The sequence below is a fragment of the Pleurodeles waltl genome, chromosome 12 (genome assembly GCF_031143425.1).
Source record: "Pleurodeles waltl isolate 20211129_DDA chromosome 12, aPleWal1.hap1.20221129, whole genome shotgun sequence".
Taxonomy (NCBI): Eukaryota; Metazoa; Chordata; class Amphibia; order Caudata; family Salamandridae; genus Pleurodeles; species Pleurodeles waltl.
In genome coordinates, this window is record NC_090451.1 from 377,511,491 (window position 1) to 377,583,579 (window position 72,089).

Consider the following 72,089-nt stretch of genomic DNA (forward strand, 5'->3'; position numbering starts at 1 on the left):
GCAGGGACACGCCATTTTACAAAAATATTGCACACCCCTATGCGTTCTTAGAGCTGGTGCTTAAATTAGCTGCCTAGGGCCAAAGCAGGCACCCTTGCACCACAGTGCAAGGATGCCTGCATTGCAGGGAATGATTGTTTATGTGCACGAAGGTGTCCCTTGCTGCACATAAACAACCAACAATGGTGATTTCTTACTTCCAAGTGTGCTGCAGAATGAAGCACATATAGAAGTAGCAAATCGTCATTACTTAGTGTTTGTTTATGTGCAGGAAGGGCCACATTCCTGCACATAAACAATCATTAATGGTGTTTTGCTCTTTCTATGTGTGCTGCAGAGTGCAGCACACAAAGAAAAAGCAAAAACAAGGAGAAATAAAAGTATTTCTCCTCATTGCGCCACTCTAACGCCACCCCGTTGGTGATGATAGTATTTGTTGCAGCCTCAGGTTTAGGATTTCTCGTAAATCTGGGGCAGTGTCAAAAGTAGTGGGTGTTGCGTGAAACACCCACAGCAGCACCCATTGCAGGCCCTCTGCCGCAGGAAACTGTGTCGGGGCATATTTACAAGGCAGCTATAAGTCACACAGAGTGACTTAGCTCCATCTTGTAAATATGGAAAAGAGTAGAGCGCCACCGGAGCATCACTGAAAGTGAAACTCTGGTGGCACTAGGGGCTTGTAAATGCACAAGATGACGACCATTGCCCAAGTTGTTTGTGAGCTTGACTGGTCTCTCCAGTACAAGGGCAATCAGTGGCAGCAACTAACTCCTTGGAGACATCTTACATACTTGAGGACAAAACAAAATCTTTGCCTACCAACCAGGGAAGGACGAGTCTCACAGACCAGGAGCCCGGGGCACTGTGTCAACTTTCCTTAACAACATAGAGGAGCAGATTGATAGGACACTCAGCGGCACTACAACATTAGAGAGGCACTGAGGAGAGGATGGTGGCAGATCAACTCCTAGGTGCTTAACAGATACAGAAGAACTGGCAGCGATTAGAGCCTTGCAGGACACCATGGCAAGGGCTGTCCTCTGGCAGTCGATTGCTTCAGTCCCTGGCAACGCACCTACTCTAAATCAGAGCAAAAGTAACACAGATGGAGGGTCACTTCACCAAAACAAAAAAGAGAGCTCAATGTTCCTGTTCCCCAATTATTGATAAGAGAAGCTCCTTACCCAACATTCTAAGCGAACTCGTCGGAGTAGTCAAAGCAACAGCAAGAAGAGACGAAACCGCAGTAGTAACATCTTCCCCCCAAATGTGTCCACCAGTACAAGACCAAGGCCCAGATATAGAAGAATCAGCGGCAGCACCAGGCAACCCTTCCCAACTACCTCCTAGGGCTAAGGGCTTCACCTCAGATACCCCCTCCACCACTCAAGTGGAGAAATAGAGGCCTGTAGGTATGAAAATTCAGAACCAAGCATTGAAGTTGTCTCCATCAATCAAGGTGACACAACACAATCCAGCAAATCTCCTGCTCAGCCCACTCAAGTTTTAACCATTGGCCTTAGAAGGAGAGGGAAGAAAAATTAAAAAGCAAGCCTGAAAACAAAGAAGCCAAAGCAGAATGGACAAAAGTCACAAAACAAATACCACCCCCAAAGCTTTGGAACCCAGTGGCACAGCAAAGCTGTTCCCAGTTTTTCTGACACGATTAACTCAAAAAGGACAGCACATAGAACAAGCAACAGAATTGCTGCAAGCCCACTTCCGGAGGGAAGGGGAAGCCACATCCAAAGTACAAATACCACCATTAGGCACACCCAGCTTACATAGTCAGCAGACGCAACTAGCTATGTGAGCAGCAGAGTGATGGCCCACTATTTAGTGGCAAATACAACTCCTCATGCCCCTTCTGGCATGGATACCTCCCCTTGGACTAAAGCTCCAAGCATCCGGCAGGGAGCCAGACAGGCCCGCTGCCCGCTGGTCACGACACACCTGAACCAATAGAACAGGACTCTCTGGAACTCACTTTCATCACTCGCTACACCTCAAAAGGACTTATATGTATCTTAAACAGGAAGAACCTACTATGGCTCTTCACTCAGGTGCCATCTCTCAGGAACATCACCTCAGAAGACATGGACTGGGTTAGGTTTGAGCCACCCTTCCTAAACGCAAGCAAAGATGTTCTAAAAACAACCTGGAAAAGCGCAGCACAGAGGGCAGCAGTTTGGGGCACAAAAGAGACCTTTGCATACTGGGGCACTGAACTGTACAGATCCCTGCCTGACAAATATCCATTTGTCCTATTAAACACGGTTCCCAGAACAGGCCAAAAAATGTCTTAAGAGGCTCAAGTTTGGGGGAATCCCTGGCCCCCTATAACAGAGGTCTTGCAGACTATTACCATAGTCTGCTTGCAAAGCAGAAGAGAGGTCCGCATGGCAACACACTTACTCTCACAAAATAAGCAGAGGGACTGGGAAGGATCAAGACACAAGTCCTAGCACTACGTAGGGCTCAGAGCACAACCCTTTACCCTCATTCAAATCCCTGTCAACTTTGTCATGGAATGTGGAAGGTCTCAGGAGCATCACTAGATCCAGCGAGGCAAGGTCCTACATAAACTCTAACAACATAATCTGTATGCAAGAAACTTGGAAAGCGTTCCATCTCCCTTGTCAGGCTATTACGAGATCTTCCAGTGATCCATTTGCCCAAGTACCTTTGGACTTCCCTCTGGTGCCTTTATCAAGGATGCAGTCCATTTGTCAGCTGCAGACAATCAACAGCAAAGTGGCCCAAGTAAGTTCCATTAGCGGTGTGAACATTGAGAAAAGGTAGATCTGATACTGCTCAACTGCTACATAAACGGTCCAAAAAATCAACGGTAGTGGCAATCCTGGAACTCCTGGAGAACCTGGAAATCTTCATCTTTAGTCATCCCGGTCATGAAATAGTTGTGTTGGGAGATTTCAATGTAAGTGGGATAGATGCACAACTAGAGGACTCTCCCCAGGACAGATGCTGTCAAATACTACAATTTTGTTTTGCATCCTTCAGATTAACTTCAACCCTACAGGAAAGGCTGCCCCTTCCCCCCATCTTTCAAGGGAGGCTCAACTATTGACTATGTGTACCTCTCAATAAAGCTCACGCAGAGACTTAGCTACTTTGAAGTCACTGAGAGGGTGGAGATAGATCATAATCTGCTGAAAGGTATAATTGATCTACAAGTTCAGGCAGCAGAACTGAACACTGTGGAAGGGGCTTCAATGGGCACAGAGAAGGTACACTTGGTGAGAAGAATTAAATGGAGATCAGAGTATTCATCCAAAATAGCCCTATGGTTAAAAACTTAGCCTCCAGAACTTTAAATGGTGGGAGAGGTGAGTGGACGATCTAATCTCTTTGCTGCATGGCAAGCCAACAGGTGTTTACCCATCTCGCCCTGCCTTGCAAAGCACAACATTACAACTGGACAAAAATTTGCTCAAGGCAAGGCGGGTGCTTCACAGAGCCCTATATAAGCACAAATAAAAGCCCACACACAACACAGTGGCCAGATAACAAATAATAGAAGACCTTTCAAGAAACAAATTTGGGAACGCAAGGTGGCAGAAGACCGTAAAGAATGGGAAACCATATTCCATCATCTAAAAGACCCAAATCACGCCTGTTTCTGGGAGCATGTAAACAGGCTAATGAACGGCCACTAGTCTAGGGAGAATGGTGTTGCAGAGACCTCTTGGGTCTCTCACGTTAGACACTTGTAGACCCAGTACACGTCCTCCCTCACATTGAAACACCCTCCTCAATGGTAGAAGAACACCTAGAAAACAAAGCTTATCAGCCAGTTGCACCTGATGAGGCGAAAGGCATGGAGTTGAACCATTTCTCCATTAGTATGATTGAGAACACTATAAAGAGTATTAGGAAATATGGGCACCTCAGGGAGAATTGGCCTATCAGCCTCCCTCTACAAATGCTCTATGTGGGACTAGGTAGGGAGGCTGTCAAAGCTCTTTAACAGTGCATATCAGCTGCCCACCATCCAGGATTCCAAAAGAGGGGGGTAAATACTTTGTCCAATCTACAAAAAGAGGGACCACTCAGTAGTCAAACTATCTCGCAATAGCTCTCCTAGACTTGAAGGAAAAAATGTATGCTTGCTTGTTGTTGGGTCAACTGGAAGCATGTGCTCAGGAGTGTCATATTCTGCCGTTCTTTCAATCTGGCTTCAGATCTGGGGCCTCAACAGTGGACAACATTGTGCCACTTTCATACTTGCAGCAGCAAGCAGCTAATACCAGTCACTGGCATCTATCCTGCTGCTTCGTAGATTACAGAATGGCCTTTGACAGGGTGGACCGTAAAACCCTTTAGAGGACATTGTCAGCATGGGGCATTTCCACAATACTCCTAAGAGCTATCAGCTCATCCTATACTCACACTTGGGTCCAAGTTTTAACAAGCCCAGGTAAAATGTTGTGGAAAATAGAAACCAACAGAGGCCTAAAGCAGGGCTGCGCCCTGGCTCTACTGCCGTATAACTTGTACACTGCAGACTTAGGGAAACACCTGAAGGCTAGCAGCCTGGTTCTACCAAAGACTGGACCCACAAAAGTCCAAATCATCCAATACGCTGATGACATTGTGATAATGGACTTCACAAAACCTGGCCTGCAGTGAGCACTAAACACCTTGAACACTTTCAACATAGCCAACCAGCTTCAAGTAAACCAGGAAAAAACAAAAGTCCTCATATTTGGAAGGTACAAGAACAAAAAGATCATAACCTGGCAGCTTGGAAGTCAGACCATTAGCACCGCCAGGAAATATAATTACCTTCTAGTGTGGGTCACTGAAAACGTGTCAGGGAGTCGGAAAAGTGCTATCAAACATCAAGCTGCTCCCATTTCATAGGGGATCTCCCAAGTGAGTAATCAACTACTTCAATTATTATTACTTTATTTCAGCTAGAGCCATAAAAGCATGGTACACACAATAAATTGCAAAATAAATAATATCATAAAAGAGACAGCATATTTAACAGCACGTAAAATGTTATAAAAATAGATCACAGTTCATAAGATAGCTAGTGCAAAGTTTAAAAGGTAATTTAAAAGAAACCTGATGGGGATAAACACGGGCAGTTAATTTTTTTATTTCTGGTTCTTAGCACCAGTAATCATTCTGTTATAGTCTGAGCCCTCGTCTATGTACCATTGTAATAACTTTACAACTGCTGTTGAGATGGAATAAAGGTAACATAGACAGTATTACAATCTCAATTTTCAGCCAGTTACTACAGTACAAGAATTTGGATCTACATGATTGAGAGTTTCCCTGGATCTCGCAATCCAAGCGCTATGTAAAAAGCTAGCAACCGCAGACACTAGCTTTTCGCTTGGATCACTCATTAATATGTAAAGCATCTCCTGATGTTTCAGGGAGCCGAGGGACCTGCATAGAGGAAAGATCCACCTCCTCGTGGGCTTTAAAAATCTTGAGTAAAGAGAACATAAAACGAGCTATAGATTCTATTTCCGCCATGCAAAAAAGACAAAAACTAGTTGTACCATTGCCTTTTTTTCAGTTACAGGTGACGGAATTCAGTGGCAAGATCCCTAGTCTGAATTTGATAAACAGGTTTTTGGCCGAGCCGGGTATATGCTATCCATGTAATGTTCAAACAAAGGTGAGCACTTATGCCGTAAAAATTGCTCCGTTCTTTTACCTATCGTCTGATCTTGCCATATCTGGATTAACACCGCTTCCCAATAGAGATGCTTTACATGCTGTGCCATGCTTCTTGTTATGCTATGTGGGGACCTCTATATCCCCTCCATTTTGATCTAGTAGCATAGTTCCTTTATATATTTTAGCCAGGGGATTGATGCTGTTTTGTCACTAGAAAGTAGCTTTACCATAACTACCTTATTGGAGCCCAAATGCTCAGAGGACCATAGGCGCACCCAGTAAAGTAACAGCTTTAATGCAATTACACAGTGTATTTGGTTTAGAGACAGATCAAATCTAAGTCGAATAAAGGGTGTGGTAGCAGAAAAATGTAACAATAAGCATAAGAATTTATTTTCAGTCAAGGTTAATCAGAACGAGCCGCAGAGACCCCAGAGTTCCACACCATAGGTTGCCCCAGTCACTGCTGCAGCCTTGTATTCCATAAGGGCTGGAGAGAGGGACCCCCGTTGAGTTCTCAATTTTTCTTCCGATTGCCATAGACCGCTGATAAAGGGTAACATAACTTTTTTCTATTTGCGGGGTCCAAGATAAATTCTCTGTTAGTCTTATACCAAGTTAATCGAATTGCCTGACTTGCTCTACAGGGGCACTCCCTATAGTAATTTTCCCCCTAAAGGATTTGTGTGGATTTAAGGCTATAAACTTTGATTTTGGTGGGTTGATTTCGATCCCCTCTTACCACAGAATGTTGCAAAGGAGTCTAGTTCATTTTGAAATCCCATCGAGGTTCTTGATATCAACAAAGTATCATCAGCAAACATAAGAATTAGTACAGGATTTCCATCTAATTTGGGGGCATCATGATTGCACTCGGCCAGCTGGTCCATTGCGGCGTTTCCAGAAAGACTAAACAATGTGGGGGCCAAGACACACCTCTGCCTGACCCCTCTCGTGATGGGGATTGGGCTAGTTAGGTTGCCCCCTTGGGTCCACCTAACACTTGCGAAGGTGCCTACATGCATATGAACCACCCCCGCAAACCACGCACGCAACCTCGGCATCGTCCTGGACCCCTACCTCTCTGTGACACAGCAAATCAATGCTCGTACCTCCTCCTGCTTCCTCATACTCCGCACTCTAAAAAAATTCTTCAAATGGATTCCCCCAGAGACCAGGAAGACATTCACCCACGCACTCATCAGCAGCAGATTGGACTATGGTAACGCCCTCTACGCTGGCACAACACTCAAACTCACACGCAAACTCCAGAGAATCCAAAACACAGCTGCGCGCCTCGTCCTTGGCCTCCCCCGCCACAAACGAATCTCACCACACCTCAAAACCATTCACTGGCTCCCCATAAACAAGAAAATCACATTCAAGATCCTCATCCACGCACACAAATCCCTCCACCACACCGGCCTCAATGAAAGAGTGAACTTTCACACTCCCGCCCGCAACCTCCGATCAGCCAACCTCGCCCTAGCTGCAGTCCCCCACATCCAACGCACCACCACAGGAGGCAGGTCCTTCTCCTACCTCGCCCCCAAAACCTGGAACTCTCTCCCCACCAACCTCTGCAAAACCAAAGACCTCCTGCTCTTCAGAAAGAACCTCAAAACATGGTTGTTCGAACAGTGACCCTCCTGCCCCCCCCAAGCGCCTTGAGACCCTCACTGGTGAGTAGTGCGCTTTATACATTTTTTTGATTGATTGGTTGATTGATTGAACTATTAGCCTTAGAAGGTCACTATCCAGACCATAACCATCTAGAACTTTCCAGAGGAGCTCCCGTGGGACTAGATCAAATGCCGCCTTTAAATCAATGAAGGGGACATACAAATGATCTCATTTTAAAACCAAATATTTCCAACATAATGATCTGAACACTTGGTCCACTGTGCTCACCCTTTTCTTGAATCCTGCCTGCTAGTCAACAAGAATCCGATTGTCATTTATCCACAAGTGTAACCTGGTTAAAACTTGTTTGCAAAAGACCTTTTGACTGATGTCAATTAAACTTATCGTTTTTTATTAAAATCTCTGTCCCCATTTTTATAAATTGGGACTATTGTTGCTTCCCGCCACGACTGAGGAATACCCTCTCTCCTAAAAATAGCATTACTTAGAGTGTTCACGTAAGGTATCCAAACCTCTGGATTTGACAAATACATGTCTCCCGGAATACCATCTGGGCCGGGACTTTTCCCTTGTATAGCGTTTTCAAAGCTTGGGAGGTTTCCTCCATGGTAAAGCCACCTAGATTAAAACTAGAACAACCAAATTTGTTGCTTGATTGGCCGTTAATAGTGCTGTCAGATGGAAGTTGGAGTGCCTTGACGCTGTGCTTTCCCCTATAGAGATCTTCAGAGTGGGCTACCCACTGTTCAGGTTGGATTGTGGGGCTGCTCACAGACTTGGGGGGTCTTTCCTGTCTACCATCAGTTTCCAAAATAATTTGATATCCCCCTCTTGGAGGGCAGCAGTTAGACTATCCCAGCGGCCACTCTCCCACCTTTTTATAGCATCTCTTATTGTTTTTGCATAGGTGTTTATAGCATCTTTTATATCTGGTAAATTCCCCCTTTTCAGTGCACCTAGAAGCTGACTTCGCCAGCTGACATTCCTTTGAAAACCACCACGATGATTTGTAGGTGGCGGTCCCTCTGCATCTTACAACAGTAAAGAGAGATTTGAAACGATTCATCAAACTGCAATGTAACTGAACAAAGTTAACCATTGCAGGATGAATAGAAGCCAAGGAGGACAAACTCTCTCTAACCCATTGATAAATATTTGTCTGGATTATCATATCATTCCCCACCGCTTCCCATTTTAGATTCTTCTTGCTGTTAGTTATCTTGGTATTGTTACCCGTTACCCACATGGACAAGACATTATTTGCAAAAAGAGGGGCTGAGAATTTTGCACTAAGGGCTTGATGGTCACTATCAACTCTTGGGATCACTACCATATCAATAAGGTAAGGCCGGAGCATTGGGTCCAGGAAAATATAATCAAGATGGCTTGTGAAGGTTCCTCTTTTAAACGTAGGTGCAGCCGGAGTGTCTGATCTTGTGTTCCTGTTAACCTGCCTTAGGCCCTTACTGCTGATTAGGTTCTCCAAGTGGGCTGCCACCCCTATAGCACTTAAAGTCTACAGCTGCACAGGTCCCAATCTACCCAAAGCTTCTGTGTAGGTAGGGGGTCAGCTGAGAAGAATCTATATTATATTTAAACAGATATTACAGTCCCCTGCCACTATCACTCTTCCTCTGCTACATGAGCGACCATAGGAATGTGAATATTTAAGGGAGCTGGTCTAATATAAATGTTCACAATGGCTATGTAATTAGTCCCTCTACAATTTGTGATCCTAAGTTCAACAGCTAGGACATCCCTGCTATTGCAGGTAGTTGCCTTTACCTCCTGCCTGAGCCATATTCCTAGCCCTCCTGAAGCAGGGCCTGATGCTGAGGGGAGTGCTGGATTATGAAAAGTCAGGTACCCCCCTCTATGCATTGACTGAAGTGCCCAGGTTTCTGTATCAGGATTATATGGTGCTGTTCAATAAAGTTACACCATTTGGGGTCACTGAGCTTTGATCTTGAGCCTGCTACGTTCCATGAGAGGAACTTGATTATGTCTCCCTCACAGGTATCCATTCCCTTCCTGATGTGTAAGTTGGTGCTGTATAGAGTTTCTTCCACAGCCCAAGTTCATCACAGTTTGTTCCCTCCCTTCCTTTGTATTCACTCTAGGCCAATCGGGATTGGAATTAGAGTTACCCAGTTTGTCACAACTGACAAGGAAATTTCTCGCCATGGGTAGCTGTTTTACCTCCTGTCAATCAGTATCTGACGTTTCCCCGGTAGGCTCCTGGGTAACCTGATTGGGCAGTTGGGTGACAGGGGGAGTGAACCTGTCCTCACAATCTATGGGCACTACAGGGAGGTCTAGTCGGATTTTAATCTGTGACGCTAATCCTAAACTAGGTCTTTTCTCAAGGGATAGTAGACCATCAATTATCTCTTGATTTATCAATTTCAATCACATACAGTCCGGTCCTGAATTAATACCTTGAATTCTCCTAATATATCATATATTTTCTCTTATCATTGATCTACATTCTTGTGTTTTCCTAACCTAATGGATTACTTTGTTTGTAAGCGAGTCACAAGAATCTCTAGTGCTTGGGGATAATTTTAGGACATTATTCAAATACAAGTTGTACTGCCTGTCCTCCTTGTTAGACTGAAAGAGTCGCTCTGCTGTTTCATGTAATTCTAGGGCCCTACTTTTAGTGCTGCCTAGGGTGGACTGATCCAGCCTTCCTACTCAATTGGAACCTGGGTATTTTGACGCAGTTGGTTTTAAACATCCCACAGGATGCCATTCCACTGATGCGCTGGCAGTAGATGTACTCACATGCGTCTTTGCACTTCCTATGTTGCCATGTTTGTTAGGAGGTTGGGTGGACACCACAGTGATCTGCACTGGGTCTGACAAGAGGCAAGAGGTTTCTGACTTCCCTACTAGGGTCGTCAAGCAATCCAGTTTCTCATTCAACAAATTGCCTAGGGAGCTCATGTAATCTCGTAAAGTGTTAATTTCACCCCTCAACTAGACTAGCTGTACTTTAATATGGGCTTCTCTCATTTCCCCTCCTTTGGTATTAGCCTCGTTTTGTTTTACAGATTTACTAAGACCACTCCTAGGACTCAATAATGGAGTAAACCAATTGGTGCACTCAACAGCAATCTCAATTGGAGATGGTGGGATATCCTGGGCAAACCAAGGAAGAGTCGAGGCAATTGCTGAAGCTGGTCTCTTCTATATGCAGCAACCCGATTGGTTCCTCTTTTCATCTTTAAAAATCAGGCCTAAACTTTTCTAAAGTAATCATGGGTCATAGTACAATTCCCCGCAGAATGTCTGGGGAGTTTTCTAGCCCCACCCAGCCCTAAACGTTTGTCATCAGCTTTCCTCTTTCCCATACTTTCACATTTTTTACCAAGGCCCAGTTGTTCCTCAAAGTTTCTGCCCGTGACAATCCCCCAAAAGTACCTAGTAGCACAGAGATTAATAATAAAGAGGACAAAGAGGCTTCAGGATTGAGTTTTAAATGATGCAACAAGATGGAAGGAGGACCGTCAAAGATGGAAACCAGGGGTCAGGGGCCAAGAGTGATGGCCCTATCCTGCCTCTTCCTGGCTCTGAGGGACTTTGCCTGGGTGTGGCCAGGTGCGTCCCAAGCCTCAGTAGAGGAGCAGCACTAAATAGCGCTTGATGACAAGCTCCTCCCTCCTCAAGCAGCACTTCCTGGTGCAAGGCAATGTGGGTCCTGGAGGTCCCACAATCAGGGCAGTATCAACGTGCCGCGCCGCGGTAGAGAAGCAGCGCTAAATAGCGCTTGATGACAAGCTCCTCCCTCCTCAAGCAGCACTTCCTGGTGCAAGGCAATGTGGGCCCTGAAGTCTCCACAATCAGGGCAGTATCAACGTCCCGCACCGCGGTCGAGGAGCAGCGCTAATTAGCACTTCATGACATGCTCCTCCCTCCTCAAGCAATGCTTCCTGATGCAAGGCAATGTGGACCCTAGAGTCCCCACAATCAGGGCAGTATCAGCGTCCAGCACTGTGGTAGAGGAGCAGCGCTAATTAGCACTTCATGACAAGCTCCTCCCTCCTCAAGCAGTGCTTCCTGGTGCAAGGCAGTGTGGGCCTGGAGGCCCCACAATCAGGGCAGTATCAATGTCCTGCGCCGTGGTATAGGAGCAGCGCTAAATAGCGCTTGATGACAAGCTCCTCCCTCCTCAAGAAGTGCTTCCTGGTGCAAGGCAATGTGGGTCCTGGAGTCCCCATAATCAGGGCAGTCTCAGTGTCCCACACTGTGGTAGAGAGCAGCGCTAAATAGCGCTTGATAAGCTCCTCCATCCACAAGCAGCACTTCCTGGTGCAAGGGAATGTAGGCCCTGGAGTCTCCACAATCAGGGCAGTATCAGCTAAGAAGAACTTCGGCAGCCCCAATACTGAGGGCAATAAAGGTAACTCTACATCCCGCTTTGCAATACAGTAGGCTGGCATTTCGTTGATCTTTAGAAGTCACCTTAGAACAAGCCCACTGTAGAGCATACTTAGGAATCTTCCAACAACCGAAGTACACCATCCACTTCAGGATCAGATTGGAACTGGGCCTAGTATCTCAGCAGTTAGACTGCCAAGCTGCCATCCTACAATATTACATCAGGCTCAGGAAGGCCAACACGCTCACATTAAAAAGCCACTTGAGAACTATTTTTGAAACTCCTGGCAACTCGTGGTACACGCAGTAAAGTAAAGCACTGAAGACCTTTGAAATGGCCAACTCCATTCAGCTGGCAGGCACTCTGACATTCAGTGCTTGAAAAAAATGAATCAACAGAAGAGCAAAGGAAATCTCAAGGGAGCATAATCTACTGTCAGCCAAATCACCATTTGCATTGTCAGTGTTAAATGATTCCTATTTGATCAGGCCACTCAGCCATACCTCCTAGAAGCAAGAAACACAGGAATTTGACACCAGATTCTTTATATGCGAGCCTTATTCTTACCAATCAAGGACTTTAAACCTTCATGGCCTTCACATAGGGACAAAAGAGCCAGCAGACTGCTCCTACCAACATGAAAGTTGGCTATACCTTCTGTGCTGCTGTCTCAAACTAGATGCTGATAGGAGACAGTTAATAATGCCAGTAGCTTTGGCTTTGGGTGCGAGGACTTGAATGGAGACATCCAATATCTGCTTTTCACACTCGTCGGCTTGGGCCTTGGCTAGATGTGCAAAATATGTTACAATACGTAGGCGGCTCCTAGTCCAGTCAGTGGGGGCGGCAAGCACGGTGCACGTAGGTCAAAAAGGTAGTCTAAGCATCTCTTAATGAAAATGGAGACTAACACTAACTGCCCCTTAACAGAATTGCACTTTTTTCTTTTTCTTGTCTTTTTCTTTTGTTTCTTTTTCTTTCTATCTGTAACGTTATTTTAATGTGACTAACCTTTAATGCAAATATTATCTATTGAGCTTTCTTGTAATGGTTTTGATTTACTGAACAATAAATTGATACTACTACTGCTAAATGAGCCCTTAGTATGATTAGGAGTGATTATAGAATTGTGAACATGTGCACATTATTTTATCTGAGGTGTAAACATAGCAGAGACATAGGGCAAGAAAAATACTATTTCTCCATCATTTTGGTTTTTATAGTACTGCCTATGGTGGTAGGTGAAAATGTGTCATACCATGCAGAGTTCTAAAGATTATTTAGAATGGCCCATTGTAATTGTTTCATAGTAACCCTCCATCTGAAGTAGTTTCCGGTAATCTCCAGGAACTGCCAATGTAACCTCATTGAAGAACTTCTGCCCACCCCTCTTTGCTGGGTGTTAGACCTGACAGCCTTAGGGTGGTCTTTCCTTAAACCTTTTGGCCTGTTTTGCCTCACTTTAGCTGATCTGTTTTTGTTGGTCTTGGGACTCAGGACACTTTACCACTGCAAAGCAGTGCTAAAGTGCATGTGCTGACTCCCCTAAAATATGGTAGCATCGGTGTATCCACAACTGGTATATTTATATTTAATTTACTTATAAGTCCCTTTTAAAGTGCACTATATGTGCCCTGGGTCTGTAAATTAAATGCTACCCGTGAACTCGTAGCACAGATTGTGCCACCCACTTAAGTAGCCCTTTAAACATGTCTCAGGCCTGTCACTGAAGAGCCTGTATGTGCAGTTACACTGCCATGTTGACGTGACATTGAAAACACCTTGCCAAACCTTAAACTTCTCTTTTATTACACAAAAGACATCTCTAAGGTAGTCTCTAGGTAGCCCATAGCGCAGGGTGTGGTGTAAGCTAAAGGCAGGAGATATACTTTTTAGTTTTATATGTTCTGGTAGTGAAACACTCCCACATTCTTTTTTTACTACTGTGAGGCTTACCTCTCTCATTAGGGATTGCTTAATACATTTATTTAGTAGAATTCCTGATTGAGAAGGGGCAGGACTGTTGTGTTTGGAACCTAATAATAAATCCTCCTCAATAGTAAAGTTGAGTTTACGATTGCAACTTTAAAAATGCCACTTTTAGAAAGTTATCATTTTGTTGCTCTTATGACCTATGTGCCTGCTACCTGCTACAGGTACTCACCTGGGTTGGGTGACAGCTGGGCTTTGTGCATTCTCTCTAGCCAGTCACACACAAAAGCAGCTGATGTGTGCCATTTAGATCCTGATAGCCCATTACCAAGCTGATAGGACTTCCTGAGCTAGATGGGTGGAAGGAGCTGACACTTGCACCTGAATAGGGCTGTGACTGTCCCCACACAAATGGCTACATACCCCCTGTAGTGTTTCTGGAGCCAGGGCAGGAAAAGGAGGACCTGTGCATATTTCAAGTCCCCTCTTTAAAGTCATCCCCACTCCATAGGCACCACTCTGTATAAGAACTGGACCTCTGACACTCCTAAATCAGTACACTTCTGGACCTGGGGATACTTTGCCAGGAAAAAGGACTAGTGTGCTGCTGAAGGGACTGCCACTCTGATGGAACTCTGTTGGACTCTACTGGACTCCTGCTCCTTGCCTGGGAGTGAGAAGGATTCGACCTGAGTTTCTACATCCCCACAACCAAGTGTCTCCAAGGACTATCTGACTTACCTCCTGTTCCGCAGTCTCAGGGACATCAAAGACTGCCTGCATTGTCCATATAGGTCCTAGACTCTGTGCCTGTGAGTCCTGCCCTTCTAATTGGTGCCATTCCAGTCTTGGGCCCTTGGAAGTAGTTTCTTCTGCACTGCAACTCTTGACATCAATGCAACACCACCACAACACTGATTGGAACCACTCCTCATTGATGATGAAGCATCGCCACTGCAGCTGAGGATGAGGACTTTGTAATGCTGGCTGCGGGGTTCCAGATCGACACACCTCCTTCGGGACCAGCACATCACCTTTCTCATTGCTGGCTGTGTGGCTCAATGATGATGCATTGCCTGTATCCATAAGTGTCCAATACTGCACCTCTGGGACATTGCATTGACGACTGCATGGCTAGATGGTGATGCATCTCCTGATTGCGCAGAGCTAAACCGACACATCGACTTTGCACCATTTTTTCTGATCCTTGCATCGGATCCTCGCTGTTGATGCAACCCTCCACACAAGGTACATGTCACGGGGACAAGGTTGGCACTTGTAGCCAGCCAGTTCTCCATTGCAGTTGGCCTGAACTTTGGATTCACCCCAGTGTGGCATGACCAGATAGCCATGGTTGGCGCTTTAAGTTTCTAAGCACTACGATTCAAGATATTCTTTAAATCTTAATATCTCAACTAGTGTTGATTGGAATTTTGTCAAGCTGGTCTTGTTTTTTTCAATAATTAGGATTTATTTTTCCAATTTCGTGTGGTGTCTTTTTGTGTTTTCGCTTTCGTTCTGTTTAAGTGTTGCAAAAATACTTAACGCATTGCCTTTAAGTTAACCCTGCCTGCTCTGTGCAAAAGTACCAGATGGTGAGCACAAGTCATTTGAAGGGGTGTAACTGACTTACACTGACTAGAAGTGAGGTCCCTTCTTGGACAGGGCGCATATCTTTTTCAACTAGAGACCCAATTTATAACACCTATTGATTCAGAATTACTAGTAAATTTTATATGCCCCAGTATTCTGTCGGTTATAGCTAAATTGCAAGGACATATTTAATGGAAGTGCCTAATTATATTGATGAATACTGAAAACATTGTTAGATAAAAATCTTCAATGTTTATTCAGACAAGTCGTTTGCACAAAGAAGTGTATTACAACAATGACATAAATAGACACACTCATGAATACAATTGCTACACTCAGCTATCACATATGTTCTAGAAGACCCATTGCTGCAGCACAATAGAGTGTTCCATATTTCATAAAAAAACTTTTAAATTTGATATACAAAGCTATAAATTAAACACAGTGCACCTGAATGAGAAAACCTACAATAGCGCTTTAGTATACACCAGAATTTACTTTCATTGTTTGATATTGCAGCTGCCATGTCTGAAACTGGGAGTAAGGTATTCAAACCTAGTCTAAATATACCTCTCCTTTCATTCTTTCAACTGGCAATGGAGATATAGGTGAAAGATGTTCTGTTTACCCAGTCAGGTCAAGCTGAGAATGATAGAGTTTATTTTCTTGATAAGCAGAAACATTTCTTTTGAAAATTTAGGCTGCTACTCTTTTCTGCTCATGTTTTGAAGGAAAAAGATCCCATTGCTGTAGCTCAACTAACTTAATGCAAAGATTCACAACTTTATTTCCTTTAATATGGCAGTAGCCCATCTTCTTTCTCTACTTTGTAGCTTTTTCCAATACAAGTATGAGATTTTGGTTTAGCTCTGTGGATGACAATGAATGAATACATCATAATAAATGCACACTGCAAACTGTGCAATTAAGTTAGTCCAAGTTCCTTTATAGCTTCTGGTATCATTGTATTGATGAAGATTTAGCATATGTTTCCAGGAACAAGTCTTGATTCAATCCCAGGAAACTCTGTTATTTTAGAAGAGTAGTTTGGTTCCTTATAAGACCTGGGGTGGAACCTTTGTCATTAAAGCATCTGGAATGGGCAAAACTGAACAACCCTCAAATCAGAATTTAATTTTAATATTCCCTGTGAGAATGCTATGTCTTGTACTGCAGCTTGAATTAAGTTGGCTGTCCACTTCAAGAGACTGAAACTAAGTACTTATAGGCTTCAAATTCCTCCACTCTATTTCTAACAAATTCTGTGCCTTTTGGTATAACAGAAATCTTGGGTATGTCAAACTTTCCTTCTCATAATAATCGTTATTCTGCTTTTCTTTTCTGTTTGTCTGGTCTGCAGATTTAATTATGTAACTATTGTAGGAAAAGTCTTTATAGACTTGATCATCCCTCCAGCATTTCTCCACCCTGTTCTTCAGTCACTGTCTAAATGAGCCCTTCACCTGCTTTAAAACTTTCTTCCTCTCTTTTCCTGTCACCATTTGATCGCACATATATAGAGCCTCAAACTGTGTCGGTCTGAGCATCAGCTTCACATCATACATAAACTACCTAAAAAATGGTAACCTTCCCATATTAAAAGTACCCTCTAATGGAAACTAACTTTTGTCAGGAGTTCCAGGTACATGTGTGAAACTCAAAGTCCATCATAATTTCAAATGCAGGCGTTCCTTCTGCAGGAATTTTCTGTCCCTCTATAGCAGGTAAAACAAAACCTTATGTGTTTTCAACACATTTCTCATAATTGTTATTTAAAATAAACTCAAAATCACCTTACAATCACAATAAACAAACTAGTGAAGAAGTAATCACAGAACAGCTCTGTCAAGAGTTAATCTAGCACAGTGCAGCTTTGTCAGCAACCAACCAATCAGCTTTGTTGTTAAACCTTACCAATCCCCAACATGGCTTCCTGGCTGACTAACCAATCACAGCATGACCTCTCTGTGAACAGGAAAACAATTGCAAAATGTCTTTTAAACCAATACACTAAGCAAACCCTTGTCTGTTTACCTTTTATAGGAAAGAAAAGTCAGTAAATCAATTAAGACAATTGAATCGCAAACCATTAAATTCTAGAATAAGAGCAAAACTCAAAACCCAGAACATAAAACTGAAATCTCCATTTATACCACAATTCACACTAGACAGATGCCTGTTCATTGAGAATCCACCCTTGTCAGTGGGCTTACTCACTTGCACTCAAGAGTAAGTCAAACTAACTCAAAACAGGCACACAACCTGAAAAAGAAAACTTGTTAGCTCAGAATCCCGGTCCATTTGTATGCAGCACCTCAAACTGAACATCACTTTATACAGACAAGTATATCTCAATATTTTGGATTTTGATGAATCCTATAAAGAAACCAACCAATACAATCCAAATGAGATTACAAATATGAATAATATGTAATTAAAACAATGATCAGTCCACGGATTGAGTTAAAAATCATCATCATGTATTCAAACAATTCACAACAGAAGCAGAAATCTATTCATTACTAATGAACCCTTAAACTCTTAACAATTGTGTACACCACCATTCAGAAATCAATTCCCTTTATTTGTAATTACACTCCAAATCCTTCTGGAATGTACTGCAAATTACTTCTCATGAGTCTCCAGCACTGAAAGAATTACATAAACTCTGGCGAACAGTGGACTGGGCATTAAGGCCCAGGAATCTTTCAGTTCACTCTCAAATCAGCCCTCTGTATCCCCCCAAAAAGGAAGTAATTGTTCCAGCCATCCTCAGCTACCAAGTTTGTGAGAACAAAACCCAGAACCTGAAAAACTCATCCTACCCAAAAGCTTCATCTAGCGGTTCTGCTACTAACTTGATCTTGCTATCAGAGACACTCTCCCCATCAACATACCCAGCATAGTTTAGCACAGTTGCAGATATGTAATTGGGACCACTCAATAACTAAGGGCCTGATTTAGATCTTGGTAGTGTTACCGCCAAGCTGCATCACCAGCGAGTCCAAGAAGACCATCAAGTCTGTGGCATTCCTCCCCCCGTATTTAGATGCATTGTGGCTGAGCCAAAGACCACTGCAATGGAGTGCCCTTCCTAGCCGTCAGCCATGCGGGTTCAAGCCCCTGTTTAGATGTTACAGTTGGGCAGGCGGTGTCCTACTGACAGTTTTCTGATGCGGAAGGACTTTGTTGGACTCAGTGGACATCGGACAATGACAGTAGGTAGGGAATAGAGGTAAGACACACACTCTTCCCTTTACATATGAATCTCCCTGCATCACACAGGACACAACCAACACAACACACTCATCTACAAAAAGACATGCAGACACATGCTTACATCATGGCAGTGACCACCACTCATCAACACTCAACTTAATTCTGCATGCTGCAACACAACACACAACATAACATACACAACATCCACACCATATGCAAGTGGCGCACATACTGACCCAACCTCATCACCCACTACAACTCTCTCCACCTGATCCAGCCAATTGCATCATACACACACCAACATGACCTGATTCACACTCACAACTCACAAGCTAACATGACAGGTACAGGTCCTCTTGCAATGTGCACACATCGGCAGAGTGTGAATGTGCAGTCATTGTGGTGCCAACATTCATTTGCCAAACAATACTGGTACCACAATGGCATGTGTGCGATATGTGTTGTGTACCAGTGTGACCCTGTCCCTGTTCGACCCACCTGTGTCCTTCACATATGCATGTCACAGTATTTTTTTAAAAACATTACTGTTACATGTATATGTCTGTAGTGGCCCTGAGCCCATGTGCAGTGATCCCCCGACAATGCGGGTGTAGCAAGACACACACACAAGAGCAGCCCAGCCCCATGTTCTGGTTCCAGGGGGGATGCCAACGATAACACCGGACACATGCACAAAGGAGCGTGCATGCGTCATCTCAGGAGGGCCATCATCGGAGTTGCCACGGAGGAGAAAAAATGCAGCCAGATGAGAGGAGGTGTGTGGGGGCTGAAGGAAAGCCGGAGAGGAAGGAGGACAGGACAGAAGAGAAGAAAAAAGCATGGATGAAGGCATATAGGAAGGATGCGAAAGCAATCCCAGATCAGCACCGAAGAACCAGGGGGCCACGGAGAAGAGCGAAGAAAGCAGGAAATCCAGTCACGTCCCTAGAGGGACATGGCTACACCAGGGTATGTGACTGCTTGCGCTGCCAGGCTGCGAGGCAGATAGGGAGGGTTGGGAGGAGCCAGGGAGAAATAAAAGGTGGGTGGAAACCAGCAAACAAAGCAGGGCACTAAAGCCACAGTTTATATCACTTTAATATTTGGATTTATTGTTGTTCAGTCACGTGGGTGTCACTCACCTGGGTGAACGCTTTATTCATAGAAGGACTCCCCCTAAAAACCTGGACCCAACTGCATACAATAAACACCAGAGGTAGAACACTTATCTGACAGTAGCTAGTTCTTTTGTTCTCCCTTTCTTTTGCGGGCTACCTTAGGGATGGACAAAGAAGAACCCTGATGACCTAAGGAGACAAAAAGGAGTAAAAGAAACAATCAGGCAAAGAAAAAGAGACTCCTGCAGGATTACAGAAACACCACAGACTTTATAGACTGAACAGAGAAAACCAATCAAATAAAGGCCATTTTGATAATCCTGCCTAGTTTGAGCCTTTACTCAGGGTAGAGAAATAGCCATAGTGCCCTCCCTGGAGAAGCTCTACTACAGTGTGTAGTGGGATCAGGGAAACAACGATTCCTTAACGGGAGGGACCATGGAGGGAAACCCAACTCCTGCAGACATGCTTATCCAATTAGCCGAGAGACAGCGTCATCTATAGCTTATGTGGGAGGAACAAGTTAAGGAAGCTCATTCAGACAGAGAAACGTTGCAGAACTCATTAAAAAGTCAAGCAACCCTAATCACAAATAACCAGTTGATACATGAAACAGCTATTCAGAAAATTACAGAAACTATTACTACCACTAGAGTGCCTAGTTCAGTCCTACAAAAATATCAGGAGGGAGAAGACACTGATGAATTTATTACAAATTACAAGAGGATTGCCACTGCCGCCTGCTGGCCCCAGGAACGCTGGGGTCAATATATAGCCCCACTTCTTACAGGAACTTTACAGTCAGCACACCGAGCCATCAACCCAGAGGGAGTAACGCCTTATGGGGACATTAAGAGAGCTATTCTAGAGAGAATAGGGCTGGACACGGAAAATTACAGACTCCGGTTCCGTAGAACTAAGTGGGCACCTTCAGAGAATCCCCAGGCTCTCTTTTTCCATGTACAAGATGAGGGTCATAAATGGTTGAAACCCACTGAGAACACAAAAGAGGAAATCCTACCTGCCATATCATTGGAACAATATCTAGACGCCCTACCAGTCAACACCCAGAACTGGATAATACAACATCCCGATATAACCATTCCTTCAGCCATTGAGCTAGCTTGCTCATGTCACAGAGCCCCAGGCTTTAGGATGGCCCCAGGGAAAGGAATAATCCAGTGACAAAAGCCTGTCCATTCTCCTACAACCTTGAAAACCGTTACGTTGTCTCCCGTGGAAAAACCACTACCCGGATGCTTCCCTGCTAGGGAACCCCTCCATTCTCTTCACTGTTACAATTGTGCTGAGTGGAGACACATAGCTCGGAATTGTCCCCATAAACATCCTACCCTGAACCCATGGAAATAGGCTTGACCAGGGGTAGAGTATTTTGGGCGGGAGGATAAACCCCTTGATATATGACAAAGTTGAATTTAAACCAGACATCACAATTAGCGCTGGTTGATTCTGGGTGTAGTCAGAGTGTTATTAAAGACAAATTTATTACCCAAGAACAATGGATCAGAGAAGAGACAGTAGTAGACTGAAGTGACAATAAATTGGAGGGGTTGGGAGGAAAGGATCCGTGTTGGAGGGATTCCCAATCTAGTTGAAGACATAATCATAGGGACTAATTTTCTGGATTTCCAATCCCTGATAGAAACTATGGTTACTCAAAATTCCATGAAGTTGTGTTTGCTCGAGGATCCTTTTTCCGAAGGAGAGATAGAACGAACCAAAGACAAGGAAAAACTAACCAAAAGTCAAAGAAGGACACGAAAGGCACAATATCAACAGAATAATACAATGGGAGAACTGGAGACTCTCCCAGAAGAAAAAAGAATACTGTCTAGTTCAGGGGAGTTCAGAGTATGTCAAAGGGATGATCCCACCCTTAAGCATGCTTGGACCTCAGCCGTATTTACCCCTACAGGACAGGTGGCTTCCTATTTTTTGGTTAAAAATTGGATATTATATAGGAGTGTTCAACATCAGGAGTCACTGAAAATGCAGTTTGTTGTCCCCCAGAAGTATAGGAAGCAGGTTTTGCACTTGGCATATGGTCAGGGGGGTGGGGGTCAGTTTGCGAGAGACAAGACCAAGGAGTATTTACTCCGTTGATTTTATTGGCCAGGTGTATTTCAAGACATCAGGAGACACTGTTGTGCATGCCGTAAATGTCAGCTTGTGAACCCAAGTAATGAACCACCAGCCCCACTGTTCCATTTATCCATTATAGACACCCCTTTTTCCTGAGTAGGAATGGATCTAGTCGGTCCACTGGTGGTGTTATCTAAAGGCTACCATTATATATTGGCCTTAGTTGATTATGCCACTAGACACCCTGAAGCTGTACCACTCACCAGCATGACTACCAAAAGTATAGCACAGGCCATGATTAGCTGCTTGTCTAGAGTAGGTTTTCCTAGAGAAATTCTTATAGACCAAGGAACTCCATTCATGTCATGCTTAATGGCTTAGGTATGTCAGTTGTTAGGAGTAAACCAATACGTACCTCCGTTTATCATCCACAAACTGACGGAGTGGTAGAGAGGTATAATATAACCATCAAAACCCTCCTAGTAAAAACCATAACAGAAACAGGCAGAGATTGGGACTAGAAGTTACCTCTCTTATTATATGCTATTCGGACACATGTCCAGGCCTTCACTAGACATAGGGGGTCATTACAACATTGGCGGAAAAAGCTGCTTACCGCCATGCAGAAGACCGCCGCGGAATTCCGCCACGGTCATTATGACCCAAAGCCCGGAATCTGCCAAAATCTAGACACCCACACAAGACCGCCACACCAAAGGTCAGTGATAAACTGGCGATAACAAAACCTCCACCGTCACGCCAACAGGAATACGCCCACACTATCACGACCCACAAATCCACGCGGCGGTCTTTCAACCGTGGTAAACCATTGGCGGAACACACCGCTGCGCTCAAAATACACACACACTTACAAAACACTACCATATAGGACAATTCGAAATACACACACCAGATACGCACACCACTCCCACACACCCAATACAATATAAAACACACACCCACATCACCCACAAACCCCTACGACCACAATTGCGACTGAAGGCCAGAGAGAGACACCACCATCTACAAACTTGCATCCACAGGCACTCAAAAACATCACCCATATAACATCCTCGCACCTCACAAAACACACCTCTAAATATCACCCCACACATCACAACACACACCACCCCACACATCACCCACACCTACCCATGGCACCGCAAAGACAACCCAGGTTCTCTGAGGAGGAGCTCAGGGTCATGGAGGAGGAAATCATCCGGGTAGCGCCACAGCTATTCGGATCACAGGTGCAGCACACCTCCATAGCTAGGAAGATGGAGCTATGGCAAAGAATTGTGGACAGGGTCAACGCAGTAGGACAGCACCCAAGAAATAGGGATGACATCAGGAAGAGGTGGAATGACCTATGGGGGAAGGTGCGTTCCGTGGTCTCAAGACACCACATCGCAGTACAGAGGGCTGGCGGCGGACCCGCACCTCCTCCCCCACAACTAACAACATGGGAGGAGCAGGTCATGGCTATAATGCATCCTGAGGGCCTTGCAGGAGTAGCTAGAGGAATGAACTCTAGTAAGACAAATCTTTACTACTTCATCCCCCACCCTACCTGCATGCCATCACATACCCCCACCCTCACCCCATCACCCCAACCCCTCACACATGTCCCAATGTCACAAACCACACATCCCAAACCCAAGCCCTGCATGCAACAACAAAGCATGTACACCCATCACCAATGCATGGCCACTGCACATACCCATACACCCCCCTAAACCATCATCACACAAGATCCTACATAGGAATGCAAGCACTGGGGTACACGGTCACCCACCCATTGCACACCATGGCACACACAGATGCAATAATCATGCTTTTACACCCCTGCAGGACCCCTACCCAACATCACCGGACAGGAGGGTCCAGATACGCTCACTCCACCCACAGAAGAGGCCCACATTGATGACAGCAGCTCTGTCCAACTGGATCTAGATGACCAGCCTCGCCCATCTGGGACCTCGGGACAATTGGTTCCCCTCACACTGGCAGAAGCCACTACAGACCTTCTCCCCTCTGGAAACACCAGCACAGCACCCTCCCAGCAGGCCCATACCTCTGTCCCCAGGACACGTCAAGCAGAATTGTGTCCACCACTACGGTGAACCCAGACTAACCCACCACCCCAACAACACCAGGGACCTGGGGGCAGTGGGCACACGGTTCAGGGGACAGAGGCCCAGGAACACAGGGGAACTGGGAGGGCTGCTGTGCGACAGGGGGAGGACAGGTCCAGGGAACCCACTCTCCATGAGGCCCTCTCCAACATCATGGGAGCCTACCACCATTCTCAGGAGACAATGGCAATGGTACTGGCCAAGTTTCAGGAGACCCAGCGGCTGCAGGAGGAACAGTATTTGGGCTTCAGAGAGGAACTCAAATCCATCAATTCCACCCTGGGCACCATTGTAGGGGTGCTGAAGGAACTCATGAACACCAGGAGGGACACTGTGGCACAACAAGGGGCCCCTGACACTAGTCTGGACGATGAACTGCCCACCACCTCCACCAGCGCTAGTGGACAGGAGGCACCGCCACAGGACCACCACACCAGCACCCTACCCAATGCAGAGGGAGAACCACCCCGCAAACGGTCCCTGAGATCCAGGACAAAGACAGAGAACGATGCCAAGACCCCGCCAAGAAATGAGACCACCCTGATTCTCATCCTTTTGTCCCACCTTGTCACCCTGTCCATCCTTAAACTGCCCCAGCTCCACTTCCTATGCCCCTTTGGACAATGCACCTGTGAAACTAATAGACAGGACTCTGCCATGGACATTCCTCCACCATCACCCCTCACCATTTTACAACCCCCTCCAATATTGAGCACTTAAATAAACACCCTTAAAGCACAAAACAATCAGGAGTCTGTGATTTTGAATTAGTGTATTAGCAATTACAGTGGCAAAATGCTCATTCAAATGTAATGTCAACATACCTATGTCACACAGCTCTAGTCCATGCGAAAACAAAGCAGAGGTCACACAGTGGGACCCACATCTGAGAAATCGTAAGGGAAAGTAACAACTCAGTGACCATACACTGGGTGAAAAGGACAGACAGTAGAGAGGTAGTACATTTACATCAGATGTAGCAGGCAGTGTTGTCTTCTTTCCTGTGTCTCACTGGAAGTATTGCAGGATCACTGTGTTCCTGTTGTCGATGTCTTCTTCTTGTGCTTCCTCGTCTTCACTGTCCACAGGCTCCACAGCTGCCACAACACCTCCATCTGGACCATCCTCCTGCAGAAAAGGCATCTGTCATTGCAAAGCCAAGTTGTGAAGCATACAGCAGGCCACGATGATCTGGCATACCTTCTTTGGTGAGTAGAATAGGGAACCACCTGTCATATGGAGGCACCGGAACCTGGCCTTCAGGAGGCCGAAGGTCCGCTCTATAATCCTCGTAGTCCGCCCATGGGCCTCATTGTAGTGTTCCTCTGCCCTTGTCCTGGGATTCCTCACTGGGGTCAGTAGCCATGACAGGTTGGGGTAACCAGAGTCACCTGCAAATGGCGATGGACAACTGTTAGACACACACGAACTCATAGGGACATCCACAGACCCAGACAACTATTCCCACTGTATTGGGTCCATGTGCTCACCTGATAGCCACACCCGGTGCCTCTGGAGTTGCCCCATCACCTAAGGGATGCTGCTATTCCGCAGGATGTAAGCGTCATGCACTGAGCCAGGGGATTCTGCATTCACATGGGAGATGCACTGGTCTGCCAAACACACCATCTGCACATTCATGGAATGGTAACTCTTCCGGTTTCTGTACACCTGCTCACTCCTGCGGGGGGGACCAAGGCCACATGTGTCCCACCAATGGCACCTATGATGTTGGTGATATGTCCCAGGCTATAGAAATCACCTTTCACTGTAGGGAAATCATCCACCTGAGGGAAAACGATGTAGCTCCACATGTGTTTCAGCAGGGCAGACAACACTCTGGACAACACATTGGAAAACATAGGCTGGGACATCCCTGATGCTATGGCCACTGTAGTTTGAAAAGACCCACTTGCTAGGAAATGGAGTACTGGCAGCACCTGCAGTTGAGGGGGGATTTCTGTGGGATGGCGGATAGCTGGCATCAGGTCTAGCTCCAACTGGGCACACAGTTCCTGGATTGTGGCATGATCAAGCCTGTAGGTGATGATCACATGTCTTTCCTCCATTTTCGACAGGTCCACCAGCGGTGTGTACACCGGAGGATGCCATCATCTCCTCACATGCCCCAGCGGACGGTGCCTATGGAGGAGAACAGCGAGCAGAGAGTCAACCAGCTCTGAGGTACGTAAACACAGCTTTCTCTGAAAATATTAGCAATTCGAAAATTGCCTGTATGAGTATTTAGGCAAGGCCTAGATATGTGTGTCGCAGTCCAAATTAATGCCATGTGGGCGCCTGAAATGGCGGTTGCCTGACATGTAAAGTGGGACAAGGGGATATGAGGTAACTGCGCTGGCGTTGTGCACCGTTGCGGTAGGCGGTCAAAGACCGCGGCGCAATCCTGCATTGATTAACATTGGAACCTATGGGTCCCAGGAGCCAATGACAATGTACGCCGGTGGTGACGGTATGCACCGCCGCGGAAGTGACCGCCATTTTCTCTCTGTTCAATCACTCGATACCTGATCTTCGACAGGAGAGGACCTACACTGCAAGTGCTGCTGTGACCTCAGTCTGGAAGAGGCAATGACTCGTGTGCTTGGGGAAAGGGCCCCTTCCTTCAGCATGGAAGAGTTGGAGAAGCTCGTGGATGGGTCCTCCCCCAGTACACGCTACTCTACGGTCCTCCAGACAAACAGGTAAGTACACTGTGAGCATGCTGTATGGGCAATGCCTGTGTGGAGTGAGGTGGATGAAAGATGGAGGGGTGAAAATGAGGCGTGAATGAAAAGACAGTGAGTGCATGTGCGTCATGGCAAGGGTAGGGATGCGGGCCAATGACTGTGACGGTGTGGACAGTAATATCTTCTCCTTTTCCCCTGTAATATTCCTTTAGGTCAGCGCCCACCAGAAGAAGGACATATTGCGTGCCATCGCCAAGGAAATCTGGACCCTAGGGGTCTACCACAGACGGAGCATCCACTGCTGGAAAAGATGGAAGGATATTCGCCACTGGAGCAAGAAGACGACGGAGGCCCAGCTGGGGATGGCCTCCCAATGTGGGAGGGGAGCCCGTCGCACCATGACCCCCTGATGTTCAGGATCCTGGCACTGGCGTACCCGGAGTTGGATGGGTGCTTGAGGGCATCACAGCAGCAACAAGGAGGTGAGTACACTCTCATTCTTCAGATTCAGCGCGCAGTGTAGGTGTCCAGGTGGTGGAGGTGGGCTGTGGGTTCCCCTAGGCCAGGGCAAGTTTAGTAGGCAAGGACCCGACTTAAGGCAGGCCCTGTGGCACCCCACCCCACCTGTGTACAGCGCCAACTACACCTAGTCAGGCTCCTGTGACATCCATGTGTGCAGAAATCGGCCAGAGCCTTGTAACCCATATCCCTGGGATTGAATAGTGGACTCCAAGTGCATGGCGTAGTGCAGGGGGCTTCTGTGTCTGTCATGTCCGCCAAAGGTAGCGGTATTGCATGCACTCAACATGTCTTTCTTCTGTCTTCCCCCCTTTTTGTGGTCTCCCTGTTCTTGTGTGCATTAGCATCATCAGGTGGAGGAGCAGTGGCACTGGAGCAGGAGGGAGCTGCATCCCACATGGCCCTGGAGGGTGACACTACGGAGTCTGAATTCACCAGTGGGACAGAGGGCGAGGGGAGCTCCACGGCGGGGACATGAGCGATACAAACTCCTCCCCTGATGGTAGCTCCCTTGCGGTGGCAGGCCCCTCTGTGCCCACCGCATCTACAGGTACAGCTGCCACCCCCATACCAGCACCGCCCTCCCAGCAGCCCCTCAGCTTTTGCCCCGTGCCCGCTCACCCAGGAGGGTGGGCATCACCTTCACCCCAGGCAACTCAGGCCCTGCCCCAGTCACCCCTGCTGCCCTCAGTGAGGAGGCCACTGACCTCCTCAGGTCCCTCACGGTTGGGCAGTCTACCATTTTGAATGCCATCCAGGGTGTAGAGAGGCAGTTGCAACAAACCAATGCATACCTGGAGGGCATTCACTCTGGTCAGGCAGCCCTTCAGCGAGCGTTTCAGACTCTGGCTTCAGCACTGATGGCAGCCATTGTCCCTGTCTCTAGCCTCCCCCCTCCAACTTCCTCCACCCAGACCCACAACCCTGTACCTCAGCCTATCCCAAGCACACCATCAGATCAGCATGCACACACACCAACATCCACTGCCTCCACTGTGTCCCCCTCCTCCTTGTCTACCTCCTCCCTCCGTGTCTCGTCTCCACTCACACCTGCATGCACTACATCCTCAGCCACTATGTCCATCACCAGCACACCCACCACCACACCCCGCTCAGGTGCAGTCACCACCCCCACTACCGTTCACACGTCCCCTGTGTCCTCTCCCAGTGTGTCTGTGAGGCCACCTCCCAAGGTACACAAACGCAGCCACACACCCACCCAACAGCCATCCACCTCACGACAGCCTGCAGCCCATGCACCTTCACCCAAAGTCACCAAACGTACACCTCCTACAACCACTACCTCTTCCTCCACTCCCGAACCCCCTCCAGCTACCCGTCCCAGTGTTCCTAAGAAACTTTTCCTGGACAACCTTGACCTCTTTCCATCACCTCCCCCACCCCTTCAGTCTCCTAGGGCCCGACTCTCCAGGTCCCAACCTAGCACCTCAGCCACAACATCAGCGGGACCAGTGGTGCCAGTAGTCACCAGATTATGGAGTGCACCAGGCAGCAGGGCAGCCATTGTGGCAAGGAGCCAGAGTACAGACAGTCCCCCACCTGTCAAGCATAAAAACTTGGCCAGTGCCCAGTGGGAGAGGGGAAAGAAATCATCCACCAAAGCCGCTCCCAGGGGTACAGTTGGGAGTGTGGAAACAGCTGCAACACCATCCGAGGTGGGGAAGGGGCACAGTAAAACCGGCAAGTCTGGGAAGACCAGCATGGCGGGCAAGACTGCCAGCAGCCCCGCTGCCCAGGACAAGACCGCCACCAAGCAGCAGCCCCGCTACCCAGGAGAGGACCGCCAGCAGCCCCGCTGCCCAGGACAAAACCGCCACCAGCAGCCCCGCTGCCCAGGAGAAGACCTCCAGCAGCCCTGCTGCCCAAGACATCACCGCCACCAGCAGCCCCGCTGCCCAGGACAAGACCGTCAGCAGCCCCGCTGCCCAGGACAAGACCACCACCAGCAGCCCCGCTGCCCAGGAGAAGACTGCCAGCAGCCCCGCTTCCCAGGAGCAGGCCGCCAGCAGCCCCGCTGCACAGGAGAAGACCGCCAGCAGCCCCGCTGCCCAGGACAAGACCGCCACCAGCAGAACTGCTGCCCAGGACACCGCCGCCAGCAACCCCACAGGCCAGTGAGTGCCAATGATTCCGATGCTACTGAAGCAGGATGAAGCACTCTGGGCAGAAAGCCCCCTCCAGAACCAGTGGAGAAAGGCATCCACTACCTCAGTCCTTGGCTGGATGAAGCACTCTGGGCACAAAGCCCCCTCCAGAACCAGTGGAGATTCACATCCACTACCTCAGTCCTTGGCAGGATGAAGCACTCTGGGCACAAAGCCCCCTCCAGAACCAGTGGAGAAAGGCATCCACTACCTCAGTCCTTGGCAGGATGAAGCACTCTGGGCACAAAGCCCCCTCCAGAACCAGTGGAGAAAGGCATCCACTACCTAATTTCATGGCAGGATGACGCATTCTGGGCACAAGGCCCCCTCCAGAACCAGTGGAGACTGTATTCCACTTGAGAGACTGTGGCTTTGCACTCCCCAGGATTGAACAGTGGGCAACCCACCCACTGGATAGACTTGAGAGACTGTGGCTTTGCACTCCCCAGGATTAGACAGTGGGCAACCCACCCACTGAATAGATTTGAGAGACTGTGGCTTTGCACTCCCCAGGATTGGACAGTGGGCAACCCACCCACTGTTGAGACTTGAGAGACTGTGGCTTTGCACTCCCCAGGACTGGACAGTGGGCAACCCACCCACTGTAGAGACTTGAGAGACTGTGGCTTTGCACTCCCCAGGATTCAACAGTGGGCAACCCACCCACTGGATAGACTTGAGAGACTGTGGCTTTGCACTCCCCAGGATTAGACAGTGGGCAACCCACCCACTGGATACATTTGAGAGACTGTGGCTTTGCACTCCCCAGGACTGGACAGTGGGCAACCCACCCACTGTAGAGACTTGAGAGACTGTGGCTTTGCACTCCCCAGGATTGGACAGTGGGCAACCCACCCACTGTAGAGACTTGAGAGACTGTGGCTTTGCACTCCCCAGGATTGGACAGTGGGCAACCCACCTACTGTAGAGACTTGAGAGACTGTGGCTTTGCACTCCCCAGGATTGAACAGTGGGCATGGAGCCCCCTTGTGGATCTGGCTTCGTGCACTCATCCGGCTGAGGAGCCCCCCCTTCCCTTCCCCCTGAAGTGCCTGTTTTATTTCTATCTGAAGCCCAAGCAAAGTTCTCTCCGTCTTGTTCGGGTATTGAGTGTGGGCCACGTCCATGCCTTTTGGGCCCAGTAATCCTCGGACTATGATGGTGGAATCCCATTGAATTGTGTTCTTGGTGTATATAATTGTATATAGTATAAATGTATATATATTTGTAAATATTTTTGATTTATGTAATTGAGTATATCACAATTATTTGACTCATTTCCTTTTGTCCTTGCATTCTTCCGGGGGGGGGGATAACTGTAATGTATCATGCTGTATTTGTGTGTGTGTTGTAGTGGGTGAGGGTGGGGGTGGGGGTGTTTACGTATTGCATGTGTGTGTCACTGTTTTTTCCCTCTCCCTCCCCTGTATCGTAGGTGCAGTACTCACTGTGGTCTTTGCCGCCGGCGTTCGTGCTCCTGGTAGAGGAGCAGGAAGATAAAGGCTGGGAGAATCTGAAGTTCCGGTTCCATGGTGTCCTGGTTCCTCGTGGAGTGTCTAGAGGTGAGCATTTTCTCTTTAAAGTCCTGTTTCTGCTGTGTTTTTGTTCGCGGTGAATCCACCCCAAAAAGGTGGCGGATTGTTGGGTTGTAATAGTGTGGGTGGTACATTGTCCTCCGCCTGTCTGTTGGCGGTTACCGCCGTGGTGTTTGTTTGTACCTCCATGGCGGTCGGAGTGTTAAAGTGGCTTTCTATGTTGGCTGTTTCTGCCGTGGTCGTGATTCCATTTTTTTACCGCCGGCCTGTTGGCGGTTTTACCGCCGCTTTAACACTGACCGGCAGGGTTGTAATGAGGGCCATAGTCCGTTTGAAACACTTTTTTGGGAGACAACCAAGGACACTGTTAGATATGGCTGCCAAGCAGAGGGAAGAGACAGAAGAAGAGTCCTGTGATATACTTACCTATACAAGAGAGTTTAAAGAAAACTGTCATAGCGTATGGGAGGATGTAAATTCCCATATAGAAGAGAGGAAAGACAGAATAGCAATATGATGTAGAAAAAGAAGCTAAGAGACTTACCTGTTGATAGCAACATTACCTACAACTGACAACAAGCTTCTAGCCAAATGGCAGGGCCCATATAGGGTGATGGAAAAAGTAACCCCAAACACTTATAGATTAGAAATCACTGAAAATTCTGGGAGAAGTCAAATATATAAAACTTGGGAAGAGGATGATAACCGTAATCCCAAAACTAAGACTACCCTTCTCATAACCAAGACAAAGAAACAGAACCTTCCTACAACTCAGTGTTAACAAAAGACCAAAGAACTCAGATCAAATTGGTAATCGCAAGACATAAGAAACTATTTTCAAAAAGACCCAGTAGAACTATTCTAATACAACACCAAATTAGAACAGAGGAAGGGAAAATGGCTAGACAGAAATCCTATTGCCTTCCCGAAGCCTGTTGACAGTTGCTAGAAAAAGAAGTAAGGGGTATAATGAATGAAGGTTCGAATAGAGAGTACATAGTCAAAACTAAGTAATAGTGTCAAATGAACAGCAAAATCTTCAAAAGAACAAGCATCATCCCAGGAGGAAAAAGGAAAAGCCTCAAATGAAACAGAAAGGCCCTGATTCAGAGCTTGGCAGATATGGGTACTCCGTCACGGAAGTGTTGGATATTCCATTTGCCGTATTATGATTCTATTATATTCTATGGACATCGTAATACGGTGTTTGTTATGGAATTACCCCATACATCACACTCTAAATCAGGCCCAGAGTCTATAATAGCACATACAGGCCCTCATTATGACATTGGTCATTGGACTGTTGAAAGTGGCAGTAATAGCACCAACAGGCTGGCAGTAATTATCGCCAAATTATGACCATGGCAGTGATCCCTCCCATAGACAGCCAATGTACCACACCAACCACCAGGGCGTTAACACCACTGACCACGGCGGTAGCCATCAACAGGCAGGCGGAAGCCAAGGTACCACCCACCATATTATGACATAGCAAACCCCCTAGATTTTCGAGGCGGTACCAACGCCATCAGGAGCCTGGCTGAAACACTGCATAGACTCACCATCAGAGACACATAGGAGACCGCCGCCGCAATGGAACCGGAACTTCAAGTCTTCCCGATGCTCTTCTACGCCATGGTCCTTCTGGAACACCAGCGCCGATGAACACGATGACGATGAGTATAGCCGCCAAGCACACAAGTGAGGGAGGGGGGAAAAGGTGAGTGACAGACACACGCATAACACACACCATTTACACACACACCATACACACAACCAGCTGCATAGTTAAACCAATGTCACAGGACACACATCTAATTAAAACAAGGATCACATTGAGGTTTAAGTGACACTTTTATTTGTTGCCAATAGCCACCATATTGTCCATGTAAAAACAAAAGCATCCTTCAATGTTCAGAAAGGGCCAATGGCCAGTCCAAAGTACATTCCTCACATAAGGTCTGAAGAGACTTGTCCCTTGGAAATGTTACAGCAATACCGATTTCTGATGGGATTATGTGGGACAAAATTCCCTTTGATATATACGGGTTTACAGAGATTATTCAAATACCGTACATGTTCAAAATATCAATGACAGATGTAATTACACCTGATGTTGTCTCTGATCATTGGGATGCCCAAAATAGTTGATTCCATGCTAACTGAAATGAAAGACTATTCCGCTTTTGAAAGTGATGATGTATATGAACATACAATGAATTATGGGGAAATGTTCTGCTATAACAATTGGGAACATTACTACCTACACCGTGCCACTAGATATAGACCAGTATTAAACTACACACAGTGGGAACATTGTTCTACACCACCAGTGGGGAGCCCAAAGTACTATAGTGATAAATTTACATATTTCTCTGGGCATGACACAAAAAAGCAGAGTCGTATTATTTTAAAATACCTCCAGCACAAATGAGGAAAATTTTGCTAACTGACACAAAACTGATTTATTCAGATCCCATTTGTTTCCTGGCTTGCAGTTGAAGGTTACGAATACTGGAAGAGCACTATTGACTTGAAAAGTGTATGGTGAACACAAGATTGGCAGATACAGGGTAGGAAAGCTTTATTTCGAGAATGCCTGATTCCTGTGCAAATGATTTTCTTAAATGACACTATTCAGCAGACGTCAAGTCTGGAGTTAGCAAACATTAAGGGCATGATCACACCTAGTATCTCCACTCCGGCAAGGTTTAAAGATTGGCAATATTTCCTTAATATCACCGGGGAAAGGCTAGAAGCAATGGTTAAGGCTGGTACCTATAATTCTTCACTTCCCAGTCCCTGCGGGTGGTTAATATCGCCCACTGACAATAATGAGTGTCAAGCACGTTTCTTGAACTCTTCAAGGGGTTTTCCAATTAACAGGCCAGACCCTCGCTTTTTATCGGGTCAACATACAGGTATAGTTATGACATACTGTGTGGGTAAACTGTGCCAGCAATGGGTACAGACTAACACGTTAGCCGCAGTTAAGAAACATCTGAACACTCTTTCTGAGGATGTAGACTTGCAGGATTTTCTGCTGCGTCCTAGAAAACAGCGCTCAAAAAGGTTCCTATATGCTATGTACAATGAAATTTGGAAACTTTCACAGATTGAGGCTGCTGTGCGTTTACGGCAACTAGATAAGGAACATTTAGGGAAGGCTTCATCGGTTGTTGACAACGGCATGGATACTCTGTCCAACAGGATTTATTCACTATCAAATATAGTGTTGTCTGCTATTGATATTACTCAGACAGACTTGTCCCGGTTATATCATGGACAGACACAGCTACGTTCCATCATGCAGCTCGGTTGGACTCTACAGACACTGAAAAATGGCTGTATTCCATGGAAGTATATTAACGGGAGTGAATTCTTCACTTCTTTTAATTTTTCCAGAGAACAACAGACAATGACTAAAAGGGAGGGTAGTTTCACCATGCTTCACATAGAAAAACTAGATAAGTTACCCTACACGGTAGCAGAGAGTTCTTCAACTATCTGGCTCTTACATGGCATAATTGATTTACCCATTTCGACCTTTCATTTCTCAAGCTGCCTGAAACATCTTGCAGTGGGAAGGTACAAGCAACTAGGAGTTAGCTATATTAAGGAAGAGTAGGAGTTGCCCTTTGATTATAAATGTCTGAACAGAGAAACATAGGTCTTTCTTAGCAGAAGTGAATGTGAGACTGCTGTTAGTCATTCAATGATATGTAAGCAGGTGTCCCTTCACGGTCTATGCAAGGCGGGGGTCGTGAATTTGGCCTGTTTACTGAAGGGTACTCCCGTCCCTTTGATTCGCCTGGTATTTCATGTACTTTCCAATGGAAGTTATGTGGTACTGAACTATCAAAGTTATTGCTGCATGCGACCAGGAATTGCCTACGCAATCTAGGTCTCAAAGGTCGTTACGTGTTGTGGACATGTTTTATTCCCCCCCACACAAGAGATAAAAGTATCCGACATGTGGCCCCACATATATACTATTAATGTGAACCATGACAAACTGAGTAGGCTACAGGCGCTATTGTTTCAAAAACAGGTCGCCTTGACATCCGCAAAAGAGACGTATGCTCTCCAGATTGTGAGATCATCAGCCGAGATAGAATCCCTATTAAATACTAACTTCCCCAAGCACTTTGGAGAACTGGTATCCAGAATATTCAATGTTTCGAGCACTACTGGGATTGTCCATTTCTTTAAGGCTGTAGGGTCTGGTTTCGTGTCCATCTTCCAGACTGTCTTCGGAGTCATCCCGTCGGCCATCCATTCGCTCTTTTCAAGTGTGTTTGGTGGCTTTCCACTTATTTTGGCTTTGATTGGTGGACTACTACTGCTATTTCTTCTGATTTGCAGTGGTTGTTTCTTCCGAGCTAGACAGAGCAATGGAGCCGCTCCCACCAATTCCGCTGTGTCGTGAGCGAATGTTTCGGATGTTCGGTGCACCCTTGCTGGTGTAACTGGAGCATGACTGGTCGTTGTCCTTTCAGCCCCTTCTCTGGTGCGTACAACCAGTTTTCCGCTGCATATGGTGCCTCTTTGAACATCTGCCTATGCTCTGTCTTGCTGTTGCACTGACACAAACTACTGATGTCCCCGATGAGGATTCATACATGGTCCTGCCCCTTGAGACAGAGGTTGCTTCGCGAGGTCACCTATGAGCCTTCCGTTTTAAGGTCTACCATGGATGACGGCACTGCAACGGATGACTTTACACTAGAGACTACTGCTCACTACTGCTCTGCGGATCCGTTTGTCCGCCCTGCACTCGATTTAACATCAGATGATGTTGACTCATTTTTGAGGTCCTTGGTTGGTGACTTTGATGACACCCTTTGAAATCATGCGTACAGCAAATAATTTGATGAATTGGCTTGCTATTCCCAATTAAAATTATGCATTCAAATTAACTTGCTTTGGCACGCTGTGCTTGTCATGGTTGACATTAACATCTCTGTATGTATTTTAGCTGAACTGTTTTTATTCCTTTTTTACACATTTTAAAGAGTTTTTAGCTAGTTTTTATGCTTTTAGCTTTTTAGTTCAGAGCAATTTTAGCATTTGGGTTCCTGTACCTTTGTCATACCTGTTACGGCAAAGGGGAGGGTGTAGTGAATCCTAGTTTGTTTTAATTGGATTACAGGAGTTAGCTTAGCCTTTGGCTTGAAGACTCATGCCCCCGTCACCTAGTGACTTTTAAACTACTTAGCTTTCTTTGTCTCAGCCCATTTAATTATTTAATTAATCTAAGATGGCTGCCTTGTTAATACTTAGGCAGCTTGTTATGCTTTGCATTATCAATGCCACCGCGCTAAGGCGCCAAGATCGAACAACAAAGACAAACAAACAGTAGGTGTTCACACTTAGGGATTTTCCCTCTCTATACTTTTGAGAGATTTGTTTATAATAATTGCCGTCCCAAGCATGTCTGTTATCTATTGTTTTGGAACATACCTACGTCAGGGGTCCTGGTAGGTCTGCATTGCACTTTAGACAGATAATCAGAGGGATTCTGACCAGAGGGCATTGCCACCATCGCTGACATTGATGCTGCACGTCGTCTTAATGCTGACCCAGTCTTCGTGTCCCTGCGGAGTCTGAGATAGAGACCTCATTCCAAGGTAACAAGGGTTGGGGGCTCCTCTCATTGCAGATCAGGTTTATTACACCTCTTATGTCTTGTACATGCATTTCAAGATGGTGGTGGTCTTTGTGATAATGACTCTTGTCTTCACAATTCTGTTTCTTGCACTGTTCATTATCCTAATCATTGCAGCCATTGCAACATATCGCAAATTGCAGTTGTGTTAAATAAAAGCGATTGAAACTTTACTGCATCTTTGTCATTGCCTATGTTTGTATGAGACATGATATAACTGTGAGAAAGGGGTAATATCTGTTCAACCACAACACTCCCTGAGATATCTTATTCTCGAGTCCATGCGTAAAGGCTGCCACAAATCACCTTCTACTATTGTGTTTCTGGTGAGGTGCTGCTAGTGAGCCAGTAAGGTTGGGACAACAGTTGCGACTTGTTGTAGGATAGGCATAGTCACCTACAAACAAAAGTACTGTCATCCTTAAACCAGCAGTCTTGCTCAGAGCAAGTGTCCAAACTACGACAGTGTGACTTGTTTTACATTTCGGACAATGAGGTGGTCTTATATGGTCGAGTTTAGCCAGTGCCTCAGGAGTAGTGTAAACAAGGTACAAAAATTAGCAATGGGGTAATTTGTATCTCTGATTATTGGAGACCAGTTTAGTTTGCATACAGCAGTAGTACCAACTTTTATCTGGGAGGGAATGCCCCAAGTCGTGATCCTCTGCTGTTCTGGATTCCTCCACGCCGGTTTTTGTTGCATCAATATCTGATATAGCTGGGAGATCAACCTGCCACTATCCGGGGTGGACATTTCCAAGGACAAGAGAGGAAAATCAGGAGGTTTGTCAGGGTAGGCCAGTAAAGTGATGCACATGGTACTGTGTAGCCAATGGAATATAAATCTATCCATGCGTGTTGTGCGGGCTCCCTCTGTGAGTGTTAAGCTAGATTTAATTCTGCCATTCATGAAAAGGCAACCTACTTCATGTAACTGATGGGTAGTAAGTGTTCGATGAAGTAAGGGACATATTTATACTCTGTGCAGAATTTGCACCATTGTTTTATGCAAATTCGGTGCAAACCTAACTCCATATTTATATTTTGACATTAGATACGGCTTACGTCAAAATATAGAAGTTTGAACCATTTTTTGGATGCGAGCACCTACCTTGCGTCAATGAGATGCAAGGTAGACGTTTCCATCTAAAAAATGGTGCTATCCCCATATTCCCATATTTATCCCCCGTGCTAAAATGATGCAGGGGTGAGAGGAGGGGCTAAATAGCGGGGCAAAGCTAGTTTTGCACCATTATTTAACACCTGGTTCAGATCAGGCGTTAGGGGACCTGTGGACCCATTTCCATGGTTAAACACCATGGAATGGGTCCACAGGTGCCCTCCCCAAGCCCCAGGAACACCCACACCAGAGGGACACCAGAGGAAGGGGGAACCCATCCCAGGCAAGTAGGGTAAGTATTGGTAAGTATTTTTAATTTTTTCTTAAAGTGCCATCCGGGGCCCTAACTTGGGGCCCCCTGCATGGTACATGGTGCAATGACCATGCCCAGGGGATTTTTGGCCCCTGTGCTGGCCATTGGGGGGTGGGCATGATTTCTGTCTTTCCTAAGACAGGAGTCATGTTTTTGGTGGTTGTGCACAGGAAATGGTGGTAGTCTGGTTAGAGGAATTTTCTTTTGCCTCTAACCAGGCTAGCGTCATTTTCTGATGCACAACCCCCACCCAGCTAGCGTCTTCTTCTAAGACGCTAGCACAAGTTTAGCACTGGCTTGCACCATTCAATAAATACAGCACCAGGCTGGTGTTGTTAAATCACGCAAGCTGGCGCAAAACTTTTTGCCTCAAACCTGTGTTAGCACATTGTGTGGTGCTGAATAAAAAGTGTACCCTTTAGCATATGGATTGCAAGTGCGCCAGGCATCTGATAACTGAAAGGTGTCAAGTAGCTCAGTCAGTTCCTCTAACTAGCAAGGTTTGATGACTATAGTGGAACCACTGGTGTCTAGTGAAGGGTGACATATGATACTGAAGTCGCTGTCCATTAAAATAGAGTCCGCCAGGAAGAAACCCATGTGAGCAGATAGCTTGTGATAAAATTCTGGGGAGTCAAAGTTAGGAGCATAGACATTAAATAGCAGTTCTGACCTGTTGGCTAGGGTTCCAGTCCTCAGCAGATATCTGCCCTCTGTGTCAGAGACACAGTATCTTCACACGAAAGGTACACTTTTCTGTATTAGAATGCACACTTCTCAGGAATAAGAGCTATAATGAGAGAAGAAGGGTTTCAGACCCCATGAAGCTGCATATGTAGAGTCAGTGCATAGACAAAGATGGGTCTCTTGTAAATATGTAAGGAACTGTTTCCCTTTCCTAAGGTTATTGAGGCCTCCTATATTTTGAGTCATACACAGGAGTCTAAGACCTTGTGTACTAGTAGAGCGTGTAGTCATGTCATGTGGGACTGAAGTGCTAAGTGTGCAAGTCGGAACATTGTTGGTGTGTTGCATGGTGCAATTGCTGTGTAGCTTACAATGACAAGATTAATTAACAAGAAAACAACTCTCAACCCCCACCCACATCAGAGGAAAAACAATTGGTGAATCCCACTATATCCCCAATAATTCGAACAATTAAACATTCTGGTGTACACTGTCACCATGGGGCCTCTGAGGGCCGCATCAGGCTGTGGCGGCCGGTCTACAATGAGGCGACTGTTCCAGCAGCATGTGGAGGGGCAAACTGGGATTAAAAGGTGATGGACTGCCTTGCATACTCAGAGCTATGTAACCTCATGCATTTCGGGGACAGATGCACACCTGGACAGCAGGATCAGGCATATTCCTCCGGAGATTCAGTGCTGTGCGGCCATCTTGTTCACCAGAATGGGCACACCCCTGGAACACGTAGAACTTGAAATTACATGCCCTACTTCATAAATACATGGCACCCTGTTGTATGGGTAGTCCAGAGCCTACTTTACGGGTGACCTATATGTATTAAAAATAAAATGTTAGGCCTAGGAAAAGGCTGCCAAATGGCAGGCCTTAGACATGTTACAAGGGATATGTAAGTGGGTGGCACATTCAGTGCTGCAGCCCTACCAGTTGCAATTAATACAAAGGCCCTGTGTACATGTAATACCACTTTACTAGGTACTTATTGGTAAATGATATATGCCAGTTTGGGGTAAGCCAATATTACCATGGTTAAAGGAGAGAGCACAAGCACTTTAGAGCTGATTATCAGTGTTAAAGTTCACAGAGTCCTAAGACCAGCAAAAACAAGGTGAGTAAAAATGGAGGAGGAAGGCACACAGGTTAGGGGAAGACCACTCTAAGGCTGACAGGTCCAGCAGTAATGGTATTTTCCATTAGCACTAAAATAGGCATTGATTTAATCTCATATTTTACAGCAATTGAATAATAACTGCGAGGCTTTGGAGAAATCAGGGCTTCAGTTGAGGAATGTTGTTAGAAATTTGGTCTTTGGTTGGCAGTCAGGTTACCCTCTGTCCAAGCAAGGACCCTCACTCTAGTCAGGGTAAAGGAGAATTACACTTAGCTAACCCCCGCTCAAACCCATGGTAGCTTGGCATGAGAAGGTAGGCTTAACTTCAGAGATATTGTGTTAAGTATTTGTACAGACACACACAGCAATACAGTGAACCACTACAAAATGACACAACACAGGTTTAGAAAAATAGTTATTATTTTATATAAATAAACAAGACCAAATATGATAAAAATCCACAATATACAGCAAAAAATACAAATTTACCACTTAAAAGCATGAAAACAGTGCCTTGAGGCACAAATACTGCAAGTTAATATTACGCGGCGTCATGACGGAGTAGTTTACCACAATGCGACGCCAATGGTGCCCTATACGGAGTCATTCAACCCCCAGGTATAGTACCTTAACAAACAAGTAGAAAACAGGCCGGTGCACGGAGACTGGAAAGGAGGCATCGCTGGATCCGATGCGGCATCGGTTCTGGTGCTATGGAGCAGAAGGGCAGAAGCATTGCACAGCGGCGTCAGGTCCTTACTGCAGAACAGTGGAAGTGAAGCAGCACTGGTTGCAAAGTTGGTCTCTCTGTTCCAGCAGGCACTAAGGTCCATATTTATACTTATTTAGCACCGCATTTGCGCCGCTTTTTGACGCAAAAACAGTGCAAACTTACAAAATACAATTGTATTTTGTAAGTTTGCGCCGTTTTTGCGTCAAAAAGTATCGCAAATGCAGCGCTAAAAAAGTATAAATATGGGCCTAAGTCCGGTGAAGTCACAATGCTGTAGGGCAACCTCACGGGTTGGAATGACATCATAGGGTCGCAGGCTCAGTGATGGGTTTAGATGTCACGTACGTTGGACTTGCGACACTCCTCAGTCAGAGTAGTTGGGCTTGATCAGCGGCTGCAGCAATGCGAAGCTTACAGGGTCATCGGGGTCCTTGTACTCTGCATGGTCCACAGCCTCAGGGCAGACGGCAGCAGGGTTCCGGGCAGCAGAGTCCTTTATGAAGATGCACGGTGTTGTCCAGCATCGTTAGACTGCTTTTTCTCCAGGAATTCACTTTCAGTGGCCCAGGACCTGGAATGGCACCTTCTGACAAGCTAGAGTCCACAGCATGCATACTCAGAACTGGTGGCTAAAGCCTTTGCTGTCCCTGAGGCTTCAGAACAGGCAAGCTCTACTCCAAGCCGTTGGAGATACCTCTCAAGCAGGAATGCGAACAAAGTCCAGTGTCTGTACCTTTGCATAGGCATAAGCAGCAACTGCAGGATAGCCCAACACAGCACAGTCACAGACGAGGGCAGCACTTCTCCTCAGCTCTTCAGCTGTTCTCCAGGCAGAGGTTCCTCTTAAGTCCTTGAAGTAATCTGATTTGCAGGGGGTTTGTGTCCAATACTTATACCCCTTTCTGCCTTTAAAGTTGGTAAACTTCAAAGTCTCTCTTGTTTGCAAGATTCTGTCTTTCCCAGGCCAGGCCCTAGACTCACACCTGGGGGTTGGAGACTGCATAGTGAGAGGGTAGGCATAGCCATTTCAGGTGTGAGTTACCACTCCTTCCCTCCCTCCCAGCAGAGATGGCTCATCAGGATATGCGTGCTACACCCCAGGCCCCTTTATGTCATGGTCTAGAGAGAGAGGTGCAAACAGCCCAACTGTCAACCTGTGCCAGGCAGGGAATCCACAACCAGGCAGAGGCACACTGGCATTTTAAAACTCGCAATCCAAAAACCAACTTCACTAAAATATGTGCTTTTAAATTGTGAGCTCAGGGACCCAAACTCCATATTTCTATCTGCTCTTAAAGGGAATCTAAACTTTAATAATATTTAAAGAGAGCCCTAATGTTAACCCATGAGAGAAATAGGCCTTGCAACAGTGATAACCAAAGTTGGCAGTATTTCACTTTCAGGACATGTAAACACATAAGTACATGTCCTACCTTTAACATACACTGCTCCCTGCCCATGGCTACCTAGGGCCTACCTTATTGGTGCCTTACATGTATAAAGAGTAAAGGTTTAGCCCTGGCAAGTTGGTACACTTTCCAAGTTGAATTGGCAGTTAAAAACTGCACACACAGACACTGCAGTGGCAGGTCTGAGCCATGTTTACAGGGCTACTTAGGTGGGTGGCACAACCAGGGCTGCAGGCTCACTAGTAGCATTTTATTTACAGGCCCTGGGCACCTCTAGTACACTTTAATGGATCCCATGAGTTAGAGGTTGTGCTGCCTCTTTTTCTTTCAGTATTGTTGATCTGGTATCCCTACCACCAGGAGTAGGTGATGCTACCACTGGCCCTGCAGACTGTTTGGCTGAGGTGCTGGGCTGGGTCCTTTCTACCCTGTCCATTCCTGCAGGATGGTGGGGGGAGGGGGGTGGAAGAGGTCAATCGTGGAAAGGAAAAGCTTTTTAGGTAAGTTGGGGCAGGGAGAGGGAGGAGTAATGGGAATGGAGGATGAGGGAGTGGTCATCGGAGGTGTATGTCTGCTGGATTTGGGTGCAGGTGCATGGGATGTATGCTGTTGTGAGGTGGATGGCTGTTGGGTGTCTGAGTTCTTGCATTTGTGTCCTTTAGGAGGGGGACAGACATGTTGGGAGAGGACACAGGGGACACTTGCATGGATGTTGTGGAGGTGTCTGCCAATAAGGTGTGTGTTCTGCTTGGTGTGGTGATGATGCTGGTAGTGGATACTGATGTAGAGCATGCAGATGTGAGTGTAGACATAACTGGGTGGGAGGTGGAGGAGGAGGAGGAGGAGGGGGAGACAGTGGAGACAGTGGATGTTGCCATGTCTGCAAATGAATGGTGTTTGTGTGAGTGCCTGTGGGATGAATTGTGGTGCTTGTGTTTGGCTGTGGCACTCTTGTGTGTTGTCTTGTGTGCATGCGTGTCTGGCAGTGTGCTTGGGATGGGTTAGGGTTGAGGAGAATTGGACTGGGAAGTGGAAGTTGGAGGGGGGACAGCTGAAACAAGGACAATGGCTGCCATCAGAGAGGAGGCCAGAGCCTGAATCGATCTCAGTGTGGCTGCCAATCCACCATGAATGCCCTCCAGGAATGCATTGCATTGCTGCATCTGGGTAAGAGTTTCCACTCTATTAATGTGCAGATGGTGTGCTTGGCGGACCAGTACATCTCCCACGTAAATGCTAAGGATCCTGGGTCGGTGCATGATGCATTTGTCCTGAGGAATAGCAGCATCCCAAATGTGATGTCCCAATTACAGAGGCACAGGGTGTGGCTAATAGGTGAGCTCTGGTTCCCACCCAGTATATGTTGGTGTATGTCCATGGTGTTGGCCACATAGGATAGTGTGTGGCTAAATGTTGTCCCTCAATATTTGCAGGTGACTCTGGTTACCCAAACCTATCATTGCTGCTTACCCCTGTGAGGAATGCCTGGGCAAGGGAAAAAGAACATTATAATGAGGCACATGGGTGAACCAGAAGGATCATTGAAGGACCTTTGGCCTCCTGAAGGCCAGGTTCAGGTGCCTTCATCTGACAGGTAAACCTCTGTGCTACTCACCCAAGAAGGTCTGCCAGATAGAAGTGGCATGCTGCATGTTGCACAACCTGGCCCTCAGATGTCTTATACCTTTTCTGAAGGAGGAGGAGACTGAAGATGCCCCTGTGGCTGTGGGGGACCCTAAGGACAGTGAGGATGAGGAGGCAGAGGATGAGGATGTGGACAACAGAACATTAGTGATATGTCAGTACTTCCAATGACACACAGGTGAGACGGTGCAACTTCACAATACTATGAGTATTGGTGTATTCTGTGTGGCATTGGCAATGTGGCATTACCCACTTCTTTGCCCTACTTACTGTTACCTCTGGATATTCATTTTGCAGATGTTGGTGATATGACAACATTCTCCTGTTGTGATCACAACAGCCAGCTGCAGGTCATTAATTCTATGCTTATAATACTTACAGTTCATTTGCAATGGTTGTAGCTGTTTCAATCAATACACATTTGCAATACATGAAATACTAGTAGTTGTTTTTTATCCAAGGGTGTTTATTGTTGTGCTAAAATACAGAGGGGAAAGTGCAATGGAATGGGGTGATGATGGAGGAAAGTCCAGGGTATTGTTCCAGGCTGTTTGTAGCACAGGTGAATTGTCCATGGGGACATAGGAAGGGGAGCAATGGCAGTTCAAGGAGTACAAGGTGACTGAGTGGGACACAAGGGGGACAATCAGGAGAGTCTCATTTCCTGGCGGTGGTCTTGGCAAGTGTCTCTGGCTTCTGGCTTGTTCGCAGGTAACATTTGCGGGGTGGTTTATCTTATGCAGGAGGAGCAGTGCTGCGGGCCTGCTGGCCCTGTGGTGGGGCCTCTGGGCCATCAGCGGCAGTAGACGTGGAGGGCTGTTCAGATGACTGGCTAGTGGCAGTGGCCCACTGGTGTGCTGTTACCTCCCTCATGATGTGGGCCATGTCTGCCAGCACCCCTGCTATGGAGATCAGGGTGTTTTTAATGGCCTGCAAGTCCTCCCTGATCTCCTGATCCCCTGATACTGTCCCTCCTGCAGCTGCCTGTTCTCCTGCAAGTTGTCTAGGATGTGGCCTATCGTGTCCTGGGAATATTGGTAGGCTCCCAGGATCTCGTAGAGTACCTCCTGGAGAGTCGATTTCCTGCTCCTGTCCTCTCCCTGGTGCACAGCAGTCCTTCCAGTTTCCCTGTTGATCTGTGCCTCTGTCCCCTGAACAATGTGCCCACTGACACTGACCCCAGGTCCCTGATTGTCTTTTGTGTGAGGTGTGGCCTAGGGTCCCTGTACAGGTGGGCACACTGCTGATTGGCATGTCCTGGGTGTGGGTACGCTGGGATGGTGTTGTGGTGTTAGTTCCTGATTGGAGAGGCTCTGTGGTGGTCTGTGAGTGGGCTTGGGTGACCGGCTGTCCAGTGGTTCCTGATGGGCCAGGTAGATCATCCAGATCCTGAAGTCCAGAGTTACTGCCATCACTGTGGGTCTTTTCTGTTGGCCGACTGGATAGTGGTGGCACCTCCTCTACAGTGACATTGGCTTGGGTACCTTTGGGGATATAAATGATGTATTATGCTTCAGGTGTCTGATATTTGTACTTCTCTAGCTTCCCCTCTATGGTTGTTGTTCCCATGCCAGCTTTTGCTTATGTATGTTGGTGTATGGTGGTTATGTTAGATTCCCTATTCTGTTCATGCTTTGGTGCTAAGTGTCCATGCAGGGCTGGGAGGGGTGTCCATACATTGGTACAGCATGCAGGGCTTAGCATTGGGATTAGTGAGATGTGATAGTGGAGTGTGTGGGATGTGGTGGAGTGATGGGAGTGCGCATGAGGGTGTTTGATGGCATGCAGGTATGGGAGGAGATAATTGTTAACAGTAGACCTACCAGTGTCCAGTCCTCCTCCAACTCCAGTGAGTCCCTCAGGGTGCAGTAATGCCATGACTTGCTCCTCCCATGCTGTGAGTTGTGGGGGAGGAGGTGGGGGTCCACCGCCAGTTCTCTGTATGGCGAGCTGTTGTCTTGCTGCAATGGAATGTACCTTCCCCGTAGGTCATTCTACCTCTTCCTGATGTTATCCCTTGTTCTTGGATTCTGTCCCACGACGTTGACCCTGTCCACGATTCTCCACCATAGCTCCATCCTCCTTGCTATTGATATCTGCTGCACCTGTGCTCCAAAGAGCTGTTGCTCTACCCTGATGATTTCCTCCTCCATGACCCTTAACTCCTCCTCAGTGAAACGGGGGTGCCTTTGTGGTGCCATGGGTGTTGTCTGATGTGTGTTGGTGAGGGTGTGTTGGGTAATGTGGTGGGGTGTGTGATGTGGAGTGCGTGATGGGTGTATGGGTGTGAGTGGAGTGTGTGTCTAGTCTCTGTGCTCTTCTCCTCAGTCTCATGGTGGCAATTGTTGTTGCTAAGAGGTTGCGGGTAATGTGGGTATGTTTTTTATAGTGGTGTGGGTGTGGTGTGTATGGGTGTCAGGTGTGTGTTTTTTGAATTGGCCAATGTAGTGTTGTTTTGAATGTGGGTGTCCATTGTGAGCGTGGAGGTATGTATCACTAATGGTTTACCGCCGTTGAATGTCCACCATGGTGATTCGTGGATCATAATGTGAGGGCCGTTGTTCTGTTGGCATAACGGTGTGGGTTTTGGGACTGCCAGTTTATCACTGACCTTTGGTCTGGTGGATTTCTGTATGTGGCTGTATTCTGTCAGACTGGGGTGTGTCATAATATGGTGAATGGATATTCACCAGCGTGGCGGTACGTTGGCGGCCTTCAGCCCGGCGGTAAGCAGCATTTACCACCAGTGTCATAATGAGGGCCTATATCTCTTTGTATGTTTTTTAGCAATTTGGTTTTTAACATGTTTTAAATGTGATTTTTTGATAGTTTTTATGCTTTTAGCTTTTAGTCCAGAGCACTTTTTAGCATTGGATTCATTTACCTTTGGTGGAGTCAACTTATGGCATCATAATTGTTACGGAAATGGGGAGGGTGTAGTGAATCCTAGTTAGTTTTAATGGGAAACAGGAGTTAGCTTAGCCTTTGGCTTGCAGACTCATGCCCCGTCACCTAGTGACTTTTACCCTACTTAGCTTGCTCTGTTTTAGCACATTTATTTAATCATATATTTTAAGATGGCTGCCTTATTTCTAGTTAGGCCAGTGTTTTAGTTTCACGTTATCAGTGCCATCGCGTTAATATCAAGCAACAAAGATAAACAAACTGTAGGTGTTCAAATTAGGTACTTTCCCTCCTCACGCCTTTGAGGGAATTGTTTACATAAATTGCCGTCCCAAGCATGTCTTGTTATCTATTGTTTGGGAATAGACCTGCCTCAGTGGTGTGAGCAGATTTGTAAATGCACCTCACTTAGACAGATAGTCAGAGGGATTCAGACCAGATGCCATTGTTGCTATCGATGCTGCACGTTCCCTTGACGCTGACTCAGTCTTTGTGTCTCTACGGAGTCTGAGATAGAGACTTCATTCCAAGGTAATGAGAGTTTGGGGGCTCTTCTCTTGGACATGACATTGGCAGATTAGGTTTAACACACCTAGCTCTTGTCTAGGTTAGAGATTAGGTACATGACGTTAGGGTATTAGGACATATTTCACATTTTATGTCATTTCATGTCATTGCAAGATGGTGGGGGTCTTTGTATTAATGACTCTTGACTTTACCATTCTGTTTCTTGCATTATTCATTATCCTAATCATTGCAGCCCATGCAACGTATCGTAGATTGCAGTTTTGTTTAATAAAACCTGTTGTAAGCTTTACTGCATCTCTTTCATTGCCCGTGTTTGACTGAGACACGTTGTTAATGTGAGAAAGGGGTAATATCCGTTTAACCACAAGACTTCCTGAGATGTCACACTCTTGAGTCTATGAGTAAAGGCTACCACAAATCACCTTTTACTGTTTGGGTTTTTGGTGAGGTGCTGCTAGTGAGCCGGGAGGATTGGGACGACAGTTGCGACTTGTAGGATTTCCATAGTCGCCTAGAATCATAAGTATTGTCATCCTTAGACCATCAGTCTTGCCTAGAGCAAGAGTCAAACTATGACAGGGGTGGAATCTCACCTGAACATGGATTCCTCAGACAAGTAGGACCTAATCCTAAATGCACTGAGTGCCTCATGAGAATTGTTGGAAGGTAGATTGACCAGGTGTCCAATGACCTAGGTATACTCTGAGATGAATACTGTAAGTTATCAGACAAAGTAAAACACAACATGGATGCCCAAGAGTAGATGGACCCCATGGTGTACGACCTGAGGAACTAGGTGACTGTTTCTGGATAGGCAGGCAGGGGATGCAGAAGGCCACAGCCACTGCAAGAAGGTGCGGATAGTGGATCTGCCAGAGAAGCTATAGGGAACGGACATGGTGGCTTTTCTTGAGAACTGTCTACTGAATGCGGATCCCCTGCAGGGACTATCAATGATTTTTGCCCTAGAGAGGGTGCACAGAATGCCTACAAAACCTCCACCTTTTAGACCACCTCCCCAGACCCATGGTGGACTCCATCCTCATCTGGTAGCCCTGGTGAATGAGGACAAAAATTGATTTGTACCTAACTGCATCACATAATAATAGGTGACTCTACTGAGTATTAAATGAGATTAATGTTGAATAATTCCCAGAGGTGCTGGTGTTTTCGGTGGACATAAGGAAGGCATTTGATTCATTTCAGTGGAACTACATTAAGGCAGACATGACATAAATGGCTGTGGGAGAAGGATGGCCTCAATGGGTCAAGCTATTATACATAGACACAAGTGCACAGGTGTGCACGGGTAGGTGTATCTCAAACACCAAGTGGGATCAGCTCCACTCTACATACCGGCGATACCACTGGGTGTGTTCCCAGAGGCCAAGGGAAGACACTTTACGGACCAAAGATTGGAGGGGTGAACAGCAGTTGGTGTGGAGACTCTTTGGGACTGTTACTCTGACAGCACCTTTCCAACTCTGGAAGAGCTGGAGACAGATAGAGACCTCCGGGGCACTCAGTTCCTGACATTTGGTGCACTGGTTGCAGCAATACAGTAGTTATATGGTGCCCTGGACCCAGAGCCCCCTATCCAGGAGTTACTGCAAGCTATTCTGACCTCTGGCATCTGATGTAACTTGGGCGGTCATTACAACATTGCCGCCATGCAGAAGACCGCCAAAACACCGCACCGGCAGCGGAAATCCTCCACAGCTATAATGACCCACATTTCGGAATCCGCCAAAATTCAGACACCCACACAAGTCCGGCACACCAAAGGTCAGTGATAAACTGGCAAAAACAAAACCGACACCGTCACACCAACAGAAATATGTCAACACTATCACGACACACGAATCCACGTGGCAGTCTTTCAACCGCGGTATTCCATTGGTGGTACACACCGCCGCGCTCAAAATACACACACTCCTACAAAACACTACCACATTGGACAATTCCAAACACACACACACCTGATACACATACACACACCACTCCCACACACCCACACCACTATAAAACACACACCCACATCAGGAAGAGGTGGAACAACCTACGGGGGAAGGTGCGTTCTGTGGTCTCAAGACACCACCTGGCAGTTCAGCGGACTGGTGGCGGACCCCCACCTCCTCCCCCACAACTAACAACATGGGAGGAGCAGGTCTTGGCGGTTCTGCATCCTGAGGGCCTCGCAGGAGTAGGTGGAGGAATGGACTCTGGTAAGTCAAATCTTAACTATTACAACCCCCACCCTACCTGCATGCTATCACATACCCCCACTCTCACCCTCAGCCCCAGCACCCCAACTCCTCAGATATGTCCCAATATCAAAAACCACCAATCCCAACACCAAGCCCTGCATGCAACAACAAAACATGGACACCCATCACCAAAGCATGCCCACTGTACATACCCATACAACCCCCTAAACCATCCTCACACAAGGTCTCACACAGGAATGCAACCACTGGGGTACACGGTCACCCACCCATTGCACACCATGACACACACAGATGTAATAACCATCCTTTTATACCCCTGCAGGACCCCTACCCAACATCACCGGACAGGAGGGTCCACACATGTCCACACCACCAACAGAAGAGGCCCACAGTGATGACAGCACCTCTGTCCAACTGGATCTAGATGACCAGCCCGGCCCATCGGGGACCTCGGAACAGTCGGTTCCCATCACCCAGTCACAGGCCACCACAGACCTTCCACCCTCTGGAAACACCAGCACAGCACCCACCCAGGGGGCCACACCTCTGTCCCCAGGACACGTCAATCAGCTGTGTGTCCACCACTACAGGGAACCCAGGATAACCCACCACCCCAACAACAACAGTGACCTGGGGGCAGTGGTAGTTGGCACACGGTCCAGGGGACAGAGGCCCAGGAACAAAGAGGAACTGAGAGGGCTGCTGTGCAACAGGGGGCGGACAGGCCAAGGGAACCCACTTTCCACGAGGCCCTCTCCTCCATCATGGGAGCCTACCACCACTCCCAGGAGACGATGGCAATGGTACTGGCCAAGTTTCAGGAGACCCAGCACCGGCAGGAGGAACAGTATATGGCCTTCAGGGAGGAACTCAGAAACATCAGCTCCACCCTGGGCACCATCATAGGGGTGCTGAAGGAAGTACTCAACACCAGGAGGGACACTGTGGCACTACAAGGGGCCCCTGACACTAGCATGGACCATGACCTGCCCACCACCTCCGCCGGCGCTAGTGGACAGGACGCCCCTCCACAGGACCACCACACCAGCACCCCACCCCCTGCAGAGGGAGAACCACCCTGTAAACGGTCCCTGAGATCCAGGACAAAGACAGAGAACGATGCCAAGCCCCCGCCAAGAAATGAGACCACCCTGATTGTCATCCTACTGTCCCACTTTGTTACCCTGTCCATACTGAAACTGCCCCAGCTCCACTTCCTATGGCCATATGGGCAATGCACCTGTGAGACTAATAGACTGGACTCTGCCATGGACATTACTCCGCCATCACCCCTCACCATTTCACTACCCCCTCCAATATTGAGCACTTCAATAAACACACTTAAAGCACAAAACAATCTGGAGTCTGTCTGTGATTTCGAAATAGTTTATTAGCAATTACAGTAACAAAATGCTCTTTCAAGTTTAATGTCAACATACCTAGTCCCACAGCTCTAGTCCATGAGGAATCTAAGCAGATGTCAGACAGTGGGACCCACATCTGTGAAATCGTAAGGGAAAGTGACAACTCAGTGACCATACACTGGGTGAAAATGACACACAGTAGAGAGGTAGTAGTGTTAAAGTACATGTAGTAGGCAGGTTTGTATTCTTACCTGTGTCTCACTGGAAATATTGCTGGATCATTGAGTCCCTGTTGCCAATGTCTTCTTCCCCTGCTTCCTCGTCTTCACTGTCCACGGGCTCCACAGCTGCAACAACACCACCATCTGGACCATCCTCCTGCAGAAAAGGTACCTGTCGTTGCAAACCCAAGTTATGAAGCATACAGCAGGCCACGATGATCTGGCACACCTTCTTTGGTGAGTAAAATAGGGATCCACCTGTCATTTGGAGGCACCTGAACCTGGCCTTCAGGAGGCCGAAGGTCCGCTCGATCACCCTCCTAGTTCGCCCATGGGCCTCATTGTAGCGTTCCTCTCCCCTTGTCCTGAGATACCTCACTGGGGTCAATAGCCATGACAGGTTGGGGTAACCAGAGTCACCTGCAAATGGTGAGGGACAACTGTTAGACACGCACTAACCTGGAGGGATATCCCCAGACCCAGACAACCATTCCCACTGACTTGCTTTCAGGTGCTCACCTAATGGCCACACACGGTGCCTCTAGAGTTGACCAATCACATAAGGGATGCTGCTATTCCACAGGATGTAGGCGCCATGCACTGAGCCAGGGAACTTGGCATTCACATGGGAGATGCACTGGTCTGCCAAACATACCATCTGTACATTCATAGAATTATAACTCTTCCGGTTTCTGTACACCTGTTCACTCCTGTGGGGGGGGGACCAAAGCCACATGGGTCCCATCAATGGCACCTATGATGTTTTGGGATGTGTCCCAGAGCATAGAAATCCCCTTTCACTGTAGGCAAATCCTACACCTGAGGGAAAACAATGTAGCTCTGCATGTGTTTCAGAAGGGCAGACAACACTCTGGCAATACGTTGGAAAACATAGGCTGGGACATCCCTGATGCCATGGCCACTGTTGTCTGAAAGGAACCACTTGCAAGGAAATGGAGCACTGACAGCACCTGCACTTGAGGGGGGTTTCCTGTGGGATGGCGGATTGCTGACATCAGGTCTGGCTCCAACTGGGTACACAGTTCCTGGATTGTAGCACGGTCAAGCCTGTATGTGATAATCAAATGTCGCTCCTCCATTGTCGACAGGTCCACCAATGGTCGGTACACCGTAGGATGCCGCCATCTCCTCACATGTCCCAGCGGACGGTGCCTATGAAGGACAACAGCGAGCACAGAGTCAAACAACTCAGAGGTACGTACTCACAGTTTACACAGAACACCTATCATACACAAAAGGTGGCTTGTATGTGTGTTGAGTCTAGGCCTAGGTATGAGTGACGCAGTTGGAAATGAAGCCATGTGGGCCCCTGAAATGGCGGCTGCCTGACCTGTAAAGTGGGACAATGGGATATGAGGTAACTGCGCTGGCGTTGTACACCGTCGGCGGTGGAAGACCGCGGCGCAATGCTGCATTGGTTAACATTGGACCCTATGGGTACCAGGAGCCAATGGCGATGTACGCTGGCGGTGACGGTATGCACCGCCGCGGACGTGACCGCCATTTTCTATCTGTTCAATCACTCGATACCTGATCTTCGACAGGAGAGGACCTACACTGCAAGTGCTGCTGTGACCTCGGTCTGGAAGAGACAATGGCTCGAGTGTCTGGGGAAAGGGTCCCTGCCTTCACATTGGAGGAGTTGGAGAAACTCGTGGATGGGGTCCTCCCCCAGTACACGCTAATCTACGGTCCTCTAGACAAACAGGTAAGTACACTGGGAGCATGCTGTATGGGCTATGCCTCAGTGGAGAGGGCTGGATGTAAGAAGGAAGGGGGGAGAGTGCTGTTTGCATGAAATAGGGTGAATGCATGTGCCACATGGCAAGGGTAGGGATGGGGCCCAATCTGTTTGACGCTGTTTGCCCCCCAGAAGAAAGATATTTGGTGTGCCATCGCCAAGGACGTCTGGACCCTGGGGGTCTACCTCAGACGGAGCACCCACTGCCGGAAAAGATTGGAGGACATTCGCCGCTGGAGCAAGAAGATGGCGGAGGCTCAGCTGGGGATGGCCTCCCAACGTGGGAGGGGTGCCCGTCGCACCATGACCCCCCTGATGTTCAGGATCCTAGCGGTGGCCTACCCGGAGATGGATGGGCGCTTGAGGGCATCACAGCAGCCACAAGGGGGTGAATACACTCTCATTCTGCTGACTTTGCGTGCAGTGGAGGTGTCTGGGTGGGGGAGGAGGGCTGTGGGTTTCCCTAGGCCAGGGCGAGTTCCGTGGGCAAGGCCCCTCCGTATGTCAGGCCATGTGGCACCCCAGCCCACCTCTGTAGAGTGGCAAGTACAGCTAGTCATGCCCCTGTGTCATCTATGTGTGCAGATGTCGTCCATAGCCTAGTAGGTCATTTCCCATAAATTGAACAGTGGAGCCCAAGAGCGCGGCGTAGTGCAGGGGCTTCTGTGTCTGTCGTGTCCGCCAACGGTAGCGGTAATGCATGCACTCAACATGTCTTTCTTCTGTCGTTGCCCCCCTTTTTGTGGTCTCCCTGTTCTTGTGTGCATTAGCATCATCAGGCAGAGGAGCAGTGGCAACGGAGCAAGAGGGAGCTGCATCCCACATGACCCTGGAGGGCAACACTACAGAGTCTTAATTCTCCAGTGGGACGGAGGGCGAAGAGAGCTCCATGGCGGGGACAGGAGCTGACACAAGTGACACAGACTCATCCTCTGATGGGAGCTCCCTTGTGGTGGCGGCAACATTAGTGCCCCCCACATCTACAGGTACAGCCGCCACCCCCCTACCAACACCGCCCACCTAGCAGCCCATCAGCCTTTTCCCAGTGCCCGCTCACCCAGGAGGGTGGGCATCACCTTCGCCCGAGGCACCACAGGCCCTGCCCCAGTCACCCCTGCTGCCCTCAGTGAGAAGGCCATTGACCTCCTCAGGTCCCTCACTGTTGGGCAGTCTACCATTTTGAATGCCATCCAGGGTGTAGAGAGGCAGTTGCAACAAACCAATGCATTCCTGGAGGGCATTCATTCTGGTCAGGCGACCCTTCACCAAGCTTTTCAGACTCTGGCCTCAGCACTGATGGCAGCCATTGTCCCCGTCTCTAGCCTCCCCCCTCCAACTTCTTCTACCCCAACCCAATCCCCTGTACCTCAGCCTATCCCAAGCACACCTACAGACCAACATGCACACACGTCAACACACAAGGCAAGCTCAGGCAAACATAAGCACCACACATCCCACAGGCACTCACACAATTATCACACACATGCAGACACACCAACATCCACTGCCTCCACTGTGTCCCCCTCCTTCTAGTCTCCCTCCCAGTCTCATCTACACTCACACCTGCATGCACTACCTCTACAGCCACTACGTCCCTCTCCAGCACACCCACCACCACACCCCGCTCACGTGCAGTTACCACCCCCACTACCATTCACACGTCCCCTGTGTCCACTCCCAGTGTGTCTGTGACGCCCCCTCCCAAGATACACAAATGCAGGCACACACCCACCCAACAGCCATCCACCTCACGACAGCCTCCAGCGCATGCACCTTCAACCAAAGTCACCAAAAGTACACCTCATACAACCACCACTTCTTCCTCCACTCCCAAACCCCCTCCAGCTACCCGTCCCAGTGTGTCAAAGAAACTTTTCCTGTCCACCCTTGACTTCTTTCCCACACCTCCCCCACCCCGTCCGTCTCATAGGTCCCGAACTAGCACCTCAGCCACAACCTCTCCCGGACCCGTGGTGCCTGTAGTCACCGGAATCTGGAGTGCACCGGCCACCAGGCAGCCAGTGTGGCACGGAGCCACAGCACAGACAGTCCCCCACCTGTGAAGCATCATATTTGGCCAGTGCCCGGCGGGAGAGGGTGAAGACTCCAGCCACCAAAGCCGCTCCCAGGGGTCCCGTTGGGAATGTGGAGTCAGCTGTGACACCTTCCAAGGTGGGGAAGAGCCGCAAGAAACCCGGCAAGCCTGGGAAGAGCTGCACAGCAGAGAAGACCGCCATCATCCCTGCTGCCCAGGAGGCCACTGCCAGCACAAGCCCAGCTGCCGAGGAGGCCAACGCCAGCACAAGCCCAGCTGCCCAGGATTCCACCGCCAGCACCAGCCCAGCTGCCCAGGAGGCCACCGCCAGCACAAGCCCAGCTGCCCAGGAGGCCACCGCCAGCACAAGCCCAGCTGCCCAGGAGGCCACCGCCAGCACCAGCCCAGCTGCCCAGGAGGCCACCGCCAGCACAAGCCCAGCTGCCCAGGAGGCCACCGCCAGCACCAGCCCAGCTGCCCAGGAGGCCACCGCCAGCACAAGCCCAGCTGCCCAGGAGACCACCGCCAGCACAAGCCCAGCTGGGCCATGAAGGACCACCAGCAAAAGGCCCGCAGGGCCATGAAGGAACGCCAGCAGCTGAGACCCTGCAATGCAGACCTCCATCTGAAGCACAGCTGAACAGGGCACCACCATCAGGAGCACCGCTGAACAGGACCCCGCCATCAGAAGCACCGCTGAACAGGGCACCGCCATCTGAAGCACCGCTAGCCCATGAGCGGCAGGGGCACTGACACAACTGAGTCCGTCATGGGGTGAATAATGCACCCTGGGCACCATGCCCCCTCTAAAAAAACAAGTGGAGACTGTCATCCACTACCTCTGTCCTTAACAGGATGAAGCATTCTGGGCACCATGCCCCCTCCAGAACCAGTGGAGACTGTCATCCGCTACCTCTGTCCTCAACAGGATGAAGCACTCTGGGCACCATGCCCCCTCCAGAACCAGTGGAGACTGACATCCTCTACCTCTGTCCATAACAGGATGAAGCACTCTGGGCACCATGCCCCCTCCAGAACCAGTGGAGACTGACATCCACTTGAGAGACTGTGGCTTTGCACACCCCAGGATTGAACACTGGGCAGACCACCCACTGTAGAGACTTGAGAGACTGTGGCTTTGCACGCCCCAGGATTGAACATTGGGCAGACCACGCACTGTAGAGACTTGAGAGACTGTGGCTTTGCACTCCCCAGGATTGAACAGTGGGCAGACCACCCACTGTAGAGACTTGAGAGACTGTGGCTTTGCACTCCCCAGGATTGAACTGTGGGCATGTGGCCCCCCTCGTGGATTTGGCATCATGCACTCATCCGGCTGAGGTGCCCCCCCTTTCCCTCCCCCTGAGGTGCCTGTTTAGTTGCTCTCTGATGCCCCTGCAGTGTTCTATCCGTCATGGTCGGGGATCTTGTGTGGGCCTCGCCCATACTGTGTGGTCCCAGTGTTCCACGGACTATCTTAGTGCACTACCTGGACTACTATGCTTGGTATTTATTTTGTACATGGTGTAAATATATATTTGTTCCTCCTTGTTTTTAATATATTACAATGGTTACACTAATGTTCTATTGTCTTTGCATTCTTCCGGGGGGTTTGTGGGCTGTTACTGTGATGTATTGATATGCATTTGTGTGTGTTGTACTGGGTGAGGGTGGGGGTGTTGTATGTGTGTGTCCCTGTTTTTTCCCTCCCCCCTCCCCTGTGTCGTAGTTGCAGTACTCACCGTGGTCTTCGCCGCCAGCGTTCGTGCTCCTGGTAGAGGAGCAGGAAGACTATCGCAGGGAGAATTTGGAGTTCCGGGTCCATGGTGTCCTCGTTCCTCGTGGAGTGTCTAGACGTAAGCGTTTTCCCTTCGAAATTCCTGTTTCCGCCGTGTTTTTATCCGCGGTGATTCCGCCCCGGAAAAGGTGGCGGGTTGGCCTGTCATAATAGTGTGGGCGGTACATTGTCACCCGTCTGTCTGTTGGCGGTGACCGCAGCGCTGTTTGTTTGTACCGCTGTGGCGGTCGGAGTGTTAAAGTGGCTGTCTTTGTTGGTGGTTTCCACCACGGTCGGAATTGCAAATCTTTTACCGCCGCTGTTGGTGGTTTTACCGCCGCTTTAACACCGTCCCCCAGGGTTGTAATGACCACCTTGTTCTCCTGTCTGTATAAAATGGCTGTTGTCACTTGATCTCATGCCTGCATAAAATGGCAGTTGCCATAGGAGTAGATGACTAACTAGCCTTGAGGGATGAATGGGAGAACCGGGTAAGGAATGTGATCAAATGTTTGAGTGCTCACAAAGTTCACCTGCAACACTAGGTTTAAATGTATCCAATTGAACTCTCTGTATTGTACATATCTAAAACCACATACACTGAACTTCATGTTCCAGGGCATTGACATGAGCTTCCCTCGGTGTGCTCTAGAAGATGCATGGTTTTCACATATGGTATGGGGTTGCCCAGTCATAGAAAGCCTCTGGGCACAGGTGATGCTGAATTGTACCCTTGTTCGTTGGCAACTCTATAAAGTGGAGATATGCCTGTTTAAACTGCACAAAAGTTGTCCAGAGATAAAAATGGGCAGTAGGTTCCTAGACCTGACTTTGAGAACAGCTGGTAGAGACATCCAACACCCCTGGAGATCACCAGATGGCCTTCCTTACAGTATATGGCAGATACAGGTAAGAACATGGGCTGCAGCAGAAGAGGCTGCACAGTGGAGTGACTAATCAAAGGGGTTGCGCAGAAAACTAGTTTGGGAGCTATGGCAGAAAGTAGTAGCTGGCTTCTTGCTCTATGACACGGTGAGACAAACAGGTAAAGGGCAGGAGTGTGAATGTGGGTGTGAATGACAATGGACATGCTACTGCAGGAGCAGGTGTCTTAATAAAACTTTTTTACTGAGTGTTTATTTATTTTGAATAATAAGTTTATGTAGAAATTGAAATACCATAGAAAAAGTATGCACACATTTGAAAATGTGATCATGAAGAATGGCCACCAATGTAAAGGAAGTGTACTAATCAGTGATTAATACTGATGAAATATTGAATATATGTTAGACTAATGCAATAATATGTCTTATTGAGAGTTATGAATTTAGCTTTAGCTTTAATAATGTAGGCCTTAACTTAGCAAGTGTCTTGGCCTATTTTGCCAGGCCTCATGTAAAACTCTATTTCTTAGCGTTTCATGAACGTGCTGACCAAGGGAATTAAACTGTGAAATGTCTATTGTATTTTTTAAATGTGCTCATAACCGAAGCTTTTCATGTGAACCGACTGCTAGGAGATGATGTTCCTGCTAATGCAACATTTTATGTGTAATGTGTGTGAGACTGACTTTCCCAGGACAAGAACAATGAAGACTTTGCTACTGATTGCACCATAACTCTAGAATGTGTTGTAGTTCAAGGTTTGATGAGATTGCGTTTCTTCTATCGCTTTGGACAACTAGGCCCTCATTCTCACCCCGGCGGTCTCAGACCGCCGGGGCCAGGGTCGGCGGGAGCACCGCCGACAGACCGGCGGTGCCCCGCAGGGCATTCTGACCGCGGCGGTTTGGCCGCGGTCAGAAAGGGTAAACCGGCGGTCTCCCGCCGGTTTACCGCTGCCCTTAGAATCCCCCATGGCGGCGCAGCTTGCTGCGCCGCCATGGGGGATTCTGACACCCCCTACCGCCATCCTGTTCCTGCCGGTTCGCCCGCCAGGAACAGGATGGCGGTAGGGGGTGCCGCGGGGCCCCTGGGGGCCCCTGCCGTGCCCATGCCAATGGCATGGGCACGGCAGGGGCCCCCGTAAGAGGGCCCCACAAAGTATTTCAGTGTCTGCCTAGCAGACACTGAAATACGCGACGGGTGCAACTGCACCCGTCGCACCTTCCCACTCCGCCGGCTCAATTCTGAGCCGGCATCTTAGTAGGAAGGTTGATTTGCCCTGGGCTGGCGGGCGGCCTTTTGGCGGCCGCCCGCCAGCCCAGGGCAAATCCCAAAATACCCTCAGCGGTCTTTCGACCGCGTAGCGGTATTTTGGTGGGGGAACTTCGGCGGGCGGCCTCCGCCGCCCGCCGAAGTTAGAATCACCCCCCTAGTGTTGTTTCAGTATGTGTTCTATTTAATTTTGAGATAAATCTACATGACCTTAGCATTGTTAATATAGGGTAATAAACTTTCTAAACTTTTACTAGAGGTGGGGTTATTCATGACTGAAGTGTCATTGGTGCATGACACTTACTGACTCCACTGATTATTGATTTTATTGATTACTAATGATTGTTGATTATTGTGTATTGATTATTGATTATGTACTAGAGCTATGGTAAGAACAAATTAATTGCGAGTCAAAAGGTTAATCGACCTAGTTGCGTCCTATTGTAAGTTTACTTATTAAGGTCAGATGCGCTAACACTACCCCCTCAGGACTTCCTTGTGTTCTCTGCGCTTCCAACGAAATTAAGCCTTTTCAAAACTTTACTTTAGCAGGTTTATTAAGAGCTTTGTTTTCACTGATTGACATTAATCACATAGAGCTCATAAGGACACTGGGTAATTAAACATTTCAGGTGCAGAATGTTTTACTTATTTGTTCAGTGAGAGACTTTAAACAGTAGGGATCCTATTTACAAAGGTAAATTTCAATATGTGGATTTTACCCATGTGTTAAGCTACCCCTGCGTGTACAAGTAACTACCCAGTTATCTCTATATAACTCTAGCACTTATTATTTGTTAGATGATCAACTGCAGACATAGTCAGCTTTTGCTTTAGTGCTGGTCACAACTAGTCGCATGATGTTACACAGGTTTTTAATTCTTTTAGATTGTGGACATGAATTGGTAAGAAAGATGGATGATGTGCGAGGTCTTGGTACTTTTAGGAGTTTTGGGCTGCATGGCGGGTTGATGTGGGTATACGGCAGTGGGGAAATGTGCAGAAGGGGAGAACAGAAAAATTGAAAAACTAATCATGTTGTATCTTACATGTAAGGTATATAACCCTCAATGTCTAACTCTGAACAAACGTGTAAATTGGATGTGCATATATCTAGCTGGATGCACTTAAAATGTAACTCCTATGTCTCCAGTAAACACATTTAACTTTACAAGTGTTTCACAAACTGAGGAATCTTGACTATAAGATACTCAGAGACTCTGTTAACGTTCCACAATGTGAAATTATTTTGCTTTCTCAGGGGAAGACTGGGCTGTAACTGAAGGCAAGATTGACTGGCCAGTGGCTAATTGCTAATATTATTAAGAGTGGGGCTCAATTTACTATCTGTTCTGTCTACGCCACAAACACAGACAGCCGTTCAGTATTCAATTCTTCTTGGGAGAATTACATCAGTGGCAAAATCCAGTTCTACTATGCAGTCATTTTAATTTAGCCATCCAAAAGGCCTTGACTCCACATCTCTAGACCATCATTTGCGAATGAAGAAATCAAGAACAGCTCTGAAGCAAAGAATTGATTCCTGTGCCCTAGTGGACGTTTGGAGAGTACATTGCTCATTTGAACATGGATTTACATTCATTGTGACATCTCCACCTGTTTTGTCATAGAGATATCTTATTGCTAGCCATTAAGTTGTCCCACATTTATATGTAAAATGTGTTCTCATATAAGCTTTGTAGAGGCCTGTCTACAGAACTTATTAATACTAATGTGGGTTTGGCAGCAGTAACAGTAGTGCGGGATACTTTGAAAGCTTCAGTCAGAATGGGGGAAGGGGGTAGCTAAGCCACATTTATGATGTAAGCTTTTCAAGTTAGAAGTGGACTATTCAATTAGTATCATGAGTCAAGGATCGCCTTGCAGTGAACATTTACTTTTTGACCAGTTATCTACTATCCAAATACCGCTGAAAAAGAGAAAATGTGACAAGTCTTGTTGAAAGTCACAGGTTTATCATACTTCTTCCTTCAATAGCGAAGAAACGGTCATTTATTGCCATTCCAGGCAAATAATAGGAATAGTAGGAATTCAGTCTTGAGTATCAAGAACTCGGTAGGCAAGGTCGTGGTTGGTTTGGCCGGCATTCTTGCAGTACTCCATCACTTCCAATCTAATTTGTATAGAGAAGCAAATAAATTCCTACCTAAGAACTTTCTACAAATGTTAACAGCCCAACAGTAAATTGTTATGGATTCATAAATAATGCACTGGGTGGCAGAAAAGGCATTGTAACAGTTGGCAGTGGGCATAGTGGCTGGTCCTGATTTAACTTCCATGGAGTTCTATAAAGATATCTCTAAAATATTGATTACATTGCTGCATGATCTGCTTAACTCAGGAGCATTCCAGAAAGCAGTATCCATGTCATGGTGTGAAACATATATATCAGACTTCCTAAAAATGAATTAGGGTGTAAGACTGGGGCTCATATCTGCTTTTCACTTTTGTAACACAGATACCAAAATCTATGCATGAATTTGGTCAAACCACCATTCGGCCGTCATTACAATACTGGTAGACCCCATGCACCATGGGTTTATTCCCTAAAGGAGCATTACTTCCCATGTTAAATTAGTTACTTTGTTCCTTGAGGCCTCTAATAAGTTACCTAGACCCACTAGGATGATCCTGTTTGGATGCTGAGAAAGCATTCAGCAGTATCTTCTGGTGGTTCCGCCTCTTATGGGTTTCTGGCCTAATTTCTTAAATCAAACTAAAGCATTACATAACTGGCGGTCATCTCACGTAGTTTAACCAGGTCCGACCCTGCTTAGCGCTTCTGAGAACGGGCGCATTCAGGCCGTGGCCATAGGCAGCAAAAGCTGCCGTTTCAGGCTTCTTGTGCACCAGCCTGCACCGTGAGCCAGGGCTGTAGGTAGCAAAAGCTGCTATTTCAGGCCTCCTGTGCACTGCACATGGGGCAGGCCGGTGCACAAGAGGCCTGGGCAGGCAGGTGCTCAGAAGGCCTGGGCAGGCAGGTGCACAAGAGGCCTGAAATGGCTGCTTTCACTCCCTACTGCCCTGGCCTGAATTCAGGACTTGGCCATCGGCTGCGATGGCTGTTTTTTCATGCCTTTTCTGCACTGGCCTGCCCCGCCGTGGGCAACATGAGAAAGTGAAACAATGGCCTTAACTGGGTCCTCCCAGGGTCCTTGTTGCCAGTGGCCTGCCTCTCTGTCTCCCTGGCTGCTGGTGAGGCCAAAGGGAGTCCTGGATCCAGAGCTGGCTCCGGCAGCAGCTCCACACCCCCAATGTCAGGCCGAATACACACTGCAGCCAGTTATGGGATACACAGTGCAAGCGCAGATTGTCTGTGCTTGCGCTGTGTGACCCATAACTGGGCTGCAGTGCAGATGCAGTGAGCTCCTCTCTGCTGCTGGGGAAAGCAGAGTTTTTGGCCAAACGTGGAGCTCGGAGTGACAAAAATTCTGTTAACTCCACCAGCAGAGTGGCGCTCACCGCCCACCCCAACTCAGTACATAGTTAAAGTGAAGTCATTACTTTTGGATTACTAACAATCCCTGGAAAGGGATCAGGGTCACTATGGTAATAGTAACTCTCACTCTTCACAGTATCATATACGATGCTAAGAAGGACAGACACTTTTAACTAATAGTATTTATTACAACAGGGCAATTTTGTTTCTTAGTACAGCTAAAATAATCACAGAGCATATAATAAAAACAACAAGGAAGCATATTGGAAATCAGAATAAAATGAACATTTTTAACATGGCTATGTCATCTATAAGCCTAACACCCTAAAACCTCAAATTATATGGTACCCTAGGAGATCAAATAGCAGAGTAACTTGCAGTCTAGAGTTTCTTAGAGATAAACAGTGCACTGCATACCTCATTGCTAGCACAGGCTGTCGTTATAAGAACCATGTATTCCCAGTGAAAGGTAAGCATGTGCTGCGGTAGCAACCTCCCTCTGGTACTAAGCTCTTATCAGGGTCAGGCAAGATGCGTCATCTTCTCTAAGTGGCGGTAATAATCCTGATTATCTTCGGACGTTACCTTGCAGGATAATGTGGGACAAAGGGCCTCTCTACCTATTCGGTCGAGCGGTGGTCATTAAATACTAAACAATACCTGGAATGAAAACCTGTGAAATAATTTCAGGAATGTGGAATATATAGATCAGGGACACCAGAGAAAGGGTCCTAGACATATCTTTAAAAAGATGGGAGATGAGGGGATGTCAATTTGAGCTACACCTCTTCAGTGAATTTTGTAGGGATGTTTCTTTATGGATGTTACATATTGCTAAAGGAAGACTTGTTTCCCACTGGGTGTCACATCAGGTGTTATATCTGGGTCATTATTTGAATGACTTGAAAATGTTTCAGTTCTATGAATGATAAGGGGAAGCAAAATGTATGCATTATTTTTATAACAGATACGACACTGCGTTGACGGACCAGAATGGAGATGGACCTTATGGGCTTTATGCCACACTACTATAAAATACTAAGGCCCTCATTATGACATTGGCGCTATGTCTCGTTTCCTGCCAGAGGACCCCCTGCAAGCTTTAAGTTGGGTTTTCCAACAGGAGAGGGAGGTGGGGGGGTGTGCGTGTGTGGGCGGGTTGTGTATGTGTGTGTGTCTGTTTTTGTATGCATGTGTGAGTCGCGTTGAATGTGTGCATGAATGACTGCATGTGAGTATACGTGTATGTTGTGTGTTGTGAATGCGTGTGTGCGACAATGTATGTTAGTGTATGTTGCAGTGTGTAGGTATTTATGTGGGTATGCTTGTGTGTATGAGTGTGTATGTGTGCACGTGTGGGTGTGTAAATGTGCAGGGGCAGGAGAGGAAGGGGGAGGGTGGGGGAGGACTCTCTGGAGGGGGTGGGGGAGACCCCTATCAGTATCAGGGAAGGAATTCCCTGGCAAGATAGTGCCTACCGCCATGGTTTTCGTGGCGGTAGGCGGGGCCATGATCCCGAGGGTGGGATTGTGATGCCCACCTGCCTGGATACCGAAGTCTCCAGCCCAGCAGCTGTTACCACCCTGGTGGATGAAGAGGTACAGTGGGGGTTTGGCTTGAGCCAAACTGCCAATGTTATAATTTGGGAAAAGTTACCACCAGCCTGTTGGCAGTACCTTTCCCCAAATTACCGCTGTCAGCCAGGGCTGTAATGAGGGCCTAAAAGATTTAGATTATACTCCTTACAGAGTGTACAAATGGGGTCCTAAGACATCAATATATGCTTTGCTGCAATTTAATTGAGCTGATACTACCTATATTTTCAGTTCTTCCCTAGCATCACTCCATAATGGGCTCAGGTATTTTTCCCAACAAATCTGTTATTGAAGACTGATATTTGTTGGAGTATTAAAATGATTCTATTAGTCAATTCAGCTAGGATTCCTTCCTCTAGGGGAGGTATTTTCTTTTTTGCTATTACACTTGCAAAACACTTGAAATGTCATGTGCCTGTCTTTAAAACGATCAACCAGGTCACAAAGCATACTGGAGTGAATTGCTTAACCCAGAGACAATGTTTAAAGTATTTGTACCAACACACAAAGTAATACAGTGAAAACACAAAAAAATTACAAAACCAGGTTAGACAATTAGCCAATATTTATCTAAAGAAAACAAGACCAAAACAACAAAAATCCACCATACACAAGCGAAGATATGAATTTGTAACGATTAAACTTCAATAAAGTGCTTAGAAACACAAATATTTCCAATTGGCAATATCATGGCATTGTGACGGAGTTGTTCCCAACAATCCGACACTAATGGCGCTGGTCACGGAGTCACAAGGACCCCCAGGTATGGTACTTTGTGAAAATGAGGAAACAGGCCAGTGCACGGAGTCGGGGATCATGACGTCTCTGGACCGTGGTGGCATCAGTACGAGTGCTGCGGAACAAAGGAGTGAAAGTGTCATGAAGAAGCATCTGAACCTTGCTGCGGAGCTGTGGAGGTCAGGCATCGTCAGTGCGAAACATTGGATCTGTGCACTTCCAGCAGAGTCAATGTCCGGCAGTCCTGACGTGGTGCAGCAACTTCCTCGGTGTCGCAGACTTCAGCGAGGCGTTAGTGGCGTCGGGCCTGGGGGTCATCGAACTCCAGTGAGGACCACGGCTTTGGTTGCAGGCGGCATCACGGGAAGGGCCTAGGGACTGGATTAGGCACCACTTGGCAGGGCAGGAGTCTCAGCAGAAAGTCCAGGTGCAGGTAGAGGAAGTCTTTGATGGCCCTGAGACTTCAGTACAGGGGGCAAGCTCAGTCCAAGCTCTTGGGAATTCTTCTCATGCAGGAATATTCCACAAAGTCCAGTCTTCGTCTCATTTCACAGACAGAAGCAGCAACTGCAGGATTGCCCAACAAGGCATTTCTCAACAGCGCTTCAGCTCTTCTCCTTGGCAGAGGTTCCTCTTGGTTCCAGGAGCAAATCTTGAAGAAATCTGAAATCTGGGTTGGGTCCAATATTTATACCCCTTTCTGCCTTTGAAGTTACCCAATTTCAAAGAAAAGTCTTTGTTGTTTACAGGATTCTGCCTTGCCCAGGGCAGTCCCCAGACACACAACAGGGTGTTGGAGACTGCATTGTGTGAGGGCAGGCACAGCCTATTCAGGTGTAAGTAACCACTCCTCCCTCTACTATAGCTCGGATGCCTCATCAGGATATGCAGGCTACACCCCAGCTCCATTTGTGTCATTATCTAGAGGAGATTTACAAGCAGCCTAACTGTCAGTCTGACACAGGCAGGGAATCCACAAAAAGGCAAAGTGACCGAATGGTTTAAGCAAGAAAATGCCTACTTTCTAAAAGTGGCATTTTCAAACTAACAACCTAAAAACCAACTTCACTAAAATATGTATTTTTAAATGGTGAGTTCATAGTCCACAAACTCCATATTTCTATCTGCTCTCAAAGGGAAACTGCACATTGAAAAAAGAATTTGGCAGTATTTCACTGTTATGACATGTAAAAACACATCACTACATGTCCTACCTTTACCATACACTGCACCCTGCCCAGGTCAAATAGGCAGTTTAAAAACGGCACACACAGACACTGCAGTGGCAGCTCTGATCCATGTTTACAGCCCTTCTTATGTGGGTGGCACAATCAGTGCTGCATACCCACTGGTAGCATTTGAATTACAGGCCCTGGGCACCTCTAGTGCACTTTACTAGGTACTTACTAGTAAATCAAATATGCCAATTATGGGAAAGCCAATTACACATACAATTTCACATAGGGAGCACTTGCACTTCAGCACTAGTCAGCAGTTGTAAAGTGCCCAGAGTAACAAAAACAGCAAAAAGAGAGTCCAGCACACAGCAGTAACCTGGGAAGTCGCTGCAAAAAGTTAAGGGAGACCAAGCTGAGGATGTCAGGGCTAACAGTAATCATCTTATCTTGTGAAATTATAGAATCTATTCCTGAAAGTATGATTCATACTCTTTTTACTTATGATAAATGCTTATAGTGAATATGCATATTTATAAGTATTATTTTCTATTTTCGAATCGTTCCTCAATAAAAAAAATAGTATGTAAATCACGTGGATTTTACCCAGCTGTGGCATACCATACTTCGAACTGTGGTAATGTCGCACCCACCTTTCTAAAATCAGCTCTCCCCATGAATTAATGTTTAGCACAGTAGATTGTGATTTTGGAAGGAACTTTTTTTAATGGATTTTCTCCATGGGTTGCCTGAAATCTTAAAAACAAATGGGCCGTAGAAAAAGATGTCTATTTTTTTTATGTCATGATTACTCTGCAAGGACCACTCAGAGCAATCATTTATAAGGCTCGAGTATCTTTCATGAATTCCCAGGAGACATTTTTGCCCGATTTAAAGTCCTGGTTAACTGCTTTTTGGATGCTGTCTGACTAGTAAATTGCTCGTTAATGGATTTAAAAGAAATACCGCCGTGAATCACCAAGGTTTCTATAATGAGTCTAGGAAGGATTCTGGACAAGTCTCAACATTATCTACGCCCCTTTGAATAAAACATATTGAGCGATGAAGGGCTTTAAACAAGTAAAATTACATGTTTTTCAAATACACATGTACTGTTTTTTGTGAATAAGAAACCGTAGGGTTCTCTATCATTGCAGTATAAATGAATTCTTGAGTAAACAGAAACTATCTCCCGCAAGAAAGTCTAAAGGGATAGCAAATACAAGTCCACAACCCAACCACGCATGTTCTAGAAGACAACGGCTGTGCATAATAATTGCTTTAACTTTCATTGATGCTAGACATGCAGCCAACACTCGATCGATACCGACCATGCCAACTTCTCCGCACTACACAAAAAATCACGTGCAGGCGACATGATAACAGGGTTCGGCTCCCTCTAATGTATTCAAATTCCTTTAACAATAAAGTACAGACACCGGTTAAAAACATGTCACATCAGACTTAAATGTCAATTCTGCATGTAAGCCCAGCAAAAACAGTGAACTGGACAGTGGCAGCCGGCAGCTTTAGGAGGGAGGGTGGCGGGCGACACACACACACACACACACACACACACACACAAGCACACACGCACGCACATCCATTAACAACACTCATACCATTCGAACATGCACGCACGCACCAAACACTCATTTTAAAAGATCGCACACACTCATTCTGTCACGCACGCACGCACATCCATTAACAACACTCATAACACTCAAACATGCATGCGCACACCAAACATTCAATTTAAAACATCACACACATACGCACACACACACACTTACCTTCAGCATCCAGGTCCCAGGATGGTTGGGAGTGCTGCCTTCCCGCATTGGCTGACCTTAGGTCAGCCAGTGAGGGAAGGCAGCAGTCCCAGCCTCGTCACAGAGTGAGATGGAGTCACTGAGACTGCTGACCCCACCCCACTCTGTGACTAAGTGTCACTGATTGACACTCGCCCTGGGCACTTCAGGGCTTAAACCTGAAGCACCCAGGGAGAGTGTCAATTGGTGGCGCTTTCCTCGTCACCCAGGGGAGGGCCTCGAGCCACCTTTGCTTAAGCCGAGGAGGTCACGCCCATAGGAGCTGTCACCTCCTCAGCCCAGCAAAGTTCAGCTCAGGCAGCCAGGAGTGTGCGCAAATCGCGCATTTCTGCTCCTGGCTGCCTGAGCTGAACATGGAGAGTGTCTGTCAGGCTGTCCTTTGTTCAGCCTGACAGACACTCTTCATGAGGGACAAAAGGTGGGGGGGCGTGGCCCCTCCACTCCAAAGGACAGGCCGCCACTGGAACTGTATAGACTGAACATACAAACACTCAGGTGGATGAAGAAGAATACGCAAGGTTTGCATGGTAAAAGGATAGTATAGCACACACACTCTCATTCTATTCCCACAAAAGCCCCAAAAAGAAACCAGGAGGATGAGAATCAGTATATCACCAGCTCCCCGTTGGTATCAATTAATGTCTGAAACCAATGCTTCTGAAGTCGAAATGGGCTAATCCCACCACTAAGGGACTCATTGGTTTAACCCATGGCTCCATCTCAGCTGGTCTAATCATTCTTTCATTTTCCTAAGGTTAATAAACTGACCACCATTGAGCAGGGTAACAATAAACTTCAGGTATACAGTCTAGACCAAGGAAGAACTAAGGTTACTGTGCGCTGCACAAAAGGCACATATAACACTAGACTAGTGTCAGTGTAATCTAGTACGCAGAGCTTAAACCTAGATGCTTTCCATACCCAATGACAAACTCTAATACTACCTTCATAAGTTTAACTAAGCCTGGCCGGTACATCGCAAAAAAATAATTAAATTGTTACCTTTCATTAACTTCCGTTCAGCTAACCATCACAGATTGGAATGTAGCGTGACGGGCTGGCAGAAGGTAAAGCAGCATGGCAAGAAATAGAGGTAAAGGTTGTTCTTTCAGGACCCCAAATATTATAAGCGCAACTAACTCTACCACACCTTCATTAATTTCCTCATTCTGGTTTTCAAGGTCTAGGAAGACATTTTAGACATATTGAACAAATAAAGTAAACATAATCTTGAGTAACTACTACAATGCTTACAAAACCTTCAGAAACAACTTACTAGGCTCATGCAGGTTTTTTTTTAAGACTGCTTTTGAGACATTCAATGAGACTTGATTGTCCCGCTTGGTAAAGTTAGGATACATTAGGATGATATATTCAAATGAATAAATGTTGTATGTTCGCTGTCACAGTAAAAATTGCTTGGCACATAGAAAGTATTACGGTGTGTGCTTTCAGATGCTGATCAATGTTCAGACAATCATTTGGCTATTCATTGTGAAATGGAATGTATTCACAATAATTGCACTAAGACCAAATACCTGATATTCATGCTAAGTGGGGATCCTGGCAAACCTGCAAATTCTTCAGAAGTTCAGAGGTACAGATGCCTGCGATTGCCAATTTACCATCATCCACAATTGGTCTAACGGAAGATGCCCAAGAAAAGAGTGAATTTTGAAACATGATTCATTTAACCACTTTAACTTATGTAAGGAGATATGTTTGCTTAGACCCTGTCGGGAGAAGTTAAATAGAATCTTGTTTTAGCCAGAAGATCTTGTGCTCCATTTTGAGTATTGTAATCCAATTATTACATTTGATCTATATTTACATTGGGACTATGTAACTTGTTTAATTCAAACCCGATGGAAAATCCATTTTGGGATTTACAAACCAACGCAAATTAATATTAGCATTGGTTTGTAAGAAAAAGTAACGCAAACCAGTGTGAAGAGCTGCTTTGCATCACTCTGTGTAAAGGTGGCATTCCATGGATGGTATATGGGTGTTCCCATGGAACCAACTTTGGTTGCTGCCCTGCATTTAGTGAAAGGCTTGTATATCTGGACTTTCATGTCTCTATCTGATCTATAAGCATTCAACCTGTTTGAAATATCTTCAGGTCCACCCATTTAGCCAGTTCAATTCTTAAAGTAATCTTGCCCACCACTGCATCTGTTAACATGGGAGGAAGGAGCATCTCACTTGGAATTACTACCACTCCATCTGCTTCCATGTTAATCTTCTTGTCACAGTAAAAAACACAACTAACCTGGACAGTAACACCTTCATCACACTGTGGAAAAAGCACAAAGTCAGCATGCTTCCATCACTACTCTTGAAATCAGTGTCAATTACATGTGCGACACTGGTCACTATCCAGACCCACAATCTTCCAGGAAACCAATACTGGATGAAGCTTAACTGCATTTAAAGTTAAAAGCTGATCCCATGATGACTATATAAGTAAATATACAATAGGAAATTGATGTTCTTTCTTTTACGACACCCAAGACTATCTAAAGTACAGAGTCTGTAATACTGATCAGTCATTTCTCAAGCAATTTATGTTTACAGAAGAACTCCAAAAACTCATAGTGGAATTCCAAAATCCAGAATTCATTACCCCTGGCATCATCCATTGACAAACCCTTTTCAATATGCTAGCATTCCTCTTCATGTTCAGAATCACAGTCCTGGGCAGCTACCTCTAGACCAAGTGAGTCAATGAATGTCTATTATGTCCATATTTCTCTTCTTCCTCCCACTCACTTTCAACAATCTTACAAAACTTCTCATTGCCAGTGACACTGATGGTTCTATTTTAGAGCCTAATGCCCATGTAAATCTTTACTAATATTCACCTGTCCACTGCATCAGCACACCCAGCCAGAACCATCATCAACAACTCTTTTCGCTGGCAACTTCTGCAATTGTAAAAAAGATCTATGACTTCCAATCATTCCTCCTGAAACAAAGTCTCACTCCAATAGACTGTTCTAGCTTCATTCTACTCTATCTCCAGTAGCCCCTTCTTAAACAAACTTATTGAAAGATCAGCCTTCACACAGTTGTTCACCTTTTCAAAGAATGCAACATATTCTCAGACTGACAAACATGATTGTACCCTAGCCAGGGGGAAGAATTCATCTTTATGACTATTGGGATAATGGCTACAGGACAATATTTTGTGGGAAAGAAGAAGGTGATGACATTATTTCTCCCACCACCGTCTAGAGTGAGAGTCTTAGCACGCCTGACCTTAATAAGTAAACTTACAAGGGGATGTAAATAGGTCGATGAACCTTTTGACCTTAAGATGTTCTTATCCTAGCTCCAGTACATAACCAATAACCAATACAAAATAATCAATAATCATTAGCAATCAATGACAGCAATAATCAATGGAGTCAGTAATTATCAAGCACCATGACCTTTCATTTATGTAAAAGTTAGACTATTTATTTCCCTGTATTAACAATGCTAATGTCATGTAGATTAATCTCAAAATCAAATGGAACACATACAGAAATAATATTGGCTGTCCAAAGCGGCCGAAGAAACATAATCTAATCAAAGCTTGAACTACAACACATTCTAAAGTTATGGTGCAAATCAGTAACAAAGTCAACTGTGTCAAAGAAATTACATACATTATCTTTAGCAGAGAAATTCATCAAGCATTAATCCCTGTTATCATGGTTTCATTAGTGAGGATACTAAACTAACACCAGATTAGCATCAGCATGTCAGGCGTCATGTAAAACAATTTAGAAACACACATTTGGAAAAGCATCTAACTATGGCTCTATCAAAACAGTGCAGTTGGTACCTAGAAAGAAAAGGCAAATATGCATAATAATCAACAGTCTCGTTTATAAGACCTACCCTCAATGTGGATCAGCAAACATAGTCAGTCCTTGTCCTCAGGACATCTGTCGATCAGCAAGGCATCAGGATTCCGCATCAAAGTGCAGAAAACGCAAAGTCTCTAAGCATTAAAGTTAAGCATGTCCCTTGTCAAGACGCACAAGAAAATAATAACCTTTCAGTCAGGAATAAAATGAACAATGGAGGTGTCTTCTCTCAGTGCAGTCCCATTAAGTCAAAACTACTAAAACTACTTCCCAAATCCCTATTGGTCAGTTAATTGCATGTTCACACTTTGTCCACTAAAACTAAAACTCCAAATCTATGAATTCTACTATTACTCCGCTCACATGTCATTGATTGGTTTACAATGCAATGTCCTCTTCATTCGGCTTGTCAGGTAACAATATTTTTGCAGCTTCCACTCCAGTCAATATCTCCATTGTTCTCCTCCTGAGAAAGTCATTCTAACACACATTACACACAAAGGCCCTTATAACAACCATGGTGGTTGGTGATAAAGCGGCGGTAATACCGCCAACAGGCCGGCGGTAAAAAAAATGGAATCATGACCACGGCAGAAACCGCCAACAGATACAGCCACTTTAACACTCCGACCGCCACAGCGGTAGCAACAAACACCACGGTGGTAACCGCCAACAGCCAGGCGGGAGACAATGTACCGCCCATAGCATTACAACCCGCTCATCCGCCAGCTTTTCCGGGGTGGTACCAATGCCATCAAAAGCACTACAGAAACAGAACACAGAAGGGAAATGACTCACCTCTTGACACTCAAGGAAGAACCACGATGCCATGGAGCACCAGCTGCATGTGTTCCCCATGCTGGTGTACCTTCTCATACACCAGGAACATAAACGTCAGTGACGACGACCACAGTGATTAATGCACCTAGCACACAGGGGAGGAAAAAGAGAGTGACAGACACACGCAATACGCAACACCCCCACCCCCACCCTCACCCTCAACACTACATACACAAACACATGCAACAACATTAGTTACACACCCCGTAACCCTCTGGA